This window comes from Quercus suber, unplaced genomic scaffold (genome assembly GCF_002906115.3).
Source record: "Quercus suber isolate HL8 unplaced genomic scaffold, Cork oak 2.0 scaffold_79, whole genome shotgun sequence".
Classification (NCBI taxonomy): Eukaryota; Viridiplantae; Streptophyta; class Magnoliopsida; order Fagales; family Fagaceae; genus Quercus; species Quercus suber.
Genome location: NW_027069544.1, coordinates 64,534 through 136,622, shown reverse-complemented (window position 1 = coordinate 136,622; position 72,089 = coordinate 64,534). Strand labels below are relative to the sequence as shown.

At 36.6% G+C, this 72,089-nt stretch overlaps 4 protein-coding genes, 2 long non-coding RNA genes and 1 pseudogene across 6 annotated transcripts; 4 read left to right on the top strand and 3 right to left on the bottom strand.

Annotated features, from left to right (window-relative positions):
- Nucleotides 1–7,144: 7,144 nt before the first annotated feature.
- LOC112008522 (protein BIG GRAIN 1-like A) lies at nucleotides 7,145–9,137 on the bottom strand. Its single transcript, XM_024040848.2, has one exon. The coding sequence runs from the start codon at nucleotides 8,746–8,748 to the stop codon at nucleotides 7,357–7,359; it is 1,392 nt and encodes a 463-aa protein (XP_023896616.1). The 5' UTR covers nucleotides 8,749–9,137; the 3' UTR covers nucleotides 7,145–7,356.
- A 14,119-nt stretch (nucleotides 9,138–23,256) lies between these two features.
- Nucleotides 23,257–29,363, top strand: LOC112008554 (zinc finger BED domain-containing protein RICESLEEPER 2-like). The gene is made up of 4 exons (XM_024040882.1): nucleotides 23,257–23,742; nucleotides 27,473–28,488; nucleotides 28,591–28,842; nucleotides 29,000–29,363. Exons 1-4 carry the CDS (start codon nucleotides 23,257–23,259, stop codon nucleotides 29,361–29,363), a joined length of 2,118 nt encoding a protein of 705 aa, XP_023896650.1.
- Nucleotides 29,364–29,433: 70 nt separating this feature from the next.
- On the top strand, nucleotides 29,434–30,285 carry LOC136067618 (uncharacterized). The gene is made up of 3 exons (XR_010629045.1): nucleotides 29,434–29,591; nucleotides 29,694–29,790; nucleotides 29,910–30,285. It is a non-coding gene; the product is annotated as an uncharacterized LOC136067618 (long non-coding RNA).
- A 13,625-nt stretch (nucleotides 30,286–43,910) lies between these two features.
- Nucleotides 43,911–44,375, bottom strand: LOC136067606 (uncharacterized). Its single transcript, XM_065773733.1, has one exon. The coding sequence runs from the start codon at nucleotides 44,373–44,375 to the stop codon at nucleotides 43,911–43,913; it is 465 nt and encodes a 154-aa protein (XP_065629805.1).
- Nucleotides 44,376–54,403: 10,028 nt separating this feature from the next.
- LOC112019904 (omega-amidase, chloroplastic) lies at nucleotides 54,404–67,602 on the bottom strand. Its single transcript, XM_024052449.2, has 10 exons — nucleotides 67,251–67,602; nucleotides 67,057–67,173; nucleotides 66,547–66,771; nucleotides 66,039–66,132; nucleotides 64,990–65,064; nucleotides 57,387–57,465; nucleotides 56,677–56,692; nucleotides 55,097–55,177; nucleotides 54,812–54,894; nucleotides 54,404–54,700 (listed from the first exon to the last, which is right to left on the bottom strand). The coding sequence occupies exons 1-10, from the start codon at nucleotides 67,539–67,541 to the stop codon at nucleotides 54,622–54,624; spliced, it is 1,140 nt and encodes a 379-aa protein (XP_023908217.1). The 5' UTR covers nucleotides 67,542–67,602; the 3' UTR covers nucleotides 54,404–54,621.
- A 2,217-nt stretch (nucleotides 67,603–69,819) lies between these two features.
- Nucleotides 69,820–70,701, top strand: LOC112019897 (uncharacterized). Its single transcript, XR_002883727.2, has 3 exons — nucleotides 69,820–69,882; nucleotides 70,123–70,272; nucleotides 70,362–70,701. It is a non-coding gene; the product is annotated as an uncharacterized LOC112019897 (long non-coding RNA).
- Nucleotides 70,702–71,458: 757 nt separating this feature from the next.
- LOC112019902 (pentatricopeptide repeat-containing protein At1g05670, mitochondrial-like) overlaps nucleotides 71,459–72,089 on the top strand; it is a 4,147-nt pseudogene continuing 3,516 nt past the window's right edge.

Here is a 72,089-nt window from a genome sequence, read left to right as displayed (position 1 = left end):
TAACTTTAACTCACACACAATCATAACTGTTTGATGGGGACTATCACCTTTGAGGTACATCCTATAACTCCCACATCTCCTAGAAAATACGCTTGCAATCATATTTAAAGCATTTTAATCTTTTTGCTTTATATTTTCTTTGCATATTTTCTTTTAAGCATATCATGCATGGGCATATAAAAGAGAGAAAAGAAATACCCAACATGTTAAGCATAGACATTGCACTTTTGCTATGCCGAAGCATACAGATGTCTTTGACACTGCACTTTTGCTATGCTGAAGCATACAAGTGTCATATTATGATTGGCAAGCAACAGTGGTGAGATGGTCATTTATGCCTTTCTCTTAGGATTTTCTAGTCCTACCCGTCAAAAAGAGTGATATGAGTGTTAAGTTTAAGAGATAACTTAATCTTACTTATCACAAACAAGAGCCATAAAGCTCACTTGCTTAGTTGTGCATAAAGATGCTCATCTAAGCTACAAAATATACAAAGTTTAGGAAACTTTGTTTCAATGGCCATCTAAGGTACACAAGTACCAATGTACACATAACACACACTGTTTTTGTATTTTTCAATTTTTTTTAATTTTTTTTTATATCAAAAACAAAATAAACAAAACTGAAAATAAACAAACAAAAACATGTTATCAAAGTAAAGCATAAAACTAGATGTAAATGCATGAGGAAGAGGAACAAGAGAAGGAGATCAATCCATGGAGATGACACCAATGTTTTGACGAAGGAATTTAAAACGTTTGCTGTCAAGAGGTTTGGTGAACAAGTCAGCCTTCTGATCATCAGTGTGGATAAACTTAAGAGTGAGAGTACCATCTTCGACAAGCTCCCTAATGAAGTGATGTCGAATCTCTATGTGTTTGGTTCTAGAATATTGAACCGGGTTCTTAGAGATATTGATGGCACTGCTATTGTCACAGTAAATAGTGAGATGCTCTTGACAAGTACCATAATCATGAAGGAGTTTTTGCATCTAGAGGAGTTGGATGCAGCAGCTACCGGCAGCGATGTACTCAGCTTCTGCAGTGGATAAGGAGATGGAGTTTTGCTTTTTGCTCATCCAAGAGACAAGATTGTTACCCACATAAAAACAACCCCCCGAAGTACTCTTTCTATCATCAGCATTGCCAGCCCAATCAGCATCAGAGTACCCAGCTAAGACACCATTAGTGTCCTTGCTATACCACACACCGAACTCAGCAGTGGTTTTGACATACTTTATAATTCTTTTTAAAGCAGTCATGTGAGATTCTTTAGGGTTAGCCTGATATCTAGCACACACACCAACACTATAACTAATGTCAGGTCTACTAGCAGTAAGATAAAGAAGACTACCTATCATGCTTCTATAGAGAGAAGGATCAACACTCTTACCTAACAAGTCTACAGTGAGTTTAACATTAGGGCTCATAGGGGTTCTAACAGAACTAGCAGAATCCAAACCAAACTTTTTCACAAGATTCTTAGCATATTTAGATTGAGAAAGGAATATACCTGAATCTTGTTGGCGAATCTGCAATCTTAGGAAGTGAGTCAGCTCTCCAATCATGCTCATCTCGAACTCGGCTTGCATGAGTTTTGAGAAGCCATGAGCAAGTTCATCCTTAGTCGACCCAAAGATGATATCATCAACATAGACTTGAGCAACTATCAACTCACCATCTTTCTTTTTGATGAAGAGAGTTTGATCCGCCTTCCCCCTTGTGAACCCATGTGACACCAGATATTGTGTGAGTCTATCATATCAAGCTCTAGGAGCTTGCTTCAATCCATAAAGTGCCTTTTTAAGGTACAGCACATGATTCGGAAAGTGTGGATCAATGAATCCTTTTGGTTGAGCCACATAGACATCCTCTTTGAGTAACCCATTCAAGAAAGCAGTTTTTACATCCATCTGATAAAGTTTGAAATTCAGCTGACATGCTAGGGCAAGAAGAATTCTAATTGACTCAATTTGGGCAACTGGGGCAAATGTTTCATCATAGTCTACTCCTTCCATTTGCGAGTATCCTTGAGCCACAAGTCGAGCCTTGTTGCGAATCACATTGCCTTCTTCATCAGTCTTGTTGTGGAATATCCACTTTGCACCGATGATGTGTTCACCTTCCGGTCTAGGTACTAGAGTCCAAGCATCATTCCTCTGAAACTGAAGTAATTCATCATGCATTGCTTCGATCCAACTCTCATCTTGTAATGCTTCCTCAACTTTCTTAGGTTCAACCTGTGACAAGTAGCATGAATAAGACACAAAGTTAGCAACACATTTATCAACTGTGCGTTTCCTTAATGTGAGTTCATTCATGTCTCCCACAATAACTTATGGATGATGATTTAATTTGATTCTAGATGAAGGTCCCTTCTTTTCATGAGATTCAGACTCTGGTGAAACGGGTAAGTCTGCAAGGTCTTCCACAATGCTAGGAGTACTGGGAGTACTTGGAGATGCAGGTTCTTGTTCAGTAATGTCTTGAACTTCCCTAGGCTCAGGAGGAAGAATTTCTTTGGAGAGTCCCTCAATGCCTTTCTCAAAACTGGACTCTGAAGACTCATCAATGACGACATTTACTGTCTCTATTACCTTCATAGTTCTTTTGTTGTACACCCGATAAGCCTTGCTTGTAGAAGAGTAGCCCAGAAATATGCCTTCATCACTCCGAGAGTCAAACTTTCCCACATTCTCTCTATCCTTGAGAATGAAGCAAGTACTTCCAAAGATTCTGAAGTACTTCACATTTGACTTCCTTCCTTTCTGCAACTCATAGGGAGTCTTTTTGGTACCGGGTCTGAAGTATACCCTATTAACCGTATGACATGCAGTGTTTACAGCTTCTCCCCACAAGTTTCTAGCCACATCTTTGTTATGTAGCATGGCTCTGGCCATCTCTTGAATAACCCTATTCTTCCTTTCTACCACACCATTTTGCTGAGGCGTAATAGGAGCAGAGAATTCTTGAGATATACCCGATCTTATGCAGAAAGACTCCATGTATGAGTTCTCGAATTCCTTCCCATGGTCACTTCGAATTCGATCAATCTTTAGGCTCTTCTCATTCTGCAGTCTTGTGCATAAAGCCTCAATGTGCTCAGGAGCATCAGACTTGGATCATAGTAGAATGACCCAAGTGTATCTAGTAAAGTCGCCTACCACAACCATGATGTATCTCTTACCCCCAAGAGACTCGGTTCTGGTTGGACCCATAAGATCTAAATGTAACAGCTCCAATGGTCTGGACGTAGCTGATGTCTGAGTGTCTGGATGCTTAGCTTTCGTTTGTTTTCCAAGCTGACATGGTCCACACACCACATTGCTTATTCTACTAAGCTTTGGTATCTCTAAGACTGATTCATGCTTAGATACAATAGATAGATGCTTGTAACTAGCATGTCTCATTCGTTGATGCCATAGATCTTCATTAGGCAAACGAATGCTGTTACACACAATATCAGCATCAAGAACCAATCCATAGCAGTTGTCCAAAGTGCGAACCCCACTAATGAGCTTCTTTCCAAACTCATCCATGTCAAGACACTTTTCCTTTGAGAATAGCACCATGAAGTCTTAATCACATATCTGACTTATGCTCAATAGGTTCACCCTTAGACCTTCTACATAAAGAACATTTGCAATGTCCGATAGTCCTGGCAGAGATATGATTCCTTTCCCTTTAATCTGTGACTTGCTTCCATCACCAAAGGTAACATTGCCACCTTTCTTAGACTCGAAGACCTTGAAGAGAGATCTGTCTCCAGTCATGCGTCTTGAGCAACCATTGTCAAGATACCATAGACATGTGTCCATCACTTTGAATGCAGACTTCATCATGAAACACACTTCATGCTTAGATGACAAATCAGAGGGAATGGTTCTTTCTCTCAACTACCTTTTATGAGCTAAGCCTTTAACTTTCACTCTTCTCAGACGAACTTCTTTGCACATTTTCATTCTGAGACACTCTAGTTTCTTCTTAACCAAACTGAGATCTTTTCCAATAGTCATCATAAGAGAATTTAAATAACTTTTAGACTTGTATTTTCTGAGACACTCAAACAAATAGTGATTAGAAAAACAAGATGTATTTGAAAACAAAGATCTCTTTAAGCCAGTTACAGCCATGACAACAGGGGTCAATGGATCAACACAGCAAAGATTAAACCCTAATCAGAGTGTGCCTGCTCTAATACCACTTGATAGGCCACAAACTGAATGACCCCTTGTGATTTGTTAGGACATATATGTTTTAACTTGTTTAAGAACATATGTCACTTAGTTATGTAAATTGGCTAATCCTTTGACAAAACGCACTCTGCTTGTAATTGGGTAGTTCTAGATGTTTTTAATACTTCAAGAAACAATGTTTCAAGGTCAAGTGTTGAAGTCATCAAGTCTATCCAAGAAAAAGCAAGCTGAAGTGCAAAGTTTTTAAAACTCGACACCTCTCGATAGCTACCTCGACACATGCTATCTGTCGAGATTTAAAAAGTCAGAATTCTAATCTGATTTTCTTGGGATCCGTGAATATGTTTTTGGGCCTTCTTTTCTTCTAACCCTAAACATATAAAAGGATTATTTTAAGAGCCATTTTGGGTGACACAAGTTGCATTATCATTGAGCAATCTCTATTTAAGCAAATTGTGATCAACAGACGAAGTTCTTGACCTAGTTCATCTTCCATCAAGAAGTTGCTGTGTATTTGCACCATAGGGTTTTGTAACCAAGCATCTTCCTGCTATTCATCAAGTGGATGAACTGAAGAACTTTGCAGCCAACCATTCTTCCTCAGTTGGTGTTCTTAAGTCGCATACTTGGATCCGCGCATTGGTTAGTCACGTACTTGGGAGCAGTGCATCAAAGGTGGAGACTGTCACTACAGATCAAGTCCAATTGGGTATTGGGGTAAGGGTTCAACTGTAGGTTGGTAAGGTACTTGGGATTCTTTTACTTGTAACCGCTTGATTTGATAATAGTGGAGTTTCGGGAGTGGTGACCTGAAAATCACCCGGTGGGGTTTTTGCCATTAGGGTTTTCCCCATTCATAAACAAATCACCGTGTTATTTATTTTTCGCTGCATATTCAGTTGATTGGTGATTTGTTTGTGCTTCCATAAAATTACATGATTAATTGATTAATTAATTACTTGGCTAAATTAATTAATTAGGGTTAATCACAAGGGGTCATTCAGTTTGTGACCTAACATGATTAAACCAATTAATTAATTAGCCAAGTTATTAATTAATCAATTTATCATGCAATTGCGTGGAAGCAAAAACAAATCACCAAACAACTAAATATGCAGCGGAAAATAAATAACACGGTGATTTGTTTATGAATAGGGAAAACCCTTGCGGCAAAAACCCCACAGGGTGATTTTCAAGTCACCACTCCCGAAACTCTACTATTATCAAATCAAGCGGTTACAAATAAAGGAATCTCAAGTACCTTACCAATCTATAGTTGAACCCTTACCCCAATACCCAATTGGACTTGATCTGTAGTGACAGTTCCCCCTTTTTGGTGCACGGTTCTCAAGTACGTGACTAACCAATGCGCGGATCCCAGTACGCAACTTCAAACACCAACTTAAAAAGAGAGGTTGGCTACAAAGTTCTTCAGTTTATCATACACGATGAAGATCAGGAAGATGCTTGGTTACAAAACCCTTTGGTGCAAATACATAGCAACTTCTTCAGAGAAGATGAACTAGGTCAAGAATTTCGTCTTTGATCACAAATTGCTTGAACAGAGTTTGCTCAATGCTTGTGCAACTTGTGTCTTCTTTGACGGCTCTTAAAACAATCCTTTTATATGTCTAGGGTTAGGAGAAAAGAAGGCCCAAAGACACATTCACGGATCTCAAGAAATCAGATCAAAAAATCTGATTTTATAAATCTCGACAGATAGCAGGTGTCGAGGAGCTATCGAGCAGGTGTCGAGTTTTAATGAATTTGCACTTCAGCCTGTTTTTCTTGGACAGACTTGATGACTTCAACACTTAATCTTGAAACCTTGTTTCTTGAATTATTAAAAACACCTAGAACTACCCAATTACAAGTAGAGTCTGTTTTGGTCAAAGGATTAGTCAATTTACATAAATAAGTGACATGTTCTTAACAAGTAAAAACACATATGTCCTAACAAAAACCTCAAATATATAACGCTTTCAACCACGTACCCACACCTCTAATATGGTTAAAGTTACATTGTATTGAGACTTGAGTGATGGTGGTTGCACTTGCATGCCCCATTGAATTTTGGAAAAATGTTTGGGTTCAAAAGTAGAAATGGCTACAAATCCAATTTTCCCATACAATTATACCTTGCTTTAATTTAGATTTGCACCCACGGATAAGTTTGGTTTTGGAGGGATGGGCCTCAGCTAAAACAGTGAATTTTATATTTTCTTGGTTGTTGGGAGTTGGGACGGGGGATTCTAACGCAATGTTCAAGGGGTGAGGAGGGGGGGGCCAACACAGTTCCAATTCCAGAGAAAGAACAAAAGCAAAAGCTTTAATCTTCACTTTCTCTATTCCCACGGGCGAAGATCTGCCTTTCCCTTTACCATCAAACCCTCTCTCTCATTCTCATTTTGCTTGTGATTACGATCTCGAATCTTTCATTTTTCCTCCTCTTTTTCTTTCTTTCTTTCTCTCTCTTTTCCTTCTTCCCTATCAAACTGTTTTGTCAGTATCCACCTGAGAGTGTTACATCATGATCAACAACTAACCTATGACGCATCCCCACATTCTTTTCAGAAACGCAAGACTTCCAATAAGGTTTTCTTTGTTTTTCTCAAACCCACCTCCCCAAAGAAAAAAAGAGCATTCCATTCAATGACATTAAATATATATATATATATATATATATATATATATATGTATAAACTGGTATATATAATCAACAAAAAAATTTGAAATTGAAAGACAAAACCCTTAATTGGTCGACCGGTATGATATGCATACTGTAGCCATCAAGCTCAAAATTATCTAATATGACTAGCAGTATATATTCATCACTATCGTCATCGTCTAAATCAAAATCAACTCATTATGAAAGAGATATAGGTATAGAACTAATAGCAAATTGGTTCTCCATGACTCTTTTGGACCGCAAAATTTGGCCTAACATAAAGCATACTTCCTCACTATTTACATAAATACAAACATTTTAAGTTGATCAAGCTTAAACAGATTGGTGCCAGAATGAGTTCCTGCAATTTCTAGGCCTTCATGGAATCCAATCCATTAATTAAACTGATACCAATAACCAACTTAAAACATTTATGACATATATATATATATATATATATATATAATTTTGGCTCTGTATAATATAACTGGAATTACATTATCAAGCCATTAGCAATGGCCCGATTAGTATCAACATGAGTGGTTTCATACACTGGAAGCTCTTCACTATACCTATTTTTCCCCATTACAACAAGGTGATCAAGCTCAAAAAGATCTGAGCTTGAGCAACTGGATGCATCATCATCATCTTCATAAATATAATCATTTTTGGTATGAAAATCTCGCATTGTTAACTCGTTCTTTTTCTGTTTTTGATGATGATAATCTCTTAGAAACTCTCTAGCCGCCTCTTCCACGCGCCGGGTTTTCTCCAAAACCTGGAATTTGAGCTCTTCTTCATTCCTTCTTGTAGGAGATCGTCCAATTTTCCACGCTGTTGGCACTGACCCCGTCATTAGACTCGAATTGTCTTCCTCGTACAAGCATTTATGCCCACATGGACGACAATCTTCATCAACAATCACACTTACCGGGTAGAATCGGACCGTCCTTTTAACCCCATTGCGTAGCTTTTCTCTAGAAGAAGGTGAATTTTTGCTCAGGCATGATCTTGAAAACGAAGATGCAGAAGAACAAGTTGTTGAGGCTTGCACTGACTTGGATTTCCTCTCCACGATAACAGCATCATCATACCCTTGAATTGACGATGTTAACGTGTTCTTCGTTTTCTTTGTATTCCCTGTTGCAAAAAGAGAATTTAGGAAATTCGCGAAGCGACCACCAGGTGAAATTGGCTGTTTCACCTTCTTTAAATTGGCATAAATCTTTAATGCCCTCGATTTTGACTTAATTATGCCTTCCTTAAGATTTGGAGTCTGCCCTGTAGTAGTAGTAGTAGTAGTATTATGATGATAATCATCACACATATGCAACTCCCTCTGTTCTTGATACAGAGTGCCCAGTTTTCTCTCTGTTCTCTCCGATCGGGCAGAGACGCTGGTGCATACAGATTTAGGCCTTGGAGGTGCGAAACAGGAGGACCTCGATCTCACACCGAACACGGACTCCGTATCAGAGGATGAGAATCCTCCGGAACTAGAATCTGAAGAGCTTGAAGTGGAGCTGAAGAACAGAACATCTTGGTCATGATCATGATCGTGCTGTGATTTTCTCTCCAATTCTGTCAAGTACTGTCTTCGATGTGTAGTAGCCTTTTCTTTGACCTTCTTATCCATCCACTTCTCGATCAAACAGGATCGGCGAAGACTAGCCACCTCTTCCTCTTCCAGAGCTCTATTGCTTTTCCCACTACCTTTGCTCTGTTTTTTTCCCATTGTTTCTCTGTAAAATTTCAATTCTCCACTCCTTTTGTCACCGTCATCAATGGAACGGTAAATTTTGTCCAGTAGAGTTGAAGAGAAAGACGGGTTTTTTCTCTCGTGGCTATATCTATCTTCTCTCAATGTTTTCTCCCACCTATGCATGTTTTTGTAGGTGGAAAATGTGTAGGAAATTTTACAAGTGAGAGACTGTGTGTGTGTGTGTGTGTGAATGATAGAAGAAAGAGAGTGACAAATGAGAAGTGAAGGTTTAGAGCTTGTTGTCAGTTGTTGTCTGCAAAGATAGAATAATAAAAATAAAAGCTGGTGATGAAAATCAAGGGAAAGAAACTGCTAGAGAAAACCGGTGGGTATTATTATTGGAGCAAATGGATTTTGTCTCTCTGAAAATTTCTGGGTAATGAAAATGTGAGAAGGAAACATGAAGTATAAACGGAGCTATTGAGTATTGATGCTTGTGGTGGTGTTGAGACTTGAGAGAGAGAGAGAGAGAGAGAGTAATGAGAGCTAAATGGCACGCCTTGAAGATGAAAGGGAACAGGAAGTGAGAGAGAGTGAGAGACTTTATAAAGGGTCTTCACTTCAGTCACGCGCGTGCATGTCCGTCCAAATAAAAATAGGAATAGGAAGAGGAAAGGGAGAGCCAATGCCATGCCAGTTTGGCTTTTTCTTTTCTGATCCCCCAAAATCAAATAAAATTTTACCTCTCCCAAATCCCAATGGAAATGAAATGACGTTTGTAATTTTGTAAATTGGTTGTATTACTATTCCTTACCTTCCAATTCGAATTTCAGGCCGTTGATCATGTTTAATAATAGCGTACGCTCTCTCGAACGTAGAAAAATATAAGTATATGCAGTATGATGCAGAGAGAGCAGAACAATTAGTGTCATGGTCATACTGGCGGGCTCCACGTTTTGCCTGCCTGTAGTGTTTTTTTGGACAGGCATGTTGATGTTGGTCAGTTTGGTGCAACTTTATGTTCATGTTACTGCTAGATAGATTAATTAGTGCGTTCTGCTTCTGCTTCTGCTTCTGCTTCTGCCTGGGTAGTTTTTGGGTAGAACTGCTACCCGCTGGATCATCTCTCATTTTATAATATATAGTTTTTGGAAACAAATGTTGGGTCCTTCAGAGGGTAGATAAATTTTCTTTTTTTGAAACTTAGAAGATTATTGAAATTCAAACAAATTTTAAGAATTCGGTTGAATAATTTAATTCAACAAGTTGGGTGGAACTGGATTATTATATGTTCCTACATGTGTTAGGTAGTAGCATCATATATATGATCTATATTTGGTGCTTTTTTTCTTTTCTTTCTTTTTTGGCTGGAGCTGCATTTAAAAGATTCAACCTTTACTGGTAATTATTTAGCATCCAAATTGGTCCATCAATCCACTTATGTGCAAATTCTCTTCTCTTCTTTTCCATTTTTTTTTTTTTTTTTTTTTTAGATAGAATTATACTATAACTTAATATAATGGGTGTAAAGCTTCATTTTGAAAAATTGAATCTCAACACTTGCTCCTCTATTCAATGACTATCACTCCAAGAGTGCACATTCGTATGTGAAAATTCTTTACCCAGTTTGTTGAGTTGAATTGACCTCAAGATTGAGGAGGCCGTGATAATAAATCATAGGCGTACAATTATTAAATTTAAATCCCTCTCTTGAATTAATTGTGGTAGGAATGAAGGGGGGGGGGGAATAGCTCATGTATTCGAGGAGGGTATAATCATTATTCATTAATTAATATCTCTTATTGTATTTGAACTTATTATTCCATTTAGATTACACAAAAGTCATGCATGCGCTATATATTGGACTGCCCGGGTAAGGTAAACATTTTAATGGGAAATGTAAGGGCACATTTTGCTCACCAAAGCACAAGTAAAATGGACAAAGGTCTAAAGAGTCCAAAACAATGAATTTGTAGAGAGTGGGCTAGAAATTGAACTCTAATGAATTGGACAACAATCCCAGTAGACTAAGTGTTGCTTGAAAGTATAAATAAACAGATTTGTGCAAGGAAAATCCTCCTCGGCAAAGATTGAGGAAGGTTGTTTCTATATATTTCTCTCAGAATAAAACAAAATTACAGTTCTTGAATGTACAGTGATTTTTCTACAGATTATCCCAATCCTCTTTTGTATTGGGGTCTTTCTTCTTTATATTCCCCCTCTTCACTCCATCTCAGCCCTCCACGTGTAGATTAGATTGCTGGCTATGATACTTGTCCCATCAGCATCTTCCTGAAATCTTTGTGGATAGCTATAAGGCTAAATGTTACTGTTTAGGTATCACCTCCACATTAATGCAGCTAGAGAGTTAGTTACAAAGCATTTAATACGGTGGTAGCAGCTTTATTCTAAGATATTTCTTAGCGTTCCTTTATCTTATCCTCATTTAATGCTTACCTCTACCAGTATGATCATTTGGTGCCTTGTTCTTGACGAATGGTCGAACCTTTGACCTTTACTCTGCCTAGCCGAGGAGATGTTTCTTCTCGGACCACACTCCCGATCCCTTATGACCAAACTTCTTCCCTAAACCACTAATTTGTATGCTCCTATTAGTATCTACCTGTCCTCAGACAATTTAATGTCCTTGGACATGGCCCACGGCTAAATATCTTTTTCTGAGCTCTTTATCCCCACAGTAACCATCCAAATCCAAGACATTAAAAAAAAAAAAAAAAAATTACTGATGGAATCATGGACGACAATGAAGAATTACAAGTAAAAAAGGATAAAGATTTTGCATAAAAAAATCCCTTTAGCTCCTAACTGGTAATGACAGAGAGTTCATGGGCCCATGCATTTTGCTTTGTTAACGCTATCATGATTGTTTGAATTTTGAAAGTGTTAGAAGAAAGCTCCATTACCGAAAAATGGAAATGACAGTTTAAAAAGAGAAAAACAAGAGGATGAAAGATCTTCTTCAATGATGCAAAATTGGCGTTTCACCCTGGGTAAATTATATATGCATGGAAGGAGAGCCTCAAATTTAAATATTGACTTTCAATCATTCCAAACCCAAATAATCCACAACCCTCTCTCTCTCATACGCGTAAAATTACACGTTTAAATATGCTTAATTTGATGACTACCGCTCTCTCACGCTCACGCATGATGATTGATGAAGTTTGAAACTTCTTCATGTATTGCCTTTTTCTACAATTAACCTGGGGCTGCGTTAGGATTGAAACCAGCAGTCACCATAATTAACATTAAAAATTTATTAATTCACTAGTAACTTAAGTAAAAAATAATTTAAAAAATTGTATTATTGGCTTCTTCTTTTTTTTTTTTTTTTTGGGTTAAATTGTTAGAACCATAATACGATCTCTGATACAGGGTCCTAAATATTTTTATTGGTATTAAAAGCATTATAACTCAATGGCATGTTTATACTCTCCTTTATCAAAAAAAATTACTAATATTTAAATCTTCCTCCCCCACAACTACTAATTTTTTTTCTTTAAAAAAAAAAACTATTGTGATTTTAGTCCTTCAATCTATTTTCATTTTCAAAATATTGTTAACTCAATTTCTTAAAACATCCATTATATGTTTTATTTTATTTTTTTAATTATTACAATAAGTAGAGGAGGAGAGGTCGAATCTTGGTTCTTTATAGAAGGGAGATCAGACAAATAAATTTCGTTCCTGGACCCCTCGGCCCTCACCTTAATTAGCACCAAAACTCATCAAAAAATAATAATTAGGAAAAAAATAAATAAAGAAAGAGGAGAAATCCATCCAAAAAATAATCAGAATGACAGGACAAGATCAGAAGGCAAAAATATGGTTAATCAAGCTACAAATTGGACCTGCATGCGGAAGAGATAAATGGTTGGCAGGAGGTGTGAGCAACCACATAAAAGACCACTCTCACTCACATCACACCTATGTTACCTGGTTTGATAAGTCAAAATTGTTGTTTATTTCGCATTTAGCAAACCAACAACATCATTAATTAGACTGAAAAGGATGTGTTGGACGTACATTAAGATCCAATATAGAACCCCACCAATTAATGGCCTTAGACTGCATGGGCACCATAAGGATCTGCCCCCATAATCCTTGCCAAGATCACATGTTTCCTAAATTTGGTTTTCTCATGTTCAGCCATCTCAAGACAAATTATGATGCATTCAACATCTATAACCCTTTATGCACCCTAAGTTGACGATAAGAAAAAAGGGTGATGAAGAAAGGTCTTTGATTTGGTCTCTTATATATATTTGGTTCTGATGGGACTGACGAAATCAAGTATAGACGAGATCAATTGTACAGACAAGAAGGGCCTTCAAGGACGAGTATCCACTCCACTGACGATGGTAAACACCTCATTCAATGCAGCCAGTAAACACCCCGGACGGTTACAAAGCCAACTGTACAGACCGTTGGGAGTAAATTAAAGTAACATTATGAGGCCAAAAAACGTTACCCAGGAGGGTATTAAAGCCACCATAACTGACCCAACGGCTAGAGGCTGCAGCAACATATATGCAGCCCCCACATTGCCATAAAGAAGGTACATTCACACATACACACTAAGAGATTTCTTTTGCTCTATTATCTTTACATTGCTCATTCTCAAATAGCAATTGATACTGACTTTGGCATTGGAGGCATTGTGGTAGGCACCACACCAGTGACCACTCTCAAGAACACATTCCTGCAGGCCGGAGTCCACTCTTGTCTGCACACTCTAACTAACGAATTAAAGCTTCATCAGGTTCCATTTAGTATGTTAGCCATTTTGGTTTAGGCTATAAATAAGATACACGCAAGGTGGCTTCCACCAACAATTAGACAATAATCTTATGTACTTTAAACGTCTGATGGAAATGGCCTAATGGATTTTGGAGAGATTAAATATTAGCTAGGTAGGGCCTCTTTAATTTGAGGGATTGTGACAAAGTTGTAGACCATGCACCTAGGCAAGGCACTTTCCTTTCACTTCTTCAATCCCATAATGAAGACTCGTCACTGGCCACTGGCCAGTGCCTTGGAGTAAGACCCACATTCACGACTCTTGGCCCTTCATGAATTCATAGAATCCTCTCCCGATTTCAACATAAACGGTTTCATTGAAAAAGAAAACCCTTCATATTTTACATTTCTTTTATTAGTGATCATTATGATTTCCTAGTCAAAGACTTTAGTCTATTAAATACCTTAATCTAGATTTTATTGTAATAGGATCGATCCACTTCTTGCATTACAAGTTAAGTAATAACAAAGAAAAAAACAATTAAGTAGTCCTAATCATAATTATAGTGCAATTATTTGTAAAACTAAATAAAAGTCCTTGATATAACCTAGCTAGCAAGTATTTGTAACGCTAAAAACCTTTGGATTTAACTAGTGAATATTTTCACCATCTAAAAATTTGTTTAACACCCTAGAGTCGTTAGGGACTAAGGCATCGTCAAACCCAATAGCATCGTTAGGCACCCAAGGGAGCATCAGGCCTCCCACACATTAGGTGATGCCAATAGCAGCAGTCAGACACTTACCCATCTGGTACTTCATGTGGCTGACGAATCTCCCCTGACTAAAGACCCTCCATATTTAGTTCCACATCATTTGTTTGTTCTCCACTCAAATATCTCCATATGGAAAGAACTTACATACCACACCCAAAATTTTTTTTACATATTCATACCCTCCAAACATGGGAAGTTAAGCCCAAGGATCTCAGAGCATTAATTCCATACTCTCCTTATAAGGAAATAGCTTATATTCATAGAATCTTGGTCAGCTCTATATCACTATATAAGCACCAAGCCCCTTCCTCTCCAAGGTACGTAGAATTTCCTAACTCTCATACTTTTAGAGTTATTAGAAATCATTTAGTCACTAACTTAACATTCAGAGGGTCTTTAGTTGACACCCCACAGGTGCTCTCTATAGGTTCTTTACCTTTTATTCTTCAAATACCCTCTAGTCACTGCACATCTAGACAATCGACTCATTGACAATTTTGTACATCATCACCTACTATATATACTTTTCGGATTTTTTTTTTTTTTTTTTTTTGTAATATATAGATTTGATAGTAAAGAAATAAAGATGTAGTTAAGTGTTTCTTACTATAATTATATATCTCTAAGCCCAAACCATGTTAATTCTATGCATTCTCTTCTTATCCTTTTGTTTCAATATCTTTCCATATACTTTATTACCTATGATTATCAAATAGGGGTGTGTGCGAAGACGCCGTCACTGATCCAACCGACTTGTGCCAATCTTCCCACACCGCCACTGCAACCGACCGACAGAGCCGATGCCGGCGATTGGAGCGCAAAGGGAGTTCCGATGCTAGTGCGATGCAGTCATCGGAGCAGAAAATCCGAAACTGAGTCTCACCAACCGAACTGATACCTGTATATAATTTTCAGATGTTTGGATGCGGCGTCGTTTTACCGAGTATCCATTTTAATTTTTTTTAATAAAACGTCATCGTATTGGGTGTTATTAAAAAAAAACAAACAAACAAACAAACAAAAACAAAAACAAAATGGTGCCCTTTTATTCTAGGTTTTTAGATTTCTACCCTGAGTATAAATTCATTCTTTTGCTCTCATAGCCCTTAATCTCTCTCTCTCTCTCTCTCGCTCTCGCCTCTTGCTGGCCTGACACCTCGCCTTTGAGCTCTCGCCGCTCGGCTCGGCTGGCCTCTACAGCAAGTGCTCACCAGTCACCGGCTCACCGTGACAAACCACCAGTAAGCCACTAAGCCCCTCTCCTCTCTCACCTCTCGAAAAAAACAAAAAGTCCAAACTAAGCTTATAGTTTATAGTATACTATTACTATGTACGAAATTAAGGATCACTGAGTAATACTTATCATGTTTTTTATCATTTTTAAAAACTTTTTTCAGTTGTTTGGACTCAATGATAATAGTAATAGTATAAACTATAAACTTAGTAATACTTATCATTTTTTTTTATCATTTTTTCAACACTTGTTTGGACTTTGGAGTGTTACATTGTTACTTTAGTCCCACTTAATTCTTTAAGTAACTTACTTGCATAGTTGCATTGCATGAGCTAGCTAATTAGTGACTCGGTGTGTCACAGTCTACTAAGTACTAACCTTTTTTTTTCTTCAGCAATTTAATTTTTGAGGGAGATGAGATTGAGAGAGTTCTTGCTTTCAATTTTTTCACTGAGTGGTAATCACTAATCATTCACTATATGCAACATTTTCATTTTAAATTTTAGTACTTAGTAACAACTACTTTAAGTTTTCATATATATATATATATATATATATACACTCATAAAATTAGCTTTTATTTTATATTTATATTGAGAATAATATAATGAGTTCCTTGTTAATATTAGTGACATGAATTGTTGAGTAATGACTAATGATTATTAGTCTATTATTGTTGTCTTGTTGTAACTAAACTAATTAGTTATTGCTATTATTGGATCTGGTTGTGACATTCATTGATTAAGAGTGAGCAATTTGATATTGTATTTGTTGGAAAAATTGTAATTTGACATTGTTGTGGAAACTTTTTTTTTTTGTTGGTTGGAAATTTTTTTATTAGATGGATGTTGATGCCCAACCTAGATTTGGTGCCCTTGGGACCCTAACCCACCTCCTCCTGGTAGTGCTAACCCTAATCCACCTAAACCTGTAGCACCAATTGGACTTGGTGCATCACTTCCCCCACTATCACCTAAACAAGGTGGCAAGGACCCATTTATAATATGGCAGCACTTCATTAAGGTGGTTGGTCCTAATCCCAAGAAGCCTAGGTCTGCATGCAAGCATTTTTAAAATCAATATAATTGCCATGGTAAGAAAAATGGTACTTCGGGCATGTTGCAACATATGAAGGTGTGTAAGAAGTGGCATTTTCCCCGTAATGATAAGCAAAAAACTTTGTCTTTCCAAGCTAAGAGGGAAGGGGAAAGTGGTTCAAATGTGTTAGTGGTTGCAAAGTATAGTGAAGAGAGGATAAGGTTGACATTGGCAAGGATGATCATTATTGATGAATTATCTTTTAAATTTGCCGAGCATCAAGGCTTTCAAGAATTTATGGAAATAGTTGAGCCTAAGTTTCCTATTCCCCATCACACTACCATTGCAAGGGCTTGTATGAAGATTTATTCTAGTGAGGTGGATATTTTTAGAAGGGCTTTTGTTGGGCAATGGGTTTGTGTGACAACGGATACTTGGACGTCCATACAAAACATGAGCTACATGGTAGTCACCGCATACTTCATTGATGGGGATTGGACTTACCAAAAGAAAATCTTGAACTTTTGCCCTATAGCTAATCACAAATGGGACAACATAGGTAGAGCGGTTGAGTCATGTTTGTTGAAGTGGGGTATAGACCGATTATTTATAATTACCACAGACAATGCTAGTTTTAATGATGTGGCAATTGATTATGTGAAGAAGAAAACAAAAGAAAGAGATAGTAGCATATTGGGTGGTGAGTTCATGTATATGTGTTGTTGTGCGCATATCTTGAATTTGATAGTGCAAAGTGGGTTAAAGTCCATTCATGAATCAATTGCCAAGGTTTGGAATGCGGTGTGATATGTGAGAGCCTCTCCCGCAAGGTTTGAGAAGTTTCAAGAATGTGTTGAAAATGAGAAAATCAAAGTCAAATGTTTGTTGTCCCTTGATGTTCCAATAAGGTGGAATTCGACTTATCTCATGTTAGATTGTGCTTTGAAATTTGTGAGAGCATTTGATAAGTTGGAAGAGGAGGATGGGCATTACAACTTTATTTTTGTGAAGCGGATGGAAATGTGAAAAAGCCCATTAGTCCTTCTAACTATCTTGATTGGGAAAATGTCAAAACCCTTGTGAAATTTCTTGGCATATTTTATAAGGCGACACTTAGATTTTCTAGGTCCTTGTTTGTCACTTCTAATACATACTTCCATGAGCTAATTAGCATTTAAGATCAATTACAATGGTTAGGTAGTGTTGATGGGGATCCATTTTTGAGGAGTATGGCAATAGAGATGAAAAAATATATGATAAGCATTAGGGAAGTATAGATAATATCAATTTGATGCTTTTTGTTGTTGTTGTTCTTGACCCAAGGTATAGGTTGAAGTAAGTCAAGTTTTGGTTCAAGGTGTGGTATAGAAAGGACAAGGGGGATGTGATGAGCTCTAAGGTTCCAGATGCATTGAAGAGGTTGTATACGAAAAGAGTGGGTGAAATTGGAGCTTTGAGTTCTAGTGGTAGTGGTAGTAGTGCTTCATTGTCTAGGGACTCCAGGCCAAGTGTTGGTAATGCTTCATTGTCTGATCGCATTAAAAGCTGTAATAATAGGTTTAAGCAACACTTGGCAGATGAAGACAGTGTGGAATGCGAATCTAAGTTGGATAAGTATTTGTTGGAATCTTCTGAGAACCCTGATGTGGAAGATTTTGACATTTTGATGTGATGGAAAATGAATTCTTCTAGATATCTAGTCCTTTCCCAAATTGCCCATGATGTGTTGGTTATTTCTGTCTCTGCAGTTGCATCCGAGTCTCCTTTTAGTACAGGGGGTGTGTTTTGGATTCGTTCTGTATTTCACTATCTCCTAATATAGTTAAAGCCCTTATTTGTACCCAGAATTGGTTGAAGGATGTAAAGAAAAAAAGACCAATAAAGCTTCAGAAGTGCATGGATAATGTGGAGGATATGGATGGTTTTGAGATTGACACTGGTAAATATATATATATATATATATTCATTTTGTTTGTTGTATGCATCAATTGTTTATTTATTTGCTCAATGCTTAATAATCATTTTGTTTTGAATGGGATTGTAGAAATTGCATCGGTTTGCCCAATGCCTATGGAGGAGGTTCCAAGCACCGTTGTGTTAGATGATGATGAGTGATGTGCTGCTCTTTGCTTGGAGTTAGTTAGTAGTTAGTATTATGTAAGTATACTTGTTATTATCATTCGTTTGTGCTAATTATAAATATTTTATTGTTCATAAACATTTTACTGTTATTAACACGTGTTTATTTGTTTTGTTTAGTATTTTGTAGGAGTTCTAGAATGATGCATAGTGCATAGACTTACTGGACAAAGGACTTACAGGAATTAGCATTCTTTTGTCTATATGCTAATTATATTTGTACATGTTATTGGTAGTGGAATTTTCACTAATGGTAGTTATTTAGTTACTCATGGGTGGGATTATCAATGGAGATACAAGTAATTAGCATTCTTTTGCCTAAATGCTAATTTAATTTGTGTATCTTTATTTTGGCATTTGTGGACAGCGACAAATGGTTCTGTAATAAGTTATTAAGTGAATACATTAATGCTTATTGTTATTGACACTGACACACACAGTGACACTAATGATATTATATGCTGGACAAAATTGCCCTTTGCCCTTTGCCATTTTTGGGCAAATTAAATAGCTTTATGCCCCCCTTCCCAAACTAATTAGGGAAATGCCCCTCTTTTAAAACTCAATTTATGATAAATCGAGTTTAAAAAAAAAAAAATTTCTGAAGCCCTATAGTGGCGTTTTAAGGAGCCTATAGTGACATTTTTTAACTTGACTTCAATGAAATCGAGTTATAGGTAAAAAAAAAATGCCACTATAGGTCGATTTCATTGCTTATAACTCGATTTCATTGAAGTTGAGTTAAAAAACGTCAATATAGGTCCTTAAAACGTCACTATAGGCTCCTTAAAAACGCCACTATAAGGCCTAACTCGATTTATCATAAATTGAGTTTTAAACGAGAGGCATTTCCCTAATTAGTTTGGAAAGGGGGGCGTAAAGCTATTTAATTTTCCCAAAAAGGGCAAAGGGCAATTTTGTCCATTATATGCTATATGATAGTGTTTTGGGAGTTGAACTCTTATTGAGGCAATTTCAAAACATTTTTGCATGGTGAATGAAATGAAAAAAATTTGGACAGCTTGTCATGTGTGAAACTATGAATAGGTTGGACAAGTTTATGATGAAATTTGGACAGCTTGCTTATGTATGAACAGTTTGAACAGATTTTTGAATAGATTGAATAGGTTTTTGAACAGATTTTATGTGTGAACAGGTTGAACAGATTTTTTTATGAAGTTTCTGTGAAATTTGAACAGATTTTGTTGCTATTTTATGAATAGATTGAACAGATTTTGTGTAAACAAGTTGAATAGATTTTTTTATGAAGTTTCTGTGAAATTTGAACAGATTTTGTTGTTGTTTTTTTAATAGATTGTGTAAACAAGTTGAACAGATTTTTTTATGAAGTTTATGTGAAATTTGAACAGATTCTATGTGTGAACAGGTTGAACAGATTTTATGCCTGAACAGGTTGAACAGATTTTTTTTTTAATAAAAAAAATAGAATTTTTAATATTTCAAACCGACCAAACCGATTAAACCGACCGCAAGAAACCGCACCGCTATAGGTCGAAAAACCGACCATAAGCGGTATGCATCGGTTTTAATTATGAGAAAATTGATTTCTATCAATTCGATAACAAATTTGAGAAAAAACCGAGTTGACCAAACCATGCACACCCCTAATTATCAAATGCAAAAAACAACAGTAAAAAATGAAGTTCTAGCTCTGTTCATTCAACACAAATACATGCTTTTTTTTTAGAGAGTTTAAACATATGATGTCCGCTCCTAATGATAGCTCTTTATCATCAAACTAAGACACCAATCAGTTTTTGGTATAGGCAGGAATTGAACTTCAGATCTCTCATTCAACACAAATACATGCTTAATTAGGAGAATAACAAATTTAATTGGAGTCACATTATATAATAAGTTTAAAATTACCAATATTTGAATCCTTTGATAAACAACTATCCAAAAAAACAAAATGCATGATAATTCATAATTGATAAACTATTTTTTCTCCTTTTTTTTATTACTTTTGACTTGTTCAACTCATAATGACCTTTTTGTCACCTGTATGTTAATGTGAAACCCATCTGTCCTCCTGCTGCGCTGCATACAGCTTTCCTTGTCACGTGGTCTCTAACGTACAAGTATAAGTTACATTAAAAACTCTCTTCACGCATGATAGCATTTAACCCCAGTAATTTTTTTTTTTTTTTTTTTTTTTTTTAAGAGAGAAATAACCCTAGGTTTTTACATCAGGACAGAACTCGCATGATAGCATTTAACCCCAGTAATTTTTTTTTTTTTTTTTTTTTTTTTTAAGAGAGAAATAACCCTAGGTTTTTACATCAGGACAGAACGTGTCTATATAGTTATATATATAAACTACTTGAAATTGCTTAATGAAAACTCCTTCAGGTTTTTTATTTTACTTTCTATATACAAAAGAGTGATAAATTAAAAGTCCATCATAACGTTAACGTTTAAGGGAATAGAGTTTTTAACTGTCATGTTGATCTTAGAAGCTTCTTAAAATCTTTTTTGATAGTTATTTTAACTTATTGCGTTAAGACTTAAGAAAGACATGAATATCGATTCTCAACCAAAAAAAATGAGAGTTGAACATAGTAGTCTATATATGACATGACTAAGTGTATAGCTTTCCATAAGTTTTAATATGTAAAAAATCTTCCCGGCTATCTCCTTCCTTTTAGGATGCTTGGAAGTTAGATGCTGATCTCTTGTTGGTTTAATAAAAATTCTCTTTATAAAATTTAAAATAAAATAAAATAAATACTATGACATACATTTATGTTTTATTTAGGTGTGGCAAACTAAGCCCAAACTCATTTGCTCACCCAAACCCACCCACTCTAATTGAACCCAAACCTACCCAATTATTGGTTGGGTTAAATCGGCATCAACCCAATTAGACCCAGTGATTATTGGGTTTTAACTAAAAACCCATTTAACCCCATTTAACCCAAAAAAAATATACCCAAATCCAACCTAGCCCTTCCCATTAAAATAAAAAATAAAAAAATAAAAAAAAAATAAAAAAAACCCATTTCAGCGTTTCACGAGGGTTTTCATTTTCCCTCATTTTCTCGGCCTCCAATCACGTTTTAGTCAGAGACCCAGTGATCTTTTTTCTTTCTTTCTATTCACCACTTTGCACTGTTTGGTCTCTGAGAAAGTTTAATCTCCATCAAATCCAAGAAAACAAGAAACAAGAAACCAAACCAAACCATAAATCAACCCAAGAAATAAACCCATAAACACAGTAACCAATCCATCTCCAACAAACCCATAAAGAGATATATCTCTATATAATTATCGTTATTCGAAAGTATAGGCATAGAGAGTGACTTTTGAGAAAGAGAGAGGAGCGACAATGCCTGCATTGGACGCTTTTGTTTCGTTCCTTTTCTGTCTAAGCAGAGCCTTTTGCAACCCTCTCGGAGTCTTCGTTCAGATCCAGGTTTACTTTTTTTTTCTTTTTTTACCCTTCTTCTCTTTGAACTCACGGTTTCCTTTTTCAGATCCAAAATCCATTTGGTTGCTGAGAAAGTTTAGGAATTGATAGTTTTTATTCTTCACTGTCTTCTTTTTTTGAATTTGGTGTATGTAATAGAGCCATTTGGCTATATTTGGTTCAATTGAGTCGAAGTTGCTTCATTTGGCTTCTTTTTTTTTTTGTTGATTTTCGATTCGTAAATAATTGGAATCCAATTTTCAAAATTTATTTCCTTTTTTTTTCTAAATTTTCTCGGCAACCAAACGGTGGACCACTTAGTTTCTTATCTTATTCCTCTATTTTCCTGTCGCTAAGCTGTTACTGTGTTTATGGGCATTTTGGTAATTTTGATAATTGGGTAATTGGGTGGGTTGTGGTTTACCCATTATAATTGAGTTGGGTTGGATTTGGGTTAGAAGCAATTAGTTAAATGGGTTTTAATGGGTAAATGGGTTTTATATACCCAACCCAATTATGCCCACCCCAAACCCACCCATTTGACACCCCTAGTTTTATTGCACTATAAAATAATTAGTAATTGGGAAGAATATAACTCAAACAATATTTCTTCTTTGAACAAGGCTCAGCTTCAATCTATCCTAGCCCAGAACTTAAAACCCTTTTTTTTTAGTTTATTTTCACCTCCAATTTATTTACCTTTCTTTCAAAATTTATTTTTGTACTTAAATACTAATTGCTATCTTGCAGTAGTGGGCCCTATAAATTAAGTCAAAAGTTTTTCTTTTTTCTTAATAAACCTGCAGTTATTAATGGGTGCTAATATCTTGCATGACGCGTAGCTTAGCTAACAATATATATGTTGGGCTTTTGTGAAATCTAGTTGTGTTTGATTCAGATTATGAACTGGCTTGAAATAATGTTGTTACGGTTTTTAATGGGAGATTTTCTGAGACTTGGTCCATGGAGCGGAGGCTTGGGCCGATAGGAAAATTTTTTTGGCCCGTTTGGTAGCCCATTATGAATCATGTGCATGCGCAAGATAGAAAAACTGTTGTTTTGGATATTAGGGTTTCATGTAGTTTTTGAGAGAAAAAACTGTACTGCCGCATCTTGTATTTTTCCTTAAGAATAGTGAAATTGCTGCAACTCCGTGAACATAGGCATATTGCCAAATCACGTAAATATTGTCTTGTGTGATTATTTTCTTTGGCGCATATTTTTCTCTATTTTTGCATCTCACAGATCTAGGAATTTCGTGATATTATCCTTCAAGTAGTTTTAGAACCTAGGTTTAGGTTTGAGTGGGAGCAATGGCAGAGGAAACAGCAAAGGCGTCTAGAATAGAAAAATTCAATGGCGCAAACTTTGGATTATGGAGGATGCAGATTGAGGACTACCTCTATGGGAAGAAGTTGCATCTACTCCTCTTAGGGAAGAAACTTTCAACGATGAAAGATGATGAATGGACTCTTCTTAACAGACAAGTGCTGGGAGTTATCAGATTAACTCTGTCAAGGTCTGTTGCACATAATGTTTTGAAGGAGAAGACCACAATAGATCTGATGAAGGCTCTGTCTGGTATATATGAAAAGTCGTCAGCAAACAATAAGGTGCACCTGATGAAGAAACTATTCAATTTGAAGATGGCAGACAATGCATCAATAGCACAACATCTTAATGATTTTAACACCATCACAAATCAACAGTCTACTGTAAAAATTGATTTTGATGATGAGATCCGTGCACTGCTCGTTTTGGCTTCTTTGTCAAACAACTGGAAGGCTATGAGAATAGCAGTAAGCAATTCTACTAGAAAAGAAAAACTGAATGACATACGAGATCTAGTTCTAGCTTAGGAGATTCATAGAAGAGATGCAGGTGAAACCTCAAGATTTGGTTCTGTCCTAAACCTTAAGAGAAGAGGTAGAGGTAATGGTAGAAATTCAAATCAAGGCAGATCAAAATCTATAAATTCCAATCGAAACTGAAGTAAATCTAAATATGACCAACAAGTACAATGTTGGAACTGTAGCAAAGCTGGCCACATTAAGAAGCACTGCAAAAGCCTTAAGAAGAAGAATGATGATGATTCTGCTCTGCAGGTGCACTTGATGAGATACAAGATGCACTATTTCTTGCTATAGATAGTCCACTTGATGACTGAGTTTTGGACTCAGGTGCTTCGTTTCATACCACTCCGCACCAAGAAATTATTTAGAACTGTTAGGACATATGTAGTTCACTCATTAAGAACATATGTCACTCTTTTATGTAATTGACTAATCCTTTTGACAAAACGCACTCTACTTGTAATTGGGTAGTTTTAGGTGTTTTTAATACTTCAAGAAACAAGGTTTCAAGATCAAGTATTTAAGTCATCAAGTCTGTCCAAGAAAAACAAGCTATAGTGCAAATTCATTAAAGCTCAACAACTGTCTCGACAGCTGCATCTATCGAGCTTTAGAAAGCTGTTCAAGCATGTAAGCTCGACACCTGCTCGACAACTTCTATCTGTCGAGATTTATGAAAATCAGAATTCTGATTTCTTGGGATCCGTGAATATGTCTTTGAGCCTTCTTTTCTCCTAACCCTAGACATATAAAATGATTGTTTTTAGGGTCGTCAAACAGTACACAAGTTGCACAAGTATTGAGAAAATTTTGTTGGAGCAAATTGTGACCAGAGACGAAGTTCTTGCCCTAGTTCATCTCTTCTGAAGAAGTTGCTGTGTATTTGCACCTTAGGGTTTTGTGACCAAACATCTTCTTGATCTTCATCGTGTAGGATGAACTGAAGAACTTTGCAGCCAACATCTCTTTCAGTTGGTGTTGAAGTCGCGTACTGGGATCCGCGCATTGGTTAGTCACGTACTTGGGAGCCGTGCATCAAAGGGGGAACTGTCACTATAGAACAAGTCCAATTGGGTATTGGGGTAAGGGTTCAACTGTAGGTTGGTAAGGTACTTGGGATTCCTTTACTTGTAACCGCTTGTTTTGATAATAGTGAAGTTTCAGGAGTGGTGACCTGAAAATCACCCGGTGGGATTTTTGCCGTAAGGGTTTTCCCCATTCGTAAACAAATCACCGTGTTATTTAATTTCCGCTGCATATTTAGTTTATTGGTGATTTGTTTGTGCTTCCACGCGTTTGCATGATTAATTGATTAATTAATAACTTGGCTAATTAATTAATTAGTTTAATCACAATGGGTCATTCAGTTTGTGGCCTATCAAGAACTATGTTGGAGGTGATTTTGGTAAGGTGTATCTAGTTGATGGAGAAGCCTTGGATGTTGTGGCTATGGGAGATGTCCGGATTATACCGCCCAATGGGTCTGTCTAGTTATTGTAGAAGATTCATCATATTCTTGACCTAAAGAGGAATCTAATTTTTGTTGGACAACTTGATGATGAGGGGCATGCAATACTATTTGTTGGTGGTACCTGGAAGGTTACAAAGGGAGCCACAGTATTGGCTCGTGGAAAGAAAACTGGTACTTTGTATATGACCTCAAGTCCAAGAGACACAATTGCTGTTGCTAAAGAAGGTACTGATGCAAGTTTATGGCACCACAGACTTGGCCACATGAGTGAGAAAGGGATGAAGATGCTACTATCAAAAGGAAAACTACCAGAATTGAAGTCTATTAATTTTGACATGTATGAAAGTTGCATCATAGGAAAGTAGAAAATGGTGAGCTTCTTGAAAACTGGCAAACACCAAAGGTTGGAAGATTGGAGTTAGTACACATTGATTTGTGGGAGCCTTCTCTTGTTGCATCCCTTGGAAGTTCAATGTATTACATTTAAGGTTGTCCAGCAATTCTTTGACCCGCCCAAACCGACTGGGTCTGACCGACCCAACTCCAAACAAGTTGACCCAAAGCCTATAGTGAGTCGGATTCGGGTCTGTTTCTTTCAAAACCCAATTATTCGGGTCAAGTATCGGTTTAAGGAAGAAAAAACCCGTAGTACCTAACCTAACTGATATTTAAAAAAAAAAAAAAAAAAAAAAGATAATTCAAGGATTCAGCATTCAGGAACTCGTGAAGACTGAAGAGAGAAAGCTGATTGGACTTAAAGCACTAAGCTTTTTTAGTTTTACAAGCAAAGTCTCAAATCAACAGCCTGTTGCTAAGAGAAGCCTAAGACTTTTACACGCAAAGCCTAAGAGTGATTGGACTAAACACTATTTACATTATGGGATGAACCATGGCCGTGTGATTTGAGCGTGATTAACGGTCTTAATCCTTTTGATGATTAACAAAATAGTTCCTACACACTTACACACACACAAAAAAAAAAAAAAAAAAAAACCAAAGAAAATCACACAAAATCTCTCTTCAGAGGTTCAGAACGGCTAACCCTCAAATCATAATCAATTTTCCACTTCCCCAAGCCATGGCCGGTTACCCTCCCTTAGCCTCAAGAGGCCCTTAAACCTTCATCTCTCTCTCTTATAAATCAATCTGATTCTTCTCTCTATTTTACTTTTCTCTGGCTCTCTAGTCTCAAAGGCTGATTCAAAATCTCTCTTATATTTTGAAACACTTGACTTCACTCCAAGATCAAGTCTCCAACGGACCAACACCAAACCTTGCTGCTGCTAGTTCTCATCTTCACAATCACACGTATCCCCGCTGAGCAGAGGATCGGATGTTATCGTTGGGCCGTCGCCACAAGGCACCGTTCGCCGCCTCTCTGCCTTCAAGCTCGACGACCGCGGTTTCGCTTTCCTCGCCAACTAGTTCGTGTCGCACAACTTAAAATATGTTTTCACTTTTTTATTAGTTATTTAGATTCTTCTGATTGTTTTTTGATGCTTTTAAGATTATTTGATTGCCTTATTGTATTAAGGATTTAACGAATAATACAGACACCAAAAAAAGTTTGTTTTTTTGAAGTAAAAAAATATTTGAGGTGAGGATTGTGAGTGCACTGACTTTATTGTACATCTGCATCAACATTTGTGAAAAGTGAGACATTACAACAATAGGTAGTGAGTTGGAGCTCAAGCACTCCTTTCCTTGTAAGAACACTGTGATGTTGAGGAAGTTTGTTCGAAAACCATTGGCTATGTGTAACTAAGCAATCTTAAAAAAAAAAAAAAAAAAAAAAAAAAAAATGGAACAAACTAAAGACAATGAGAGATTACTTCAACTGAAGTTGTGTCTATGATCTGGTTTTATAAAAAAAAAGGTTTGGGATAATGTTTTGGGCCTCCATGTTTTGAACAAGGACAATTTCTTTCAAATGCTTATAGTTATATCAATTCTTAGTTTTGTCTTGACTCTTAAACATACATACTTGTAATTTAAATGAAGTCATGAAGTGCCATGTAATTTACCTTGATACAGAACACTGAGTGTTAAATGAAATTAGTACTTGTGAAGTTATGCATAATGATATTTCTTATTCTACAAAGCTCCAGTGTTTGTGACTTTGCCCTTTAAGAGGTCAACTACAACGATCTTTCTTAGGATTAGTTTTTATGGTTGTTTGCTAATGCTTAAATTTGATGTCTTTAGGTTATGGAACCCTCTAGTGATGCCCCCCCTTCCCAAACAACACCTGCTGCCCAAGCTGACCCTGTTGCCACTCCAACTAATGCTGAGACACTTCCACCTAAACCTAATAATAAAACCAAGGTGAGTGAGATAGTTGCTGATTGTGGTAATAATAGGAAAAAGTCTACTGCTTGGGATCATTTTGAAAAAATAAAAATTAGTGAGGGTCAATTTAAGGCTGTTTGCCATTATTGCCAAAAAACTTACCGAGCTAATAGTAAGGGTCATGGTACCACTAATTTGTTGAATCATACACCAAACTGTGTTAAGAACCCTAATAGAGCTTCACTTAAAGGGCAAAAAACCTTAGCACTTGAACCCAAAATGAATGGGGAGGAAGGGTTTCAGCTTGTACCAACAGCCTTTATTATTGAGGCTTCTAGGAAGGCACTCGCTGAAATGATTATAATAGACGAGTTGCCTTTTAGGTTTGTTGAAGGGTATGGGTTTCAAAGATATTCAACAACCTTACAACCTAAGTTGCAAATTAGGGATATCCCATCTCGTCAAACTGTGGCTAGGGATGTGATTGGCATTTATGGTGTTGAGAGAGAGAAACTAAGGGGAGCCTTGAAAGGTCGTAGGGTGTGTCTTACTACGGACACATGGACTAGTATTCAAAATCTGAATTACATGTCCCTCACAGGTCATTTTATTGATGATGATTGGAACTTGCATAATAGAATTTTGAATTTTTGTCAAGTGGAAGACCATAGGGAGGAGACTATAGGTAGAAAGATTGAGATGTGTTTGCGTGAGTGGGGTGTTGATGGCATATTCACCTTGATAGTGGATAATGCTTCCTCTAATGGTACTACCATTAAATTTTTACAAACAGTGACTAAAGATTGGAAGGGGACTGTTTTAGAACATGAGTTCTTGCACATGAGGTGTTGTGCACATATCCTAAATTTGATTGTGGGAGATGGTTTGAAAGAAATTGATGCGTCCATTGCTAGGGTGCATGAAGCGGTGAGGTATGTGAAGTCCTCACCAAATAGAAATCAAACTTTTAGGAGTATTATGGAGAGATTAGGTATTGAATCCAAGTGTTTACTAAGTCTTGATGTACCTACTAGGTGGAACTCTACCTATCTCATGTTAGATACTGCTGAAAATTTTGAGAAAGTGTTTCTAAGAATGGAGTTTGAGGATGATAGCTATTCTTCATACTTTTTGAACAAGGAAAATAGTGATGGTTTGGGATCTCCTTGTGGGGTTGATTTTCAAAATTGTAGGACATTTGTGGGTTTCTTGAAACTTTTTTACAATGCAACAAAAAAGTTCTCCGGTTCTTTGTATGTGACTTCAAATACCTTCTTTGATGAGATGTTTGTGATTCAAGAGAATATTGCTCATTTAATTAAGTCTCAAAATCATCTTTTGAAAAACATGGCAACTAAAATGGAAGCTAAATTTGAAAAGTACTGGGGGGAAAGGGGATAAAATTAATAAGCTTCTGTATGTGGCTGTGGTTCTTGATCCAAGGAAGAAAATGAGGTTTTTGAAGTTTTCTTTTTCTGAAATTTATGGGGATGAAGTGGCTGATGAGATGATTGATTTGGTGGGGGAGTTCATGGGTAGGTTGTATGATGATTACTCTAGGGTTGATTCACCAAATGTGGTACTACCAAGTGAGAATGAGAGGACACACATGGAAGGTGATACAATTGGTTGTAGTGATCCATATGCGATGGTTAATTCACGATATGAGCAGTTTTTAGAGGCTGAGAAGTCTATAGGGTGTAGCAATGAGATTGAAAAATATTTGGCTGAAAATTGTGAGAGTAGAAGAGATGTGAAATTTGAGATTTTGGGTGGTGGAAAGCCAATTCAGATAGGTACCCAGTGATGTCAAAAATGGCTAGGGATGTGCTGGCTGTACCTGTTTCTACGGTTGCTTCTAAATCGGCTTTTAGTACCGGAAGGCGCATACTTGATCCATTTCGAAGTTCACTCTCCCCTCTCATGGTTCAAAATCTTGTTTGTGCTCAAAACTGGCTGCAAGCCCATGTCCCAATTTCTTTTCGCAAGTCAAAGGACGAGATGGAGGCCTTGGAGGATGAATTTCATGAATTAGGTAATATGTTTAACTTCCAATCTTCTTGTCTACTAAGTGTTATTAAATGTGTCATATACTTGAGCAAAATTTAATCTATTGTCTCAATTTTTTCTTTTCTAGTTTTAAATCAAGCAACAACAGCAGCAAGTTCTAGTTCCTGCTCAAACAAAGGTGGTACTCGTACCACAGTTAATATTGATGAATGATCACTGATTGGGTATGTTTCTGCCCTTATAATTTTTGTTTATATTGGTTACTTCCCTTTTGGTTATTCTGTAGCTCTTGTTCTTTGTCTTCATATATTATTGATAAATATTTTTTCCCCTTGTATTGTAGGAGGATGGAAGGTTGCCTTTTGTATAGGAGGCAGTTTTTTTGGATATATTTTGAAGCTTTTTGGACAGATGTGTAGCTTTTCTAATTATACATGAACTCTTGTCTTGCTTAGAGGAAGGAAAACTTAGCATCTGTGTAGGCTTTCCTTTCTATAAGTTATGGACTTGTTAACTATAGATAATAGAGTAGTTCTTTACTGCCTTAGGAAAGCTATTTTTTGGAAATACTTATAGTATTTCATAATTGTAACTAATTATATATACTGATTGGAATATTGTCTACTGCTTTGGTAGTTTACTGCCTTGTGCAGTAACTGCCTTCTTTGCTGCCTCTATGGCTTTATATATCGAATTATGAAGATGTAGTATTTTTAGTAGTGCTTGCTGCTGTGTGGTTCTGGAAATTTATTTGATGTCTGGAATGGTTGGTAGGTATGTGTTCACCTTGACAAATTGATGAATGTGGAAACAAAATGGTACTGCCCAGGCCTTAAGGCTTAGGCAATTTGGAAAATATTTGTTATAATGTGTGGATAATTGACAGGTGGTAACAAAATGGTATTGTGTTTTTATTTGTTTGATTAACAGGTTCCCAGGTTTTACTTTGAATTCATACCCAATATCTGGGAAGTATGAATTTGGAGTTTTGGACAAATTCAAGTAGAGATGAAGGTCCATTTTAAAAGAAATTTAGTAAAAAACAGGCCCAATCTGATTCAAAAAAATTAAATTCCTTGAAAAGCCCAATAATTTCAGCCTAAAAGGCCCAAAAAAATTAAATTCAATAAAATTTATGGAAACCCGCCAAACCGTGGAATCCGACCCGTTCGAACCAATGATCCGACCCGGCGGGTCTAACCCATATTTCGATTGATTGCGGGTTAGGTTTTCAATGATCCAACCCAGTCGGGTCGAGTGCGGGTTGGGGCCAAACCCGGGCCGACTCGACCCATGGACAGCCCTAATTACATTACTTTCATTGATGACTCAAGCAGAAAAGTATGGGTTTATTTTCTAAAAAATAAATCAGACGTATTTAAGACTTTTAAAAAGTGGAAGGCTATGGTTGAGACAAACAGATTTGGAAGTAAAATGTCTGAGATCAGACAATGGAGGGGAGTACATAGATGGAGGATTCAATGAGTATTGTGCTGCACATGGAATTAGGATGGAAAAGACCATTCATGGGACACCACAGCAAAATGGTTTGGTTGAGCGCATGAACATAACTCTCAATAAGCATGCTAGGAGTGTGTGGTTGCATATTGGATTACCAAAAACTTTCTCGGCTGATGCTGCTAATACTGCAACTTACCTGATAAACCGAGAACCATTAGTTCTCATGGAGTTCAGAATTCCTAAAGAGGTTTGGAGTAGTAAAGAAGTAAAGTTTTCCCATTTAAAAGTTTTTGGTTGTATTTCTTATGTTCATATTGATTCTGATGCTCGTAGTAAACTTGTGGCACAGTTTGCAATGAAGGATTTGGGAACTGCAAAACAAATCATTGGTATGAAAATCACTAGAGACAGGGCCAATGGAACGTTGAAGCTTTCATAGGTAGAGTATGTGATGAAGATTCTAAGCAACTTTAACATGAATAAAGCTAACTGGTGAGTACACCCTTAGGTAGTCATTTCAGACTAAGTAAAGAACATGCAGTGAGAGTTGTGAGTAGATACATGAGTAAGCTAGGAAAGCTGCATTAGGAGGTAGTCAAGTGGATTCTGAGGTATCTGAGAGGTTCATCAAATACATGTCTTTGCTTCACAGGTACAAGTTTGAAACTGCAAGGTTTTATAGATGCTAATTTAGCTGGTGACATTGACAGCAAAAAGAGTACTACAGGTTTTTTATTTACTCTAGGTGGTACAGCTATATCTTGGGTTTCAAATCTACAAAAGATTGTTGCTCTGTTTACTATAGAAGCTAAGTATGATGCAGCAACTGAAGCTACAAAGGAGATGATTTGGCTACACAGTTTCTTGGATGAATTGAGTAAGAAGCAAGAGATGGGCATTCTACACATGAAATTATATGCAAGGAAACAAGAAATCACCTTAATTTTATCTCTCTTATTTTCATCTTTTAATCAATTTTGATAATTAATGCAAAGAGACAATAAATAGCCTTGGCTCTCTCTCTCTCATGGAATTTGATCATTATAATGGTTTTCTTAAAAATAATAATAATAAAGTGACGTTATTTTATTAGAGGAATGAAATGGAAAGATTTACCCTGAATATATACTTAAATAATTTTGATTGTTTAAATGTTTGAACGAGTTGAATCTTTGATAATACTAAAAAATAAATAAAAAGAGAGAATTCATAATCTCATTAATCGTAACTAGAACAAGTTGTTGGACTTTGCTTCCTTGAAATGGCTTTTAGGCGATAATGACATATAGCTTCTTAAAACTTATTTGTTCGGAGATATATGTCCTAAACATTCCCCTCCAAAAGAATCCAATATTAATTATTAGGGCAACAAGACTCCTTAGGATCCACACATAGCCTCCTTAACCGCATACCACGTGAGATGGCATGGACACAAGCCGATGACACCTCATCTATATGAAATGATTTAGGACCACACTTTGTGTCACAATTTTACCACAACTCTAATGCGGCAAGTTGTGAGTAATTGAGAAAAAGTAGTAGGTCTATGTGAAAATGATAGGTAGTCAGTCACAATTTGTCACATTAGATGGTTGTGAAAAAAATGTGTGGTAAAAGATGTGATCCTAGAATTAATCCTAATTTATTTGTAGGGTACTTTAAATTAATGGTTATGTAGTACTCCAGTCTACCTACGTGCACACCTCTAAATTCACACAATTTCACATTATGTTTGAGTGTTAATTTGTGATTAAATTTCAGCACTTACACACAGGACCAACAAGAGTACTTGCTAGAAAGAAAAAAAAAAGATTTGAGTGCACCAATCACCAGGTGACACTTAGAATGTTGTAGATTTAGGTGTTTAATTCATAGTATCTCTAACATATTTGTTAGTACTTTCATATGTATAGAGCCGGCACCATTGAATTTGTTCACGTTGGTCTAGCTAGCATTTCCTTATATTTATAGATAATGTTTATTACGCACAAACTGTTTTACACACTCTAAAAGCAACAGAAATTCAAATTAGGACTTGAAGCCACAATTTTCAATACTTGTGTGCAACAAGTTAAACACTATACTTATTACAATGGGTCATCTCTTATCATCAAGAACATTTGATTTTCATCATCTTAATTGAAAACTGATGTCGCGGAAGTCTAAAGAAAACACACACGATACTCTTTTTGATAAAACAGAAACTAAACTGTTAGTTTCTAGTAGTAAACCTTAAATCCACAAAGGGTTTCCCTGAATCCACAAGGAGATAACTGGAATCCAGTAGAGAAAGAATTTGACAAAAGTAAGTATTTTATTAATAATAAACTGATTTGCCTCTGACAACTACAAAACATATAAATACTGAGAAAAACGTCTAAAACCCTAATTCGCACTAATTATGCGATTAGGTGACAAAATATCGAAATTTACCAAAAATTGTAAGATTAAGTTAAATGCAGAATTATAAACTACTGACCTTAAGGGTTGTCCCAAAATAGACGGGACCTTATTCTGACTTTTAAACTAAAAGTTATTAAGGAAAAACAAATATTATTATAAATAGCAAAAACACTATTTTCAGGGCCTTAACGAAGAAATTCGCCTAAATTTAGGTGATGCTCATACAATTATGAGTCTGGATCAAAATACTGTTTCCCTTTAACTTGCCAAATTTCATGTAATTCCGACACTGTTGCCTTGATGCCCTCTACTGATGCCCATTTGATTTTGCGTTGTGACCTCCGGCACCCTTGCTGCTCAAGAAGGCGTGTGCTATCTGTTGTACATCAAAAACATTAAAGACTATCAAGGAAGTCCCCCCCTAAAAAAAAAAACAAAACAAAATGATTTGAGATGAGAGATGGGGGATCCCATGAGAAGGAGAAGGGGTTGTGATCAAATTAACAATGGTTTTACTAAAGTATGCTTTAAAAGTATACATTAGTAAATCATTTTAGAAAAATTTTTAAAGAAAAATGAAAAAGTAATTAAATTTTTTGATAACCTTTTTAATTTTTCAAAAAAAAAAAAAAAAAAAAACCAATGTATACTTTAAGCTTCCCATACATCAACCGGACCCAATTAACAAAGGAAACAGTGCTCTTTTCCCAACAAAGCAACAGATTTAGTTTAGCAACTTCAGATCTTCTTGGGTTCTGGTCTCAATCTCTCTCTCTCTCTCTGAGTTTCTGACAATGCCCCCCTCACTCTGTCGCTGAGGTTTCCGTATGTCTGAACGACTGAATCTATGAACTATGATGCATTTTCCATATATGTCGCACCCACCCACGTGCACTTGCATGACATTGCTGCTTTCTTAATTCTTGGGGTCTCAATCACCACGTGCACCTCATGCTTTCTTTTGCCATATTACATATGGCCTAGTACGTACTAAGATAAGATTTTATCTCCATGAGGAGATCATTTAACGTGGTCCATGTATCGGATTTATTCTAATAATTAATTTTATTTCTTTAATAATATAAATGATAAATAAATATGTTAACTAAAGACCTTTTAGGGTCACCACAACCCCAGCAGGAAAGGAAGAGATGGGCTGCAATATGGAAAGCCCTTGTTCCCTTAAGGATCATCAATTTTGTGTAGAAGCTTCTCCATGACAACCTATCTACCATGGCCACTCTACATAATAGAGGAATCAGTAATGATGACACTTGCCCCTTATGTAATTCTAATGAAGAGACTCCTATACATCTGCTTCTCTTATGCAGTTTTTCTAGAGCTTCTTGGTTTGGATCAGATCTTGGTTTGCACACTTTTGAGATCACCAATGTGTCTGTTCAAATTTGGCTAAAAAACTATATCATCTCTTCCTTAAATAATGAAGATCAAAGCGTGGACATCCTTCAATCAATGTTCATTGTTTTGTGGTTAATTTGGAATCACAGAAACAAAGTGCTTCACCAATGCTTTAACCCAAATCCCTTAGAGGTTATACTAACAGCCAAAAATCTATCTTGCAGGTATAGGAAGTCTTATGTAGGTCAGCTCCATCATACCAGAGAGTTTAGAGCAACCAAGTCAGACCCATTTCATAGCTGCAGGGCAATATTAGATCATCATCAAATTAGTTGAAGCAAGAAGAAAGAAGCCACAAAGGAGAGCATACGCTTTTGTAGCTGTAAATATGTAGGGAGCAGAAATGTTTTCAGGGGTTAATTGCAGTCTCGCCAACACAGCAATAGAAGCTCTACTTGAAGCTAGGTGGAAGCTAGTATCATAGATAAAAACTTTGGCATCCAGCACGTTTTGTTCTTAACCGACAGGGTTAATCTCCATCAAGTTTTCAAATCTAGGAAAAGTGCAGATTGGCTGGATAGCAGTAGGATAGGTGATCTGAACTTTCTTTCTCAACATGATTTATTTTGCAATATTTTATTTGTACCTCATGTAGTAGTTAAGGCTGTGTGGTGTTTTGCTAAACAGGCAGTTAACAGGCCTTTGTATCACAGGTGGTACAATCCTACTCTATATAACCATGTATGAACTCTTCCTTTGTTTGGTATAAAAAAAAAATAACAACAAATATGTTAATGTTAAATAATTATGTGCTTAACAATTTTTTTTTTTTAAATCATATCAAATAACTATGAATAACTAATTTCTTGGAAGTAATTAATAAAAAGACTCAAGTTTTGATAAAGATTATCTCCAAAAAAAAAAAAAATTTGCTAAAGATATTCCATGGCCTAACCTTTTGACCAAGTATATGTTTCTATTAGATGAAACAAAGATAGGAGTTAAGGTAGAAAATTTTTCATTAAACTAACAAGCAATGATTAAAATGCAAATTTTTTCATAACTTATTATGGTGTTTAGTTGTGATTTATGAAGTATTTACTTTTGCATGAGTCAGCCTCACACACTAATCACACTAAGATATTCTAGCAAAAAATAATAATAATCACAATAAGATATGTTAATACTTGTAAAATTAAGTCTAAAAAGAATAATTGTAAAAAAATTATGACTTATTCAAAATTAGTATCAAGAAATGAGTTTTTAATTAGTGCACTTGAACACTCATAGCTAGGGGTATCTTTCTTTTATTCCACTACGTATACGTATGCTGTGTATAAAGTATCTCACATGGTGTGTGTGCATATTGTATACAAGTGCATCTCTGTTTCAAGGAGAATGCTTGTTGTGAAATACTTTGAATACCTTATCATGGCGATTTTTCATGTATGTGCATGTTGTAATACCATGACATTTTTTTATTTATTTCAGAGACCAAGATACCAATCAGTTTTTAGTGTAAACAGGGATTGAACTCCAAATCTCTTATTCAACTATCAGAAACTTTACCAATTGAGTTAACTAGAACCCACATACCATGACATATTTGAATTTAAGCTAACTAATGAGATATGTATATATCAAGGGATTTATAAAAGAGAAATACTATATTAAAATACTAGTGTTAACAAAATTCTAATCCCTAGGGTAAAAATACTCATGTTTCCATCAAAGGTAGTCAGTAGGAAATGGCTTAATTAAGAGTAGTGACATCTTAAACACTTCTTCTTCTTCTTCTTCTTTTTTATTGATTTTTGTTTCAATTTATAGCGTCCGCTCTTAATGATAGCTCTTTGTCATCAAACTAAGACATCAATCAGTTGCTGGTGTAGGCAGAGATTGAACCCCAAATATCTTATTCAACCATAAAAAATATTACCAGTTGAGTTAACTAAAACTCACATCTTAAAACACTTTGATAATCACATAATATATAATTTATAATTTGTATAATAACATCTTCTTCTTCTCTTTTTTGGAGGATTTGTATAATAACATCTAAGTTGTGATAAATTCATGAAAAATGGAGTCCATAGTACGGGATAGGATAAATAATTAAAAACCCATGTGCTGTGAGACTGCTTGTTCTGTACAAAACAAGCCGTACAGAACATTCTCGATTTTTTGCTCTCAATAGCTGGAGCTTGGACCATACATATATGCTACGGACTTACCCTAACCGGCTAACACTCTCTTAAAAATCCCCTATCTTGGTAGGAGGAATTTTTTTTTTTTTTTAATAAAAAAAAATACCAAAACTTTTCCTTTCAGTGGATAACTTTGTGTTTTCAATCATATTTCACCGTTTACCCAAATTGCAATGATTGTGAACAAACTTGATGTATCCTAAAAATGTAGACACAATGTAACAAAAATTGTGTAGCCCACTGTATGTAACAATAATGTTTGGCATTTATAAAATTATTAGTATTTTAGTAAAAACTATGAGTTGGATGATGCATGCACATGCTACCTCATTCCTTAAAAGTGGCTTTTATTTAAATGGACAAAACTTATAGGTACAGTACTTAGATTCTATTCATTAGATTTCATTCTTAAGATTCAACCATATGGCATTACTTAACTAATTTACTTAATTAAAAATACACTTCAAAGCAAAAAAAACATTAAATATAGAAAAATGGAAGCCACGCACTCTCTCTCTCTCTCGTGAAGAACAAGAAGAACTTGCGCATAGCAAGAAAAAAGTGAAGGATGTGAGTCACACTGGATTCAGTGAAGGCCAAAACTCAGGTCCCTCATCTCCAAGCCATACTGTTGGCCCATGGAAACATAACATATCCTTCAAGGATAAGCTAATGTGTGAAATTCCAGGTGCTTTCACCCAAGCTTTTAGTTTTGGGGATATCATGGATGACGATGCTAATTCAGATGAAGAAGTGGAGACTCTTCAAAAGGGACTTGTTGCTGTTAAATTTTCTTAAAGAGTTTAAACAACAAATTCGAAGGCCATGAGCAAGAGCTCTCATTGTTAAGGTGTATGGCAGAGCTATGGGATTCAACTTACTCCAAGCTAAACTTCTTGCTCTGTGGAAACCAGCAGGGCGGTTGGATTGTGTGGACTTAGGGCATGGGTTCTTCCTCACGAGGTTTTCTTTGAAAGAAGATTTTGAAAAAATTCTGAAAAAGGGTCCTTAGTTTATTGGAGACCATTTTTTGTCACTTAGGCTATGGGAGCTAAATTTCAAGCCGACCTCAACAAACGTTTCCTCCATTGCAGTATGGATAAGGCTCAATGAATTACCCATTGAATACTACAATGAAGAAGCGCTTCATCATATTGGAAGAGCGACTGGAAATGTTCTAAGAGTTGATATGTTCACTATATCTGAAACCAGAGGAAGGTTTGCAAGATTATGTGTTCAAATTGATGTGGAGAAGCTGTTGGTTACCACTATCTTGATAGGGAAGCTCGAGCAACCAGTAAGCTATGAAGGAATCCACAAGTTATGCTTTGGATGTGGTAGAATGGGACATAGGAAGGAGAGCTGTTCTTACATCACCACGCAAGAACCGCTATCTAAGGAGGCAAGGATGGAGGTCGCAGATTGCGTGGGAGCAAGGCCACACGAAGATTGTGATCCTAATAGTCCAAGGACTGATGTGGGACCCAGTGGAGAGTGATTATTTTAAGAGCCGTTTTGGGTGACACAAGTTGCATTATCATTGAGCAATCTCTGTTTAAGCAAATTGTGATCAACAGACGAAGTTCTTGACCTAGTTCATCTTCCATCAAGAAGTTGTTGTGTATTTGCACCATAGGGTTTTGTAACCAAGCATCTTCCTGCTATTCATCAGAAAGGATGATCTGAAGAACTTTGCAGCCAACCATTCTTCATCAGTTGGTGTTCTGAAGTCGCGTACTTGGATCCGCGCATTGGTTAGTCACGTACTTGGGAGCCGTGCATCAAAGGTGGAGACTGTCGCTACAGATCAAGTCCAATTGGGTATTGGGGTAAGGGTTCAACTGTAGGTTGGTAAGGTACTTGGGATTCCTTTACTTGTAACCGCTTGATTTGATAATAGTGGAGTTTCGGGAGTGGTGACCTGAAAATCACCCGGTGGGATTTTTGCCTTTAGGGTTTTCCCCGTTCGTAAACAAATCACCGTGTTATTTATTTTCCGCTGCTTATTTAGTTGATTGGTGATTTGTTTGTGCTTCCATAAAATTGCATGATTAATTGATTAATTAATTACTTGGCTAAATTAATTAATTAGGGTTAATCACAATGGGTCATTCATATTGTGACCTATCAGATGATGCATGCACATGCTGCCTCATTCCTTAAAAGTGGCTTTTATTTAAATGGACAAAACTTAGGTATAGAACTTAGATGCTATTCATTAGGTTTCATTCTTAAGATTCAGCCATATGACATTACTTAACTAATTTACTTAACTAAAAGTACACTTCAAAGCAAAAAAACATTAAATATAGAAATTTGGAAGCCGCGCAATCTCTCTCTCTCTCTCTTGTGAAGAACAAGAACTTGCGCGTAGCAAGAAAAAAGTGAAGGATGTGAGTCACACTGGATTCTGTGAAGGCCAAAACTCAGGTCCCTCATCTCCAAGCCATACTGTTGGCCCATGGAAACATAACAAATCCTTCAAGGATAAGCTAATGGGTGAAATCCCAGGCGCTTTCACCCAAGCTTTTAGTTTTGGGGATATCATGGATGACGATGCTAATTCAAATGAAGAAGTGGAGACTCTTCAAAACGGACTTGTTGCTATTAAATGTTCTTAAAGAGTTTAAACAAAAAATTCGAAGGCCATGAGCAATAGCTCTCATTGTTAAGGTGTATGGCAGAGCTATGGGATTCAACTTACTCCAAGCTAAACTTCTTGCTCTATGGAAACCAGCAAGGCGGTTGGATTGTGATCCTAATAGTCCAAGGACTGATGTGGGACCCAGTGGAGAGGTGCATGAAACTGTCAAGAGATCGTGCATGAAGGTACATATGGTTCGTAGGTAATGGTAGCTCGTAGGAAAAATGGGACAAAAACTCAGAGAAGTGGGGGGTCCCTACCTAGTCAGAAGAATGTCATGACAAGGAATTTTAACGGTAACTTTGATATGAAGGGAGTGGACAAGCAAGGAGTTGGAAGGGCGGAGAACAAGAGCTCAATGACTCAAGATTTGTGCCAACCCGACTTGTGTCAATGCAGAACTCATTAAAGTCCAATTCGGTGAAGGGTAAAAATGGAATAGTGCAACTAAAAGCATCCCAACCAGGATTAATAAGTGCCACTGAAGATGGAAAACCAAAATCAATATATGTTGAGCACTTGAAGGGGAACGCAATGTTGGCTTTGAAGGAAGGTAAGCCCTGTAATGGAGATTTAGCGATACCCTCCACTTCCTTGGTCCACCAATACCCTCTTCATTATGAAGCTATTTATCCAAACCGTAACCACCAACGCATCATCATAAGGCTGAGTCGTTCCTTCCAAATCTTCATCATTGAAATAAGGTTGTTCTTGACAATTTTCCGCTAGCACCACGGTCAGTACTCCCTTTCTTCGGGTCACTAAATTACCCCTTGAAGTAGCATGTATGATTTATAGGCATAAATACACTTTTGGTCCCTACATTTTGGGTCATTTCTCGATTTGGTCCCTAAACTGATTTTGCTCCTAGGTTAGTCCCTGATTTCATAAAATCGTTCTTATTTTAGTCCCTGTCGTCAACTCAGTGACAAAAAATGCATACGTGGCAAATGAAATGCACTGTTGGCGTGTTATATGCTGACGTGGCTAATAAAATAATACTAATAAAACCACATCAACATGCCACGTCAGCATCTGATTTAAAAATAATAATTTATCAATTTTAACAAAATTAAAAAAACATAAAAACAAAATTAAAAACATAAAAATACATAGATTCATATTTGAAAATGAATACTCAAAAAATATAAACCTAAATCATAAGAACTCAAGAACACAAAAAATATCTGGGTATTCAACATCTTTCCCAGAAAATTTCTTTCAAACCAAACACTGTTAAATTCACATCTAACAAGTGGATGCCTAAGATTTTCATCACAACATTTTCTTTCCACCCAAAACCAAATTTTTTTTTCTTATAAAACAAACATACACGCACAAACCCGGTTGATTCGGCTCACAATAACAACAAACCCAACCAACCTCATAAATTTTCCTTGAACAATCATCAACATTTTCCCCATAAAATCAAGATTTTCTTTCAAACCAAACACTAAAATAACTCACATTTAATAAATCGATGCTTAAAATACATACAAAATCTCTATCGTCAACCGAAACCTTCAACAAATCAAACCCATAAACCCAGATCAAAAACCCATTGATCAAGCCACATCAAGCCACCGATACTGCAATCCGAAACCCACATGAACAGATCAGACCACCAATCACCACCATTGCCACCGATCAATCCATCAAGCCACCACAACCCACGCCAACAACAAACCCATCCAACGATCCAACCGTACCCACCACGGGACCAACCACCATTGCACAACAACTACCACCGATCTCAACCCATCTCTCTCTCTAAACCTAGATCAAAGCCAAATCTAAAAGAGAAAACCGAAAGAGAGAGATCTTGATCTGAGGAAAAGTCGAAAGAGATATCAAGCTTCAGACCAGATTTTTGCAGAAAGATAAAGGGAGAAGAAGCTTGATCTGCTCGTTGTTGGTCTGCTTGTGAGCTCCGATGAGTGGTGGAGAAGAAGGCTCAGTGAGATCCGGCCATGGACAGTGAAGAGAGAGATTCTATCCATGGAGTGTGAAGAGAGTGAGAGAATTTGAGATTAGAAATTTGAGTGAGTGTAGGGATTTTTTTAAAGCTGATGAGTGATGAGGTTTGTAGGGTCACAATTTAGGGTCCAAGCCCAAAGAAGAATTGGGTGATGGCCCAAAGAAGAATTGGGTTAAAAAGCTAGGCCTTAATGAAGTTAATAATGGCTAGTGTGGATTTAGAAGATGATCAAGCAAGAATAAGACTCATTGGATTGAATAGATTCACTATCCGAGGAGATCATTCAGAGTATAAATCAATATAACTGTTTATAAATACAACTTTGATTACTACAGTGTTTCTTTTCTCCTTTTTCTTTCCTCCTCCTCTCATGGAAGGTCTCTCACATTATATAGTTCCTCTCCAACCATCCTTGTAACACCCGCCTCACTTTAATTGAATTTAATTACTTCTAGAGTGGAATTGATGAATTATTTAATTTATTTTGAAGGTGATATTATTTCATATTATGGTTACTACAAAGAAAATAAATAAAAGAAGATGTAACGTGAGAGTTATTTTTGTGGATTATTCATATTTAGCTTTTAGTTTCCTTATTAGTTAAGGAAAAGGATAAGAGATTTCCTATTTGGATTAGGAGTTTAAGTGTTATTGGAATTCTTTAGAGTTTTAACCTATCTAAACAACCTTAATATGAGTTTTAGTGGGAACTAAAGTCTTGAAAGCTTATTTAAGTTCTAGCAGGTTTTAATTTCAGCCCTAGTGGAAACAGTTTTAACGTGTAAAGCTGAAAAATAAGCTAGGGCTCCCTACGTGAAAGATTAAGACTAGGGAATTAGGGCTTCTCAAAATTGAAGGGATAGAAGACCATGGCACTACTAGGGGCAGCCAGCAAATTTGTTGTATTGAGGTAAGCATCTATTTTATGCAAAGCCTTATTGATATCGTTGGACACATATTTGATGAAGGAACCTTCGCCTCTGGGCTGCTTAAAAATATTAGAATTATAATAACAGTTGCTTAGGAATAGAAGTTATTATGGAAGTGTATTTTAGACTTTCATTATTTTATTTGATTGTGAAACAGATCCTCATATATGTACATGGAGTAGCATCACATCCTATATAGGTTAATCACTTGTAGATGTCCTAGGGTGGTGTTTAAATGGTCTATGTGCACTTAGATATTAAGGGATTTGTTATTTTGCATTTACACAGCTTAATTACTAGTGGTGCTGACTTATTGAACCTGGTAATCTATAACATGGTTTCGAGTTCCTAAATTTTTGCCAATACATGCTATAGAATACTAAGTCTTACGGTTAGAGATTTTATGGATGCTATATATTTATTTTGGGTTAATATGATCTACAAGCATTGTTATTTGGAAGCCACCTTGTACTGGGAGAATTAAATAACATAGAACTTTACATATTCGGCTCATTAGAATTGTTTACTAGGTATTGATTTTGGAGTACTTGATAAAGCAATTGAGTACTAGATTAGCTATAGTTTTAGAATAAGTAGTGAGATACGAATTTTAAGAGTGAAATTTATATTTTGTTGCTGCTGTGAGAGACCGCGCCCCCGGCCCATTTGGCCAAACCCACGTGAATGGGTGGAGTCGTGTTATTGCCTCTCAAAATGGAGGTTCGACTAGTTATATTTTCCCCTTTAGATTTAGGGGTTTTACAATGGAGTCGCCACTTATTTAATTATTGGAAAAATAAGAAAACCATAATTGAAAAATTCCTCATTTTATTAATTTGAAATTAAATTTACATTGAACATAGGAAATTACATGGCTTTGGTCCTAGATACAATCTAAGATAAAGTACATGGCTTTGTTTCCTAGTTACAATCTAGAAATTGAAAATTACATGGACAAGAATTTGATTTACTAACCCTTGATCTAAGTTCGGAGGCTATGTTACAAGGTGGGAAGGTGTTAGGCACCCACCTTGCCCGGTGAAACCGGTCTTCTAGACTATGGTGGCCAACAATCATATCATATCATCCAATATGTCAATCAATTTACATGTTGAATTTAATGTGTTATACTATAAGTGCTTATATATAATATTACATATAAATAATACATAATATATACTAATAATAATATATTTAATAAATTTAATAATAATAATAATAATAATTTGTCAAATCCATGGGTTCAACCCGACCCATGTGGGTTGGGTAAGGGTTGGGTTGGATTTATGTGATGGGTTGGGTTGGGTTGAATTTTTTTTGACCCACCATGGTGGGTTAGGTCAAAAAATCCCCTCAACCCGACTCAACCCGACCCATGCACACCCCTACCCCTCACCATTGCAATACCGTGCTCGGTGTGGAATTTTACTTTAACATGCAATGTGGACGGGACTACTCCCATGGCATGAATCCACGGCCTACCGAGAATGGTCGTATACGGGGAAAATGAACTAACCACTATGAAAGTCACCATCACCTCCTTCCCTTCCATATTTACAAGGAGTGAAATCTGCCCTTCATGGACCACCATTCGACCATCGAATCCCACTAGAGGTGTATCATACTTAGATAAATCTTCGTTCTTTAGACCCAGCCCCTTAAACAAGTCAGGATACATTACTTCGGCTCCACTTCCTTGGTCCACCAATACCCTCTTCACTGTGAAGCCGTTTATCCGGGCCATAACCACCAACGCATCATCATAAGGCTGAGTCATTCCTTCCAAATCTTCATCATTGAAAGCGATGGGTTCCCGAGCATATTTCATCCTCTTCCCCGATGGTTGTTCTTGACAACTTTTCGCTGGCACCACGGTCAGTACTCCCTTTCTTCGGGTCAATAAATTATCCCTTAAAGTAGAATGTATGATTTATATTACTCCCAACAGGAGTGGGAAAGGGTTCCCCCAAGGTCTCACAATTTGCCCAGTCCATGGGTTCAACCCGACCCATGTGGGTTGGGTTGAGTTGAATTTTTTTTTACCCACCATAGTGGGTTGGGTCAAAAAATCCCCGACCCAACCCGACCCATGCACACCCCTACCCCTCACCATTGCAATATCGTGCTCGATGTGGAACTTGACTTTAACATGCAATGTGGACGGGACTACTCCCATGGCATGAATCCACGGCCTACCGAGAATGGTCGTATACGGGGAAAATGAACTAACCACTATGAAAGTCACCATCACCTCCTTCCCTTCCATATTTACAAGGAGTGAAATCTGCCCTTCACAGACCACCATTCAACCATCGAATCCCACTAGAGGTGTATCATAATTAGATAAATCTTTGTTCTTCAGACCCAGCCCCTTAAACAAGTCAGGATACATTACTTCGGCTCCACTTCCTTGGTCCACCAATACCCTCTTCACTGTGAAGCCGTTTATCCGGGCCATAACCACCAACGCATCATCATAAGGCTGAGTCATTCCTTCCAAATCTTCATCATTGAAAGCGATGGGTTCCCGAGCATATTTCATCCTCTTCCCCGATGGTTGTTCTTGACAACTTTTCGCTTGCACCACGGTCAGTACTCCCTTTCTTCGGGTCACTAAATTATCCCTTAAAGTAGCATGTATGATTTATATTACTCCCAACGGGGGTGGGAAAGGGTTCCCCCAAGGTCTCACAATTTGCCCAGTCCATGGGTTCAACCCGACCCAACCCGACCCATATGGGTTGGGTTGGGTTGGGTTGGACTTATGTAATGGGTTGGGTTGGGTTGAATTTTTTTTTACCCACCATGGTGGGTTGGGTCAAAAAATCCCCTCAACCTGGCCCAACCCAACTCATGCACACCCCTACCCCTCACCATTGCAATACCGTGCTCGATGTGGAACTTGACTTTAACATGCAATGTGGACGGGACTACTCCCATGGCATGAATCCACGGCCTACCGAGAATGGCCGTATACGGGGAAAATGAACTAACCACTATGAAAGTCACCATCACCTCTTTCCCTTCCATATTTACAAGTAGTGAAATCTGCCCTTCATGGACCACCATTCGACCATCGAATCCCACTAAAGTATCATACTTAGATAAATCTTCATTCTTCAGACCCAGCCCCTTAAACAAGTCAGGATAGATTACTTCGGCTCCACTTCCTTGGTCCACCAATACCTTCTTCACTGTGAAGCCATTTATCCGGGCCATAACCACCAACGCATCATCATAAGGCTGAGTCGTTCCTTCCAAATCTTCATCATTGAAAGCGATGGGTTCCCGAGCATATTTCATCCTCTTCCGTGATGGTAGTTCTTAACAACTTTTTGCTGGCACCACGGTCAGTACTCCCTTTCTTTGGGTCACTAAATTATCCCTTAAAGTAGAATGTGTGATTTATATTACTCCCAACGGGGGTGGGAAAGGGTTCCCCCAAGGTCTCACAATTTGCCCGGTCTCTTAACCCCTAGGTTCCAAAACACACTCCTTTAGATGCCCCGACCTCACCAATTGCTCCAAGTGATCTTTCAGAACCCTACATTACTCAGTGGTTTGTCCTTTGTCCCGATGATAAGTGCAATATAAATTCTGATTTCTCCTTTATGGGTCACTCCCCATCTTGCTCGGCCACCGAAAGTATGGCTCGTTCTTTATTCTGTCCAGAATTTTGTGTACGAGCTCCTTAAATGTCACGTTGACTTCCTATGCCCAAGCATTGGGTTCTTGGAACCTCAAATCCCTCTTGGGTCTCAGCTGGAAACCCTCTTACTGGGACTCTTTTGAATACTGCATCGTGACCGATGCCTTCCCTTTGCTCTACTGCTAATCATCCTCTAACCTCTTATACTCCTCGATACACCTCATTAGTTGCCTCATATCCTTAAGAGGCCTCTTCGTTAGTGACTCTCGTAATTCAGAATCCTCGAGCAATCCCAACTGAAATGTGCTTGCTGCAACCTTTTCATTACCCTCACCAATCTCGTTGTACAACTCCCAATGCCTGCTAGCATAACTTCAATGGGTTTCCCCAACTCCCATCTTCGTAGACAACAATGCATCCACGGGCTATGGCACTCAGCTACAAGTCATAAACCGAACTCTGAACTCTTGAATCAACTCTCCAAAACTATTGATTGAGCCCTTCCTCAACTAGTTGAACCACCTCAGAGCAGTGGGCTCAAGACTAGAAGGAAACACCCTACACATCAACACGTCATTATGGTTATGCAGAGACATCATCTGGATATAATGGCTTACATGTTCTACGAGGTCTGTCTTCCCATCATAAGAAACAAATGGGGGTCTGGTAAATCTGCTCGGCATAGGTGCTTGTTTGATCTCTTTCAAGAATGGTGATCGAGCAGTTTTGCACAATGCCCGGCTCATAACATCTAAAGTGGCATTCCAGGGTCTCCACCCCTCAAGGGAAACCGAGTCTCTGTCTACGTATTCCCAAGACCAATCCCTAGACCGATGGGAGCCAAACTGACGGAATGCTTCTCCATGACTACCCCCTACACTTGCTAACCCTTTAGCATGCTCTTCACGGTTTCTTCGTTGGCACCTACCTCGTACTTCTAACTCCAAAACCCTCACCATTCTACGTAAGCGTTCCAGCTCTTAATCCCTCCTATCACGATGCTTGTGTTCAGAAGCACCCGACATTGATCAGTACGTCTGGGACCAAAATGTTTTCCTTCCCGTTCGTATCTTCGGTCTTCATCTCTCTTGTGCCTCCTTTCTCGCCAACTAGAGCCCTGAGAAGACCCTCCAAAGCCGCTAGCAGCATAACTCGCTTAATGCCTCTCAAACATCTTCCTCACTTGAACCTCGGCAAAACTACGACTACTTAGGAGATTCCCAAAGACAGCACCAATTGTACGTACCCAATTTTCCTTATTAGACCGAACCTAGGTTTGGGCTCACAATTTACTTATATAGTGGGTAATGGGTTTCCTACTTTGGGTAGCTCCCAACTAATCTTTAAGAAAGAATTGCCTCACATAGCCTAGCCTCCCTCTTTCCCTCCTTAAGCTCTCTTAAGCTACATATGTGTTCTCTCTCTCTCTTCTTCCTTTCTCCAGTATCCAAACCCATTAGCTCCTTGCTTTCTCTTATTTATAACTTAAGGTTAGTGGGGAAATCATGATTATCTCTGATTCCGCTCATGTGGGTGGGGCCCAAATTGATTATTCTGACAAGGAATATGCTTCATTGGGAATGGTGTCAAGGATGTTGGAACTGGCACCAGCCTCCAAAAGATTGCTGGGCAGCGCAATTCCCCATGGCACTCCCGAGCTACCGAGGCATTTTTGCCCATCATATGGATACCTATCGACCATTCTACACGGGGGTGGCATTCACATGCCGAGCTTATGAATAGTGAGCCGGTCATGACACTAGGCCTAGGCCTAACAATATTTATGGTCCTATTTTGGCTTGGCCCAAGATAAATGGGCCCATGGCTGTATGCCATACATAGAAAATTCGAATGTCATGTGTCAAAGGATTAGGGAATGTTATTACATTAATTTCATGTGAAAATGTATTGTATTACAAGAAACCAATTCAGTATGTACATTTGTTAAAAATCAACATGTGTTATGAGAACAATTTCAACATATAGAGTAAAGATCAAAGATCTAGCATGCAAAAGGAATTCAAGAATTTAGCATGTGATGGAAAACAAAAATCCAAGCATGTTGGAGGAAAAATAAAATCAAGCATGTGACAGAAAACAAAAGTTTAAGCATGTTAGAAGAAAATAAAAATCAAGTATGTGACAGAAAACAAAAGTTTAAACAAGTTAGAAGAAAATGAAAATCAAGCATGTGATAGCAAACAAGAGTTTAAGCATGTTGGAGGAAAATGAAACTTAGGCATAGGATAACAAACCAAAAGTTTAAGCAAACTCAACATTTAAGCATGAATATCAAACTAAAGGCCGAATATAAAAAATATATATGAGATCATAAACTCAAGTCAATGCAATACATATAGTTTATATACATGGGACAGTACATATAGTTTATTAATATGATACATTATATAAACAAGATTAAATAGAAAGAAACCAAGTAATGAAAAGAAAGCTTAATCAAAATCTACATATATTTTATGAGAACATGAATGAAAGCAATTTAGCAATTTGAGGCAAACTATAATGAATCTTAATATTTTATGAAAGACTGCAGAGAGAGCAAGAAATATAAGGAATAATAAACTAGTGCAGAAATTTAAAGAATGTGAATGAAAGCAATTTAGCAATTTGAGGCAACGAAGTACTAAACTACAACCAAAGTAAGAACAATGGTTGCACAACTGCTTTTCTTTTATTCTTTCTCACTAACTTTCCAAAGGGAATGGGGTGCCGAAAATGGAAGAGGTCTTCTCTATTTATAGGGGAATGGATGGCTTAGCTTTAAAGCTAAGTTATTAGCTTTCTTCTGAAGCTAAGGGAAGAGATAAACCTGTTTAGATAAGCTGGAACGGATTTGGTGTTGATCCCCGTTTGAAATTTTGAAAGAAAGTTAAAGATGATGCTGAATTTGTGTTATCTTCTGCACCTGTTTTGTATTTTGGCTCTAACTTTCTGCTCAAAATTCTAATTGATTCGAGATTGGTGTTTTTTAAAAATAAATTCAATTCTCTACAACTTTTCTAGAAATAGAGAAAACCACATTTCAATGTTTTCTAGGCCAAAAATGCGATGCAAGTTGTTGCTGAAAATAGTAATGTTTTTTAGCATTTTCTACTATTTTTGAAATTTTTCATGGATCATATCTTTTCTTTATCCAAATTTTTTTTCAAAAGAGCAGATAAGATGCCATAAAGGAAAACATTTTTTATTATTTCTTAAAAAATAATAAAATGAAATGAAATCCAATCAAAATTCACACTTAATTAATTTTAAATTAATTCTTGTTGGAACCAATCAAAATTAAGAGTTTAAAATAGGACTTGATCAAGCCCATCGTGTAGGAGAGCCACGATCATTGAAATTTGTTTGTATGATAACTTTTGATCAAGTGGTCCGATCAAGGCCCATGACATACCATTGTGATCATTAGAGCATTAAGATTTGTTTTATATCATAAATAGAAAGATCTAAATGTTGAAATTACGATCATGCCCTTGGTGAAACATTACTATTTTGCCCTTAATATTGGTTAAATGCAAGTTGTAAAATGGGGTGTCTATAGCTGGAGGAGGAACACAAGTTAGTTTGGGAAAGTCTGCCTTAGATTTCCCAAATGCCCGTGCTGTGTAATGTGAACCCAATGGAGTGCCTCTCGGAGCGGAGAATGTTAGAGAGACAGCTAATATCCACTTCCATCATGGGAAACAAGCTGACCATGAAGCTAGTACAAGTCTTCCAACTGACAGTGACCTTCAATCTCCATGTTTTGTCTTAGGAAATGGAAATGGGAGTCCTTCGACACAGTTTGACATTGTATCCTAGAGAGGGGCAGACGAGGGAGGTGCTCAAGTGGTCCGGATGGAATTTGAGGTAGGAGGCAAAGTCGATGTCACCTTTTGATGAATGTCCAACTCCAAATCATAACTTCCTCGTGAATATCATCATTTAGGTTTATCAAAAAAAAAAAAAAAAATTCATCATTTGGAATTGTAAGGGTGCTCTAAAGCCCTCTTTTCAAAGTCGTGTCAGAAAGCTGGTTCAAAATCATAATCCAGCAATCCTTGTTGTGATGGAAACCCAAGTTGGGGGAGAAAGAGCAAGGGAGATAACTAATAGGCTTCCTTTCGATGGAGTAATTCACACCGACACTATTGGATATGCAGGAGGGCTTTGGGTGCTATAGAATTCTGACAAGGTTGACACATCCCTGCTACCCAACACAAAGCAAGAAATTCATGTTGTGGTCAAGGTACGATTTTCTAGCACAACATGGTTATTTTCTACTGTGTATGCTAGTCCTAAAAATGCTGAAAGGCATGTTTTATGGAATAATCTTATGAGAGTTGCAGAGCTCCACAATATGCCCTGGATCATAGCAGACGATTTTAATGAACCTCTATTAGAGGATAATAAGTTTGGGGGGAGAGCTGTGAGTGTTAATAGATCCTTATTATTCAAGGAGTGCCTGGATAAGTGTAATATGATAGATATTGGGTTCTCGGGTCCTCGGTTCACTTAGACAAATAAAAGGGAAGTCCAAGCTCTGATATAGGAAAGAATAGATAGATTTTTTTTGTGAATCCTAGTTGGTGTTTGATGTATCCTAAGGCAAGAGTTACCCACCTTACTAGATGTCACTCGGACCACTGCCCTGTCCTAATGGAGTTGTAGCCAACGACAAATACTGATAAGAAGCGGCCTTTTAGGTTTCAGACCTTCTAGCTTTTGGATTCTACCTTTCCAAATATTGTTTCTCAGGCATGGGGAAGCAGCAATAGATTAGTGGATGCCATAGAGATTTTCTCTAGAAAAGCTACTGCTTGGAACAATGACCATTTTAGGAACATATTTGCTAGAAAGAAGAATCTAATGGCAAAGGGCAGTTGCTAATAAACCTTCCAACTTTCTCTTTAATTTGGAAAATGAGCTTCTAAGGGAGCTTGATGTAGTGCTTAATCAGGAGGAGAAGCTTTGGGCTTTGAAATCCCAGGTGAATTGGATGATCCAGGGAGATCATAACACGACCTTTTATCATGTTTCGATTCAGGTCAGAAGGAAAAGAAATCAGATTATAGCAATTAAAAATGTTGTGGGGGAATGGATTTAAGAAGAAAATGATATTAAAGATTTCATTAGAAGAGGATTTGATGGGATTTATTTGACGTCGCTGTTTTGTGCTTCTAGATCAAATCTCATTATTTCCCAATAGCAACCAAGGGTCTCTGAGGAAGAAAGGATAATATCAGTGGAGGTACAACTGATGATGAGATTAAAGCTGCCTTGTGGTCTTTGAAACCTTTTAAGGCCCTAGGGCCAAATGGTCTTCATGCAAGCTTCTTCCAAAACTTTTGGCCAGTAGTGGGGAGCTCGATAATAAGAGAGGTAAAGAAGATTTTTGCTGATAGGAAAGTCACTAAATTTTTAAACAAAACTCGCATAGCATTGATTCCTAAGATCCAAGGTCCAGAAACTTTGGGTAATTATAGACCCATAAGTTTATGCAATACTGTGTATAAAGTAGTGACAAAGATTATTGTGATAAGATTGAGGCTCTATTTGGAAAAACTCATTTCTCCTCTGCAAACAGCTTTTGTGCCAGGTAGAAAGGGAATTGACAATGTTATTATAGCTTAGGAGATTATTCACTCCCTAGGCAAAAAGAAAGGAAGAGTGTGATATATGGCTCTAAATATTGATTTGGAGAAGGCTTATGACAAGCTAGAGTGGAGTTTCATTAGAGAAATTCTTTTCAAGGCAAACTTTCCAGCTAACTTAACAGACATCATCATGAGTTGTGTTTCAATGGTCTCTACATCTATTTTACTCAATGGTGAAGCTCTTGACCCGATATTTCCATCGAGGGGATAAGGCAAGGAGACCCTTTGTCTCCTTACCTTTTAATTCTTTGCAAGGATTTCCTTGGTCAGCTTATTGAGGAGAAATGCAATGCCAAGCTTTGGCAACCAGTTAAGGCTGCCTAAAGTGGTCCTGCCTTTTCCCATCTTCTGTTTGCAAACAATCTTATCTTTTTTGCTAAAGCTGATGGTGCTAATTGTTCGGCCATAAGAGATGTACTTGATGAGTTATGTTGATTATCCAGGTAGACAGTGAGTGAGTCTAAATCAAGAGTTTACTTCTCCCTGAATTTGGATAGGGACACTAGGGAGTTGTTGTGTGATATCCTTGGGTTTGTTTCCACTCTTTTTCTTGGCAAGTATCTTGGTTTTCCCCTTAAGCAACCTGGTTCCTCATCCCAAAACTACAAAGTCATCCTTGATAGAGTGAAGCAAAAGCTTTCGAGGTGGAAAGCTAATATGCTATCCTTGGCTGGCCGATCTGTTCTCATTCAGGCCTCCTCGACTGCTATACCGTCTTACATTATGCAATATTCTCACCTCCGTAGCATAATTTTGGATGGTTTAGATAGGGTCAACTAGAATTTCCTTTTGGGGTCTTCAGGTACAGTTAAGAAAATCTACTAGGTTGGATGAGACAAGGTGACCAAAACCAAAGAGGAAAGGGGCCTCGAGTTGCAATCAACCAATGGGAGGAATATTGCCCTTCTTTCTAAGTTAAATTGGAGATTCCACATTGAAAGAGAGGCTCCTTGGGTCCAAGTCTTGAAGATGAAATACTACAGCCATAGAAGAAGAACTACTTCAAATGCAAATAAGCTTCCCTGCTCACCTATATAGGCAGCAATGAAGAGAGGCATGGATACCTTCAATAGGGGCAGCAGGTGGATGGTGGGAAAGGATAGCAGATTGAATGTTTGGTCTAGCAATTAGACAAAGGAGAGTCTACTTAGGCAGCATTCAAGGACCTTTTACTGAGGAAGCAAGTATTTTGGAAATAAAGGACATTATGTCAAACACGGGTTGGGATTGGGAAAAAAATAACCTTTGAGCTACCCCAGGAAATCAAGATGATGATTCAAGCAACTCCTACTACCCTTACTAGCAGAGGCTCTGATAGATTTGCCTGGGTAGACTCTCCTAAAGGCACCTTTGATTTAAAAAGTGCTTATGAGATTGCTATGGGTATTGAGGATACCCCCTTCCCCTCCCCCACCCCCCCCCCCTCCCCCCCCCCCCCCCCCCCCCCCTCAAATAACTGGATTTGGAAAGCTGACACTCTCCCTAGAATTAAAACCTTTCTCTAGATGTGTGCTCATAATAGTATTAGGGTCAAGGTGTGTCTTGAGAGAACGTGTAGTTCATGAGAACATATGCCTTATTTGCCAAGGAGGATCAAAGACCATACTACATGCTCTCTGTAACTGCCCTCAAATTAATCATGTGTGCAATCAGCTAGAGATTATGTCCTCAAATCAAGCCTTTTGGAGAAACAATTTGCAGGAATGGCTAGCATCTAATGGTAGAGAAAGTTGCAGGCTAAATGCTGCAAACCCCCCATGGAAAATTGTCTTCTCGATTGCTGTGTGGAACATTTGGAAAAGTAGAAATAGAGATTTTTTTTTTTTAGTAGGAAAAGCAGGAACCCGAACCCAGCTGGGGAGATATTAAACCAAGCTATGGAGTTCATTCACTGTGTGTCTTCCCCTAGAACCCCAACGCAAAAAGTGATTAAAAGAATTTGTTGGGAGAGACCACCAGAAGACTGGATGAAACTTAATATGAATGACTCGGCTAATGGTGATTCCGAATTAACTGGCTGTGAAAGGGTGATTAGAGATGATTGTGGTCGTTGGATTAAAGGTTTTAGTAAAAGAATTGGGATTACAAGCAACCTTGTTGCTGAATTGTGGGGACTTACGGAGGGGCTCATGTTGTGTTGTAGCTATATCATCTCTTGTTGAATTAGATGCCAAAGCTATTATGGATGCCCTAAGCAACTCTTCTTATGCTAACAATATATCTCTCCTATCTTGGATGATTGCAAGCTGCTTGCTTCTCGCATTTAGCAAATTCGTATTAAGCATTGCTTACACCAAGCAAACCGCTATGTTGATAGCATGTGGACATGATTGATGTTTTTGAGGATGACCTCAATGGAATGTACTTTAACATAATATGTCCTGAACCTCTCGGCTTTCTTTAGTTGTTGTTAATGAATTGTCTTTCAAAAAAAAAAAACTTCCACCTCATGAGAAAAAAACCACACGACTAAATCTTAAGAAGGAAACATAAGGCACAGCATCTAAGTACTATACCTAAGTTTTACCCTATTTAAATACATGTGCAATATAAAGCTTGGAATTTTCCAACATATTAATAATACACAAAAGTACAACACAGCCCAAAATGCAAGCTCCAAATCACCGACTACAACCACACAATATTCTCCGAAATGTTTATGCAAAGAGAGTCCTAAAATATAATGCTCACATTTTTATTGCACTAACATTTTCTAACTGAAATTCGTCCCACACATAACAACAGTCCTCCAGAATTCCTTTCTCCAGTCACTGAGAATTTAGCCTTTTAACATCTACCAATTGGTAAAGATCACCTCGTCGTTGCTTTAACAAGGGGAGACTTGTCCTGAGTATTTTGATCACAGAATTAGGATAAAACATTCAGTAATTACAATTTTTTTTTTTTTTAAATCCACATGAAAGAGAGACATTATATTTAGATCAGAAGGAACATAACCTCCGGAGCTCAAGTAATGAATAATCAATCTCTGCCAAGATTATAGCCTCCTCGTGTTCAGTAGTTGCCAGGACTTCTCCAAACTGTCACGGTTATTCGTTTTTTTAAGTATTTATATGGTAATGGTAATATTACTTAAGTTACAAGTGTAAAAATCTCCACTCAGTTTAGAAACGAGAAGTGTGAAATAAACTTTGAAGCAATCATTTTGAACTTCTCATGCAGTACATATCAATCTGTCAAGGAATGACTGTTGTCCAAAAGAGAAACAAAATATCCACTTACTGGTCCAACAAGAGTGGAGTGGCCCCAAGCCACATAACCAGCCCCAGGCTCTCGAGCAGGTGAACAAGTTGCTACATACAACTGTCATAAAATTTTCAACAAAAATAAGCAACCTTGACATCAGTATATACAGAGAAATTTCACTCATTAAAAGTATAGTAAACATTATAAACAATGAAAAAAAAAAAAAACATGTTTGCAATCTATATGTCTTCCAAGAGATGACCCTTCATTTGATTAAAACATTAATCAGTAAGATGCTTTTTCACACTCTAAAGACATGCTGAATCACGTTTATTGGCTAAGACTCAGCAGTAAAGCTGATGAATAACATGTATTGACTACTTAATTCTGACCAAATTTCATTTGCAAAACTTCCAATTATGACCAAATTTTAAAGAGGAATGTCTAGGAGGCACAATTATAGAATATGTTACCTCTAACACTCCAAAGAGCTCCAATCCTAACTATCAGGAGTGGGAACCCTAATCTGCTACCATTGTCTTTACTAATATTCATACTTTCATCTAAACAAGTGATTATCTTTACTAATACATAATCAAACATTCTTGACTCTCTTATATGAGAAGATTAATCATTTACAACATCGGCAAACAAAACATTAAAAAACGATCATTAAGGATTAGGGTGGCAGAGTCATGAAAAAAGATGCAAACTTCAGAGCGAAGAATGAAGAAAACAATTAACTCTCTATGTACAAGTAACACAAGCTCTTACAAAATGACAATATTTCGTGGCTTATAATCCAAAACAAGCAAATCTTCCACACACTATTGAAACAAATGTAAGATAGAAACACAGAAGTTCTGTCAAGTATTATTACAGATTATGATTTAATAGCATAAGAAGAGGAACACCAGGACCAGATTTATAACACACTATTACTGGTAATTCCTAAGCATAGAATTTATCACAAAAATTCCATTTAGAACCATGACATGAGCTCCAAAAAATACCTAAAGATACCAACAATGAGACAAATGTAAACCACAAGACTGATCATATACAACAACAACAACAAGCCTTAACTTCCAAATTTTTGGGGTCAGCTATGGATCCTCAACAGATTAGTTAAGGTCAACCACATGTATTCTTTTCCTCCATTCTATTCTATCTGAAGTCATATTCTCACTTACTCCCTTAATTGATAAGTCCTTTTTTATTACTTCTACTAATGTTATATTGGATCTTCCTCTACGTTTTTTAATTCACTCAACTTAGATCGACTCACTCTTACCAGTGCATTAACGGGTCTCCTTTGAACATGGCCAAACCATCTCAAGCGATTTTCTCTAATCTTTTCATCAATAGGAGCTACCCATATCTTCAAGCAGATTTCCTCATTTCAGATCCTATCTTTTTGTGTATTTCAACTTATCCAACTTAACATTCTCATTTCGGCTACACTCATTTTATGAATATATTATTTCTTAATAACCCAACATTCGGTACCATAGATACCATAGAGCATAGCTGGTCGTATAGTAGTCTTATAAAATTTACCCTTTAACACAATGCTCATCATACACAATAAGAAAAATGAATTTTTGTTAGCATACCTGATTATCTACAGCCCTGCACATGGAAAATGATCAACATATTAATAGAAGAATGATGAAATTATCATCTAAAGCTACAAATAGCATAAATGACAATTTTATACATAAAATTACAGGAGATTACTGAATAATCAATGAGGGAAATGGACAAAGGGGGGACATTAAAAGGAGAATGAACAAAGTCCAAAAACACAAGTAAATATATTTTCCCTTCTGTTAAAATATATATATATATATATATTTCCTACTTCACTAATTTAAAGTTACCCTCTCAAAATATATTTCCCACATTTTTCCCAGCCTACACATTGTGTGAAAACTATATATATATAAAGATCAAGTTCCACTGTAGACATCACTGGAAAATCCCACTGGTTTTGCACATTAATTAGTAACTTGAAAGAATTGTTGTAGGTATAAGATCAAATAAACCCCAAGGGATTGGCCTAGTGATTCCTAAGGCCTCATGAGATCCATAAAGTCTTGAATTCAAATTCTCTAGCCAACATCTTGGGGCCACTCCCAAGAGATTCCTTCTTGTAATTTCTTGGTGTAAGCAAGCAGAAAAAAAAAAAAAAAAATGTATAATATCAAATAAGTGCCAACTGGGCCATTGAGAAAGAACCTCGGGATATCAAACTATCATGATGATTACAACACAGAACATTTTGAGGAATATAAATTCTTCCATAAGTGAAATTTGTTGCTACCTTGCCCTCTGCAATAATTCCCAATGCAATGGTCCAGTAGTCATGTTAAATGCCCCAGGATAGCATAGCAAGTGAGCCCCTGATGTAAAAACTTGGATCTGTTAATGTATAGTACCTTATATTAAGAAGACGATCAACATGCGCAATGACATACAAACTAGACAATTACTACGATGAAAGGGGGCAATAATTTCAAAATCTGCCGAGGCATCAATAGCAAGGTCATGAAAACAAAGAGACCATTACAAATTTCAAATATATCAGAAGAATCAATAAAACAGCAAAAAAAAAAGGACTGAATGCTGTACAAGTAAACCATTTTTGTATTTAATCTACTACAATATTGATATTAGAATGCTTATGAGAGACTGAAAAATTTTATGCTAGGAAGAGTACTGACTGGTAAAAAACAGTATTTGCAATGATAAATCACAACTTTTATAGTAATGAACAAAAGAGAAATAAGGATAATAGAAGCCAAACAAAGAAACTATAAAAAGTACGCACTTATATCACAATCTTACAGTAGAAGCTCCATCTTTGTATAACCTCTTTCACACAATTATGCTAATGACTAGAAACATTTTTTCAATGATTTTTGAAAAATGCAATCGTGGAACTTGAAATTGTGAGGCAAAGAAGAATACTCGTAGCTGATCCTGTGTAGTTGGGATAAAAACTGTACTGTGTTGAATATAAAATCTAGAAATATCATCTATTTGCACATATGAATAATTTATAAAACAACCACCAAATCTTAGTCCCAAAGCTTTGAGGTCAGCTATGGATCCTTCCATACTAATCAAAGGTCAACCACATGTACTCTTTTCCGTGATTCTATCCTATCCAAAATCATATTGTCTATCACATTTTTAATTTTTTATTAGTAAGTTACCCATGCACCCCATATATCTTGAACCCACAATCACACACTCCACCTAAGACTTACATGGGGAGGAGCCCATACAGCTAAAGCTCATTGGCCTTTATCACATTTTTAACTAACATTTTTTAACTACTTCTACTTATGTTATTTTAGTTCTTTCTTTGTCCTTTTTTTTCCCTAGACTTCAATCTACTCACTCTTCCTCACCAATGCTTTAATCGCTCTCCTTTGCACATAACCAAACCATCTCAAGCAACTCCCCTGCATCTTTTCATTAATAGAGACCACTCTTTTCTTCTTCTTCTTCTTCTTTTTTAGGTAATAAAAATATATTGAAAGAAGAAATGTGTCACCTGAGTATATAGGAAGTATACATCAAGGACAAAAACAAATCAAGTACATAAAGTACAAAAGTCCATGAAACTATGGACCGAAGAAAAAGAACGAAAGCCTAACACTGCAACCCAATCCAAAAGAGTCTCAAGGAAGAAGAATTTAAGATCTGAAACTAATCTCTCTAAATCCTCAAAATGCCGGTTATTCCTCTCCCACCAAATGCACCACATCAAACAATGGGGCACAACCATCCAAATAGCAGCATTCTGATGCCTCCCAAACTTTCCTTGCCGACAAGCCAACAGCTCCGCCACTGTTTTCGGCATAAGCCAGTGAGTGCCAAGCAAAGTAAACACCATAGACCACAAATCAAAAGCAATAGGGCAACGGATAAAGAGGTGGTCTACTGATTCCCCATTTCTTTTACACATACTACACCAATCCAAAATCAGAATCTTTTGTTTCCTATGATTATCAATAGTCAAAATATTCCCCAAAATTGCAGTCCAAACAAAAAAAGCAACTCTAGAAGGGACCTTAGACTTCCAAACAGTCTTCCAAGGGAAAGACTGATAGAAACTTTTTGTTAGAACTTGGTAATAAGAACGAACAGCAAAACCTCTTCCCATAGCAAGTTTCCAACACATCTTATCATCCCTAGCTCCTCTCAAAGAAGCTCCATAAACTCTAGACATTAAATTGTAAAAGGATTCCAATTCCCAATCTTCACTGTATCTTCTAAAATTTAGATCCCAGAAAAGAACACCATTTGAGAACTTCATCAAATCAGCCACATAGGCCTCCTTATTTCGACTTTAAAGAAAAAAGTCTCGGATAGCGCACACACAAAGAAGTGTCCCCACACCAAATGTCCTACCAAAATCTAACAGTAAACCCGGCCCCAACTTCAAATTGTATGTGACGAACAAAAGATGGCCAACCACGGCTAATAAACTTCCACAAACTCACTCCATGAGAGCCAATACAGGAAGAGAGCACCAACCTCCCCCTTCACAACCATACTTTGCCCCTATCACTCTCCTCCACAAGGCCTGTCGCTCATTCCCAAATCTCCATAACCATTTTCCAAACAAAACTTTATTAAAACTTCTCAAACTTCTAATAGCTAAACCTCTAGAATGAAGAGGAGCGCAAATTGTAGCCCATTTCACTAGGTGAGTTTCTTTAACATCCCCCATACCACTCCAGAGAAAATTTCATTGAAGTTGCTGAATACGGTTTGCAACCTCCACCAAGATTGGAAAAAGAGAGAACATACGTTGGAAGAATGGACAAAGTACTCTTAATAAGAGTAACTTTACCTCCTTTTGAGAGATACAGTAGATTCCAACCTGCTAACCTCCTCTTCATCTTCTCAATAATTGGATTCCAAATAGAACTATCTCTAACATTAGCACCCAACGGAAGACCTAAATATTTCATCGGAATAGAGCCTTGCTTGCACCCTAGCACATCCCCCATATCTGCTATATTTGAAACTACACCCACAGGGACCAATTCAAACTTACCCATATTAATTTTCAGACCAGAAACAACTTCAAACCAAAACAGCACTAGCTGGAGAAACAGTTGCTGACCAAGATCAACATCACATAAAACCAAGGTATCATAAGCGAAGAGAAGATAAGTCACCTGCAAGGAGTTACCAAAGGGACCCACTCTAATACCAGACATGAGCACATCCCTCATTGCCTTATCCAACATTTTACTAAAAGCATCCATAACAATGACAAACAATAAAGGGGATAATGGATCATCCTGTCTTATACCTCTAGAGCTTTCAAAGAATCCACACGAAATTCCATTAATGAGAATGGAGAGTTCAACAGTAGAGATGCAGAAGAAAACCCATCTTCTCCATTTTTCCGGAAAACCACAACAATCCAACATATAAATGAGGAAGTCCCAATTCACATGATCATATGCCTTCTCTACATCCAACATACACAACACCCCAAGAACTCCTGATTTCAGCATACTATCCACTCTTATCTTTAAGTGACTGTCTTCATTTTGAATCCTATCTATCCTTGTATTTTCACTAATCCATCTTAACATTCTCATCACACAATACTTATAGAATAACTAGCCTTATAAAAGCCGAATAAAATTTTCTCTATAACTTAATAGGTATTCTACGATCACACAACACTTTTGATACGCTTCTCCACTTCATCCACCATACTTTTATCCTATGATTCACATCATCTTCAATCTCTCCATCCTAATGAATTATTAATTTAAAATATAGAAAGCAATCACACTTTGGTATCTCTTGATTATCAAGTCTTATAATCCCTTCATCTTTATTTCTACAAATAACTTACATTCCATGTACTATGTTTTCATCCTTCTTAGCCCAAAGGCTTTAAATTATAAAACACCTCCAAATTTCTGAATTGATATTAACTCCACGGTTAGTTTTATCCGCTAAAACTACATCATTTGCAAAAATCATACACCAAGGGACTTCATCTTATATTGATTTAATGAACTCATCCATAACCAGTGTGAAGAGATATGGATTAATGTTGATCATTTACATAAACATATAATGATTAGAAACTCTATTATGATGCCTCCACTTGTTCTCTAGTTCTCTAGTTATAGCTCCATCATACATATCCTTAATTAACTTAATATACTTTAAAGCAACTCCTTTCTTTTCTAAAACCCACCTAATAACCTCTCTAAGTACCCTATCATATGCTTTGTCTAAATCAATAGCCATTTAGAAATCTTCAAAGACTTCACTACGCTTTTCCACCAGATGTCTGCATAAAAAATAGCTTCCAATAGATTGCCCTAGAAAAATGATGTAAGACAAGAGCACAATGCCGCAACAATTAATTGAAGAACAGAAAAATAGAGGACTGGAAGCCTAGGAGTCAATCCCCAAGGCTTGCTTGGAGTTAACACCAAGTAAGAGAGAAAAACTAAGAGTTAGCATCTAAGGTTGGTTGGAGTCAACACCAGACTATTGGAAGAATTATAAGAAAATTATTATTATCAATCAAGCTGTCATCTTGTCTCCATAGGAGTACAATGTGCTTATATAGACTACTAAAAGTAAACCCTAATTATAAGTGATATTGAACACCCTAACTTTAATTGACTTGGAAAATCCTAATTATTAAATTACAAAAGTAACCTTAACTCTAGGAAATAAAATACTAATAACCTTGTTTATGTCTTTGTGATGAGGAAACTATGAATCATCTTCTGCTTCATTGTAAGTTTGCTCATGCTCTGTGGAGTGAAGTTTTTCTGGTCTTTGGGGTTCAATGGGTGATGCTGAATAAAGTTGTTTCTCTTATTTTTGAATGGAGGAATTGGTTAGGGAAATTTTCTTCAAATGTTTGGAATATGGTACCGGCTTGTCTTATGTAGTTAATTTGGAGGGAACGTAATTCACGTACGTTTGAAGATATTGAAAGACTAGTGGATCTTGTGAAGTCTTTGTTGGCTAGGACTTTGTTTGAGTGGTCTCGTATTTGGGGTTTTACGCATTGTACTTCCACGTTTGATTTCTTAATTTCTGTTAGCTCTTCCCTTTGATTTGTTTGTATTCGCTTCAAGCACAATGGGTTTACTATTGTAAACACAATGTACTTTTCTTTTTAATAAAACTTCTATTACCTATAAAAAAAAATAAAAAAAATACCATTGATTTCCAAAAAGAAATAAAACTAAGTTAAAACAAATATTTCTTTGCACTTCCTGCATCATACTGCCTCCCTTGGTTAGAGAAAACTTGACCTTGAGTTTTAAATTGCTGAAGGATAAGAATTTTAGCAATGGATTCTTGCTTCAATTATGGAATCACTAAGAATAAAGAAGCCTTATATTCTACCACATCAATAAATTTGTCTGGAATTATAAAATCTATGTGTAGAATCAGTGATGCAAATGAGACAGCCTTATCTTGATTCATAGAAGGTATCGTTGTTCCTTTTTTATCAATATAATTTCAATGCTTATCCCAAAAAAAAAATAGAAGGTACCATTATATCAAGCTTTTCCAATTCATGCACCAAGAAGGGGCAATCGGTAGCACATGCATCAAACTCATTTTCTATATGTGCACCCTATAAGTCTTTGCTCTCTTGTTGAACTTTCTCTTCTTCAAGCAATAGGAGATCTTGTTTCTCAGAAGTAAGCAACATATCTAACTCTTCAACAGGTTGGCTTATGTCCATTAGATATGGTTCAAATATTTCACATTGCTACTTAAGCTCTAAAGTAGGATCTTCTTGCTGCACAAACATTACAGCAACACTTTTTAGCACTTGTACTTCTATTCCAGTACTAGGTTTTGATGGCTCAGCACTACTGTATCCCACCTATGAAGCTTTGCCTGCAAATTTCAATCTGTTTTAGGACTTGTATCTCAAGTTGAGTGTTTAGACATGTCTTTAAAAGGCTTTCACTAAATTCTATAATATTTTTTCTTTGGTAGACTGCGTTGGAATGGACTTAGGACTGAAAACTACATGAACACTCATCTTGTCTTTTTCAAATTGTGCAACTGAAGGTCTATTCCCTTGCCTCATATTGTCTCTTCAATCTAGAAAATTATCATAATGAAATTGGGGTAAATATTCTTTCTTAAAGAATTAGAATAATATTCATCTCCAAAATTTTAATTTCATCTGTTACCAATCAATCAGTAATGGCAGGTTTGTAGCAAAGGTTCTCAACATCATTCCAATAATCCCTAGCTGTACCAACAAACCTCATTATTGCCATGGCATCAACCAAGTAAGAAGCAACACACAGGTCAATCACTATCTCAACACCAATAGAGGTCTGACGTGTTAACACGGGCTGAAACACATGTTAGGAAATAAGACAATCTCTTGCATGCCTAGATATCAAAGACTTTAGCACTCAGGCCTCCTTTCTTCTGCAAAAATTCCAAAGTCAATTTGGAGAGACAATCAGGGGCAATCTAGCAACAATCGCAAACATCCTCGAGGAAACCGAGGGCTCATTTTTAGTGCAATTGAAGTTGTTTTTCTTGGTTTGGCGATGATAAATTGACTCTCTAGCGAACTAGTAGTGATGCAGCATGTAGGACTGATGATGAAACCGTTGAGGTACTCAGGATTGTGCACCAAGATAATCTTGCATCGATTAATCACAGTGGAGATCTTTTGGAGACTGGATAACGTATCAGAGATCTTGTGGTCTCAAAATCAGGATTTGTGGTGGCTGCTGACTAGGCCTTGGTTTGGCTGAGCAAGGCTGTATTTAGTAGCGCAGGGAAGGGGACTAGAGTTGGGTAGGGGGACAAATATGGGTCATGTGGTTTTGAAATACAGCAGGATGGATTATTCAGGTTGTCAGTCAATTGAGTTTGGTGGCTTGGCAGCGATGGCTTTTGATGGGTAGAAAAGTATGACGGAAAAGGATTTTTTCAACGGCTGGTGGCTAATACTAAATTTTGTCGTAGGAAAAAACCAAAACAATGCCACAATAATTGAAGAACTGAAAATTAATGGATAGGCTAGCAACCTAAGAGCCAGCACCAAGCAAGAGAGAACCTTTATGAGTCAACACCGGACCATAGGAAGAATTCCAAGAGAAGTTTTATTATCAATCAAGTTTTCATCTGTTCTTATCTCCATAGGAGTACAATGTGTTTATACAGACCACTACAAATAAACCCTAATTTTAACTACAAAAGTCTCTTTTTTCCATTTCTCCTATCTTATCAAGTTTATAAATATTATTTACTCCATCTTTCGTCCTTAACTTGCTATATAATTCATCATAAGCCTTAAGAGTCTTTTAGCTTCTAGTGTTTCCAATGAGGACGCCCAAGGTTGAAATACCCCCACCCCCAACTATAGAATTATTAAAAAATTATTATTATTATTATTATTATTATAAGCCTTAAACGGTTCTTGGACAAAGTTTTTTTTTGCTTCCCATTCACCACTTTATAAAGCGACATTGTCTCTACATCTAGTTACTCTCTCTCAGTCATTTGCCCACATCCTTTAGATTCTCCAAGTATTTCTTTACAGTGTTCGTTAATATCCATACATCATTGCAAACTCTAGAATAGCATCTCTTGATTCACTTCTTACTTCATACCAATGGCATACATGAACTCTTTCAAAACCCTCCACTATAGTTTCCAACATTACCATTCATGTCTCTTCTTATAAAAATATTTTCCCTATTTGGTACCCCTTGAATCAATTCATCAATGTCCTCCCAAAATTTATAAAATACCATAATTACCAAAATTCTATTTGGCTACTAGTCATTAGCGATCGATAGGTAATAACAACATCCACCAGTGTAGAAAGATTTTAACTTTTCACATGTCAAAGGGAGGAACAAACAAACCTCTTGCTGCATATATCATTGCCAGTTCCTGAAACCGAAGGTCATAACAGATGCCTATACCAATTCGCCCAACTTCTGCATGAATGAATAACGAATAAAGATTACATTGATTCGAAAATAAATGAGAAATTCCAGAACAATATATAAGAGGCAAAGGAAAAGAATGAATATACAGTAAAGGCCCATCATAAAAAGATGGTAAGATAAGAATTGTTAATGCGAGAAGAGAAAAGATGACTTTGTGAGCCGCTTTAATATAATCATTTTTCTTCTTTTCCTATTTACAACTAAAGTAATTCTCTAATATACTTGTAGATTATTGAGTTGCCAACAAACTGTCTAGACAGAACTCATAGTGCATGAAGATTTTATTACACCAACCAACCTATGATTAAGTCAAAAACCCAAGAATAAGTAACAGGGCAGTTAATTAGGTCAGTAATATTTAATTTTATGTTTTAGTTGGTTTTTTCTTAAAGTTAAGTGTATTTTTGTAATTCTATAATTATACATTATGGGTCATAGTTAAAGGATGTAATTGGTTCAGTGCGATCGGTATGGAGGGGATAAGAAATTTAAGATTAGAAGGAGAGTATCCTTTTTCCCATTTCCTTCTCTCTTCTTCTTTTCCCTTGGGTGTATTGTCACATGCATTGTTAACAGTTCATGGTTACTGTTCATACCTTGTGGACAGATATGATCTCATTTTCTTTCACCTCTTTTGCAGCCCTAAATCAAATCTTTTCCCTCCCCTACCAAAACTCTAGCCACTCTTGAACCCCACCCCTTTTTTCTAAAGTTCTAAACCTAGATTCACAAATTTTCCCAAGCCAACCACAAACACACCAATTTGAAAAACACCCCACATTGAGTAATTTGATTAGTAAATTATGCATGAAAGAAGATGAGCTGAAGGATAATTCAGATAATCCATCCTTTTCAAATGCATTTAGTTATCAAGAAACTTGACAAGCATGTGACATTATAAAGAGCTTTTCTCTAGGTCATCATAATAATAATAATAATAATAATTATCATTAAAAATAAACCTGTATCCACAATGGTAGGAGTCTCCCCTGCCGTGAGAGTCTTTGACTCCATAAAGGTAATCTTCCCAGGAATGTCAATATCGAAGAGATGTATCTGAAGCCAGAGAGGTACGTCAGAAATTATGTAGAAACCAACAAAAATGAATTATGCGGTATGAAGCCTACTTATCTACAAGTTTAGTTTATAATAGTCAAGATGTATACAGATGCGAATATTCGGTTTGTCAATACTTAATAGAAGAAAACTTGAAACCACATTTTATCTTAACACCAATGTAAGGTAGGTCAGTATAATTTATGTAAGTTTCTTTGTAATTGTGGTGGCAGTTGTAGTGTAAAATGAAAGTCATTTGACATCAGAATCCTTAAAAAGGGTAGACAGTGTATGTATGACTATCTAAGTCTGCAATATCCAGAAGAAGAAGAAGAAGAGTATATTATATAACACACACACACACACACAAACACAAACACAGAGCAATAGAAATTGAAAGGAAAGTAGTAGCACCTTGCGGTGCTTAGCTTTGAGGTTTCCATCAGTACCAAAGACGCAACAAGTATTAAAAATTCGATCTCCAGAGCGTTCGGGTATAGAGCCACCAACAATAGTTATGTTGAGATTACGAGAAAGTTGAGAGAGCATGGTTGTGGAAGGAGAAGCATCACCACCTGCATCAATGTCCTCGGCATAGACAGGGAAGCAATCATTTGAATATGGACTATTCCATATTTCCTGAGATATGGGAAAAAATAAAAACAACATTAATTGAGAGTTTGACTGAAGTAGTAGAGTGAGTAGTTGTTACTGGAAATAGATTTAGAACATGAATTGTATGTAGCAAATGGGTTTAGTTTTAATATAATCTTTAAAAACCAAACCCTACTACTACTAATGAATTTGAGAGTTGTTTTTTTTTTTTTTTTTTTTAATCATATAATAAAATAAAAACATGAAATTAAAAGAGTTGAGACGGTCCTATCAAAAAAAGAAAAAGAGAGTTGAGATGGTGATACTGACGGGCAAGAGAACAAGCTTGGCGCCCTTAGCGGCAGCCTCCTGGATCTTGCTACGAGCATGGGCGATGTTCCTCTCCTTATCGGGAGTTACGGTTATTTGGCACAACGCAATCATAAACTACACACCATTTTATAAATAAAAAATAAGAATAAGAAAAGGCACAAATATTTAATGAGAGGGAGAGAGAAATTTGCCTTGTCAACAGGGGGAGCGGGCAAAGGAAGAGCAGGAGGGGCCCTTGCTTGTTCGGCCATGGAGGCGGAGGAAGAAGCCATTATCCTTATATTCCTACTGCCACTGCCACTGCCGTGGAGGATTTGATTTTGATGAGTCAAATTACTATTATTATTGGCGTTTAGTTTGGGGTAAAATTTTAAAATGGGAGATCTAGATACGGAAAGGGAAAGGGAAAGGGATGATGATGATGAGAAGAAGATCGAGCGAGATATGGTAGAGGGATGATGAAATGCTAACGCTGCTTTCATTTCACTTTCTCCCACTTTTCACTTTACCCTCCTCTGCTCTCGCACGCACACTATGACTATACCATTCTTTTCTTTTTCTTTTATCTCCCAATATTTATTTATTTATTTATTTATTATTAAAATGGTAAAATAGAAAAACTACCTTCCCTCTCCATAATTTCATGTGCTATCAAAATATTTCATAAATATTCCATAAATATATATATATATATATATATATTTATTTATTTATTTAAGGTGTACCAAATCATTGTTAATGATCAATTTTTCATGACGATTTTAGATTTCAATTTTTGTAGACCATTTGCCCACACAATAAATGTAAAAAATAAAAAATCAATGAGAATTAATTAATCTAAATAAGAGATAGAAGATAATGAAAAATCACAAATAAAATATAATAATTTTTTTTTTTGATGGTAATAAAATATAATAATTATCATAAAGATGTTCATACCTGCAATATAACAATTATTGATTATATAAAATGAATAACTTCATTTCATTTTTCAAAAAAAGAAAGAATAACTTCATTTTAAAATGCATGTATATGGCATTGCTGACAGGATTTTATGATAATACAAGATAATCTTATATTCTTAAAACGACATCTTATTTGATTAGGTCCGATCCAGCAATGGACCCGAATTTTTATTTTTTATTTTTTAAAATGATGAACCTATTCCATTGCAACGGTCATAAACTGCCAGTCGCGCCCCTTTGCGTTGGCAGCCACCCCTTGAAGTTGAACTTCATGAAAACCCCTCTCTCTCTTAGCGGCTCTTTCCTTTCCTTCAGGCGCCGCTACAAAACTCAGTAAGTACAGAACAGTACTGAGTGATAGACGTCAAAAATATTAATAATATAGTACTAATAAAGGCCTGGATCCCATCTCATCTGAACAAATTAAGCATAAAAATAATAATGGCAGATCCTAGTGCCATAGTGCCGTACATTAATGACCCATACAACGAGGAGGCGGAGGCGGAGGAGAAGGAGGAGGAAGACATACAAGTGAATTTCATGGATGATTCCAATCCTACCCTGGCTGATTTATCAATGCCAATGCCAATGCCAATGCATGAGCGTAATTTTGATGATGCGCATGCATTAGTGGCTAACGCTAACCATCTCTTCCAGCAGGACCCCTTTCTGTGGAAATGGAATCCCGGAACTCCTCAAACTCGTTCTAATTCTGGTGCGGGTGCGGGTCCCTCCAATGTCAATGTTGAACCAACTCCAACCGATCCTTTTTATTTGAATTTGAATATGGAGATGAGGCCTCTTTCTCCTTGGCCCGTCTCACCAATCCCATTTAACTGTACTTATTGCCATGTCCTCCGAGAGATCATTTTTACTAATGGTATTCTTCTCTTCTTTTCTTTTCTTTCTATATCACCATTCCCATTTTTATATTTATTTTTATATATTGTCAGTAATCGTTGAAAATTTTATAAATTTCATTTCCTATTCTGCTCGTAGGTACTAAGACCAATAAGCTTGAGATTCATGGAAGACTCGGTGTGATCTGTCATGCTATTCTTCAGAATTATCAACATGATGATGTCAATATCACTTCTTCTTCAACCAATCAGTCTCAAATGTTTGAGTAAGATTTTTTACCTTTTCCGTATATATATATATATATATATATATATATTAAACATGAACAATATTGCAAAATTAAGTCGACAATAACACTTCTTTAATGATTGTTCTAGTTATAGTTATGTTAATTAATTTTCAGATTTCTTTATTATTATTCTTATTATTATTTACACATTATTGTAGTTCAATCAGATTATGTGTTTTGAAATTTTCTTACTTTAATTTCATTGAATTCAAATTTTAAAGAAATTTTTTTTATTATTGTAATCAGTTTTTGCAAGAAAAGCATAGAAGATGTGAGGCAGTTTCTAATAAATTACTGTGTGGAACAAAAACTATCGGGCTACGTTATGGTGCAAGATCCACTAGCATTCTTTTATGAAGCCATCTGTGTTGGACTAGACTGGGATGACGATGATGTTTTTGAACCATCCCCAACGAATTCAGGTTTGTTTTGTGATGACAACTTAATTTCTCATTCACAATTTTAATTAATTGGATTACTAAAACTCATATATATGCCAATTGCGTACTAGAATATATTAATCTTGTCTCGCTTGCATATGCCATTTAAGTCTCTAAGATTTAGTATACATCTAAAGGCAGAAGATATGTTTATCTCAAAATCATGTTTCATGAGATGAGACTGAGAGCTTTTAATGTTTAAATATCAGGAGAGGAGGCCAAGCAGGAGACACAGAGTAGGACGCCTAAGGTTTCCCTTGCCGCACAGGTTGTTGCTACTTGCTACTCTCATATCTTTTTTTTTTTTTTTATTAATAAGTTCCCAACCTGATCCCAATTCACACCATATGCTTCTTCATTACTTTCTTTTTAATATAATTTTTTTTATTAAACGTCAATCAAAATTGCCACTTTTTTTTTTTTTTTTGGGTTTTGTTGCTATTGATGCTATAGCTAATTCAGTTGTTAACGTAGTTACTTTTATAATTAATGCTGCGTAATGGTGCAGAGGGACAGAGCAGGAAAGTTAACATTGGAAGAGGTTGGCCGTCACTTCCACCTCCCTATTGAAGAGGCTTCTAGGAGAATGAAATTATGCCCCACTGTTCTGAAGAAGATATGCCGAAGATATGGAATTCATCGATGGCCCTATAGAAAGGTTTGTGTCACTCGCTCTTTTCCTCTGATTCTCTCTTAATAATTATGGCTTTGAATTGAATGTATCTTTTTTTTCTTTGGAAGATGCAGGTTAAAAGCATTCGGAGGCAATTATCAAATTTGACAGCAAGTTTAAATTCTCATGATGCAGAGGCAAAGGCAAATGCTCAAGCTGAAATTGATAGACTTCAACAAGAACTGACCAATGTTTGTGCAGGGGTCTCAATAGATGCTGGTTAAAAGAATTCTGAGGCAAATATCAAGTTTGAGCGCAAGTTTAGATTTAAATGATGCAGAGGCGAGGGCAAAGGCTCAAGCTGAAATCAATGGACTTCAACAAGAACTGACCAATGTTGTGCCAGAGTCTCAAAAGGATTATGTTAAGTATGTTATTTTGTACAGACAAACATATTGAGTGGATAATTTTTCTTTTTTGGTGATGAGATTTGATTATAGATTCTATATTTAGTTATTTCTATAAGAAACTAATTAAGGATTTTTTTGGAGACTCCTAGTAATAGTGATACATTGTAGAAGCTATATGGGATTTTATTTTAGCGTACGGATGCATGATTTAATATGAAAGGATTAGAGTTTAGACACTTTTTTTTTTCCTATGAACAACTTTCAGTGTTACAACACCTTCCCAAGTCATCATATAGTGTACTCATCCACATTGTTGGAATCCTCAAATCGCCCTTATCTATTATTTTCAGAAGAGCAACTCGATCCATATCATTTGATTAAAAAACTATTAAAATTCTAGAAAGGAACATGTATAATGCCTGAACAATTTTGGACGCTGCTAATAATTTTATTGTTATTTTGTATGTCACGACTCATCTCTACTGTATGGAATTCCATGCACTCTTTCGGATCCTTATCCTAAATAAACTTCACCTTGGAAACAAAGGAGTTGACTGAAAGAGTGGTTTATTTAACCTAGAAACAAGAACCTTGAGTGCAGGCTGCCTTGGTGTTATCATATTATAATAATAACTGAAGCAAAGACCTATGAACAAACGGCCATTAGGAACTGGACGTAGATACCTAAAAATTTACATCCTTGAAATGTTCGTACATCATCGCACAACTCTTAAGACTATTATTCTAATATAAGTGAATTAGATTCCATGGAAAACAAAGAGGTTTTTTTTTTTTTTTTTTTTTTTTTCCTAAGGTACCAAATGTGTGGTCTCGGTTTCATGAAGGATATGGGAAGTCCCCAAACACTGGTCTATATGTCTTCAAAGGTTTGATTAGTTGTTTATGTTTATTGTATTAGAATGGGAGACCAAGAAACACAGGCACGTTTGGTAGACTGTAATAGACATTGTAATGTAATAGATATTCTTATGACATGACTATTCGGTTGTTTGGTTATATTTTTATTACAATGAATAGTTATTCGTTATGAATAACTATTCTTCAAAATCAGAAATAATTATTCCTTATCAAAAGTACTGAATATCTATTCATTCACCTTATATAATAATTTTTTTTTTAATTTCCTAAAAAGCCATTAGTTGCCACATCTTCAAAAGGAAATAAAATAAATTTTCCTTCTTGTTAATTATTAGCTCTATTTTGAACACCTTAAAATAAGTGTATTTTAGGAAATTTGACTTAAAAATGATTTAATTATACCTTCTTTTTATACTTTACTAAATTGTGGATGCATATTCAGGATTCTATTCCTAAATGGTCACCAAATTAATGAATAGTAATACTTATTACATTCCAACTTAATGTATTCTTTGTGATACTTATTCTTATTCCCATATAATAATCATTACAGTATATCAAACATGCCCCCAA

What these genes read in the sequence shown, in the direction of transcription:
- LOC112008522 (XM_024040848.2), bottom strand. Translation starts at nt 8,748, where the DNA reads ATGCATAGGTGGGAGAAAACATTGAGAGAAGATAGATATAGCCACGAG.
- LOC112019904 (XM_024052449.2), bottom strand. Translation starts at nt 67,541, where the DNA reads ATGAAAGCAGCGTTAGCATTTCATCATCCCTCTACCATATCTCGCTCG. An exon ending in TCCTACCATTGTGGATACAG is followed by an intron (nt 65,065 to 66,038) that starts GTTTATTTTTAA and finishes TCATTCATGCAG; the next exon opens with AAGTTGGGCGAATTGGTATA. An exon ending in TCATTACTTGAGCTCCGGAG is followed by an intron (nt 54,701 to 54,811) that starts GTTATGTTCCTT and finishes CAAAATACTCAG; the next exon opens with GACAAGTCTCCCCTTGTTAA.
- LOC112008554 (XM_024040882.1), top strand. Translation starts at nt 23,257, where the DNA reads ATGGCAGAGGAAACAGCAAAGGCGTCTAGAATAGAAAAATTCAATGGC. An exon ending in GGAAGGCTATGAGAATAGCA is followed by an intron (nt 23,743 to 27,472) that starts GTAAGCAATTCT and finishes TGATGTCTTTAG; the next exon opens with GTTATGGAACCCTCTAGTGA. An exon ending in AATACCTTCTTTGATGAGAT is followed by an intron (nt 28,843 to 28,999) that starts GTTTGTGATTCA and finishes TCTTGATCCAAG; the next exon opens with GAAGAAAATGAGGTTTTTGA.
- LOC136067606 (XM_065773733.1), bottom strand. Translation starts at nt 44,375, where the DNA reads ATGAAATATGCTCGGGAACCCATCGCTTTCAATGATGAAGATTTGGAA.